The sequence below is a fragment of the Astatotilapia calliptera genome, chromosome 10, assembly GCF_900246225.1.
Source record: "Astatotilapia calliptera chromosome 10, fAstCal1.2, whole genome shotgun sequence".
Classification (NCBI taxonomy): Eukaryota; Metazoa; Chordata; class Actinopteri; order Cichliformes; family Cichlidae; genus Astatotilapia; species Astatotilapia calliptera.
The window spans coordinates 11,348,083-11,402,992 of record NC_039311.1 but is presented as its reverse complement, the minus strand read 5'-3'; the positions used below and the strand labels follow the sequence as shown (position 1 = coordinate 11,402,992).

The 54,910-nt window shown below is 39.7% G+C and overlaps 2 protein-coding genes across 3 annotated transcripts; one reads left to right on the top strand and one right to left on the bottom strand.

The window, feature by feature from the left end:
* The first annotated feature begins 241 nt into the window (after nucleotides 1-241).
* On the top strand, nucleotides 242-45,243 carry npas2 (neuronal PAS domain protein 2). Of its 2 annotated transcripts, none has more exons than XM_026182864.1 (22): nucleotides 242-531; nucleotides 28,743-28,941; nucleotides 30,563-30,619; nucleotides 31,257-31,411; nucleotides 31,506-31,597; nucleotides 31,932-32,021; nucleotides 32,303-32,423; nucleotides 33,275-33,388; nucleotides 33,479-33,597; nucleotides 35,392-35,474; nucleotides 35,570-35,676; nucleotides 35,799-35,946; nucleotides 36,056-36,140; nucleotides 36,231-36,357; nucleotides 37,482-37,579; nucleotides 37,723-37,809; nucleotides 38,159-38,350; nucleotides 39,041-39,244; nucleotides 39,378-39,562; nucleotides 39,723-39,812; nucleotides 39,890-40,100; nucleotides 41,348-45,243. In XM_026182864.1, the coding sequence occupies exons 2-22, from the start codon at nucleotides 28,886-28,888 to the stop codon at nucleotides 41,543-41,545; spliced, it is 2,619 nt and encodes an 872-aa protein (XP_026038649.1). In that variant the 5' UTR covers nucleotides 242-531; nucleotides 28,743-28,885; the 3' UTR covers nucleotides 41,546-45,243. The 2 variants fall into 2 exon arrangements, with proteins under 2 accessions (XP_026038649.1, XP_026038648.1); XM_026182863.1 differs by lacking the exon at nucleotides 242-531 and adding an exon at nucleotides 10,624-19,317.
* Nucleotides 44,882-52,875, bottom strand: radx (RPA1 related single stranded DNA binding protein). The gene is made up of 15 exons (XM_026182866.1): nucleotides 51,576-52,875; nucleotides 50,806-50,948; nucleotides 50,515-50,707; nucleotides 50,163-50,271; nucleotides 49,690-49,787; nucleotides 49,480-49,599; nucleotides 49,308-49,403; nucleotides 49,060-49,221; nucleotides 48,749-48,897; nucleotides 48,520-48,668; nucleotides 48,375-48,422; nucleotides 48,187-48,305; nucleotides 47,880-48,116; nucleotides 46,225-46,407; nucleotides 44,882-46,117 (listed from the first exon to the last, which is right to left on the bottom strand). Exons 1-15 carry the CDS (start codon nucleotides 52,162-52,164, stop codon nucleotides 45,981-45,983), a joined length of 2,532 nt encoding a protein of 843 aa, XP_026038651.1. The 5' UTR covers nucleotides 52,165-52,875; the 3' UTR covers nucleotides 44,882-45,980.
* Between the last annotated feature and the right edge of the window lie 2,035 nt (nucleotides 52,876-54,910).

Below are 54,910 nucleotides of genomic sequence, written 5' to 3'. Positions count from 1 at the left end.
TAGTGTTGGTTGGCCGAGAAACCCCCAAACGCAGACAACTGAAAGGCTGGATGGAGGTCCAGCCACGCCCCCTTACGGTAACCCTATGGAGAGGGCGGTATTGGATGGCACTTTCCTCCAATGACGTCGTGAGAACAGGCGGGGCTTAAAAGACCGCCTCCGCTCTTCGGCAGACTGCAACCAGCCTGCTCACGTAACTTAATATAGTATGTGGACCAGTGGGCGGGGCTGTGAGCGCGGCCGCACACTGGCTGCTGCCGGAGGCTCTTCATTCAGCCTGCATGAGTCCGCGGACAGGAGCCGGACTGACCAGCGCGCTCTAATGAACGTGTGAGGTTTGTAGGCTGGGTCACCTCAGCAGCGTGCTGCAGCCTAAATACAGACAGCGGCAGGAATCGTTAGCAGACTGCAGTGCAGTTTCACATGTGAGCAACTTTCTGGAATGTAACACGTCTGAGTTTTATTTGTTAAAACCCAGACTCACAAACACATACAGCCGCTCCTGTTTGGATCATTATTCGGCAGAATAAGGTGAGTGTCCGGCTTTGTGCTCGTTACTTGTTACGGTTGTTATAAATGTGGCTTCAAATTGGAAACTTTCAAATAATAATAATATTTTAAAAAGTTGTTTTTAGTAGCTACCCTCTTCTCCTGGCTCAGTCTGCTTCACAGTGTTTATAATATCAATAGATGGTATATCTGCTTCTTTATGTCCCAATCAAACACATACATAACTGTTTAGACTGTTTTTTTTTTTATTTCTGTTTACTAAGTGAAGAAAGTCTTAGTCCTTTAGTGTGTGTTATAATCATTATATTGTGGGAAGCTGTGTAAGAATCTTAGTAAGTGCAGTAACTACTGTATAATGGAACCTATGTGCTGACCTAGCTCTGAAATGTCAGTTTTTTCCATATGGAGACACTTGACTCCATCTGAAAAAGGAAGATTCTTGTGTGTGTGTGTGTGTGTGTGTGTGTGTGTGTGTGTGTGTGTGTGTGATTTGAAATATGAGGAATGAAATATGAATGTGGCTTAATTGGCACGAACAGACAAACAAACTAGAGTCTGATAAGCCAAGACACTTGTCCTAGTAAAATCAGCTCTGATATACATCTGAATGTCTGATCTGAATGACCGATGCTATGTCAGTCACAGCTGTAGTTCGGGGACCTGATGCGAAACAAAACCCAGAGCCAGGGATCCGGGGCATTTTGGTTGTTTTTTATCTTTGCTCCAAAGTGTGCTGCTGTCAGAGTCTAAAAGATTATCCTGTGTGTCCATCTACTTACACTCGTGTTGAGGCTTGTGCCATTTTTCCGGCTTGCTGTGTCAGTGCTGAGGTTGGCCCAGGAGCCATGAGCAGTGATGAGGATGTGTGCTGACAGCTGAGCGGGGCAGGATGAGGCTGTTCCATGACTGACTGAACTGGGCTGTTCATTGCACCATATGCTCCTCTTTATATCGTGCTGCTAAACATTTGGGCCTGCCTCATGACTCATGCTGTCTTCTTCTCCCTTCAGCCAATTCTAATCCTGCTGCTAAATGGGACAATCAGAACATTGTTACACGGTGAGCTTGAAAACGTTGTGGATTCCACTTTTGGCATTAGGTCTACCACTATAAAAACAGTATATAGGAGTCAATCACAATCCTTTTACAGCTTCCAGTAACTGACAGGTATCATGGAGAAGGCCATCCACTACTTGTCAGACTAAAAAATTTGGCTTCTGGGTGATAAACAAATGTAGAGTGAGCCTGGACCAGCTGTGTGGGTGTTTCGGTTTTTTTTGTGTGTGGTAACCCAGAAGACTGGTTTGAGGGTGTCAGGTAGTGGGGTTTAACCATTAACAGTGCTGATCACCTGATACACGAGTCTGTGCACAGAAGAAAAAAGGGAAACCCAATCTGCTAAGGTTCTGCTAAGATGTGTTCGAGCCAAACAAGGATTTCAGAGTTTTGAGAAATGCTGCCACAAATGTTACACATCTGTTTGTTTTTTTATAACCAACATTTATTGTAATGTAATTCGCTTGCCCTGTACTCAGTGGAATGGCAATTTGAGACTTTTCTGCTCTCAAATTGAAAGTTTTCTTCTCTAATCTTCTTCATGTGGTCTTTTTTAGTTTTAGTCTCCTCCCCCGGAGACCTTTAAATGCAGGGAATATAAGTTATATTATAAGTTCTATCTGGATTTATTTCACCTTTAAGTATAAACTGAGCATGGGGCCTTGTAGACATTTCTGTCCTGACATATAACTCTGATTAGTGTCTGTGATTTTTTCTTCTTCTTTCATCTCTTTGCTGAAACTATGCTGTGGTGAAGGTTAGTTAACTGATGACACATAGCCTCTTCTCTGATGTTACAGAGCATGTTGTGGGGAAAGTAGGTTACTGGGCCATGTCCTGCAAGCTTAAACTGAAAGCTAGTCTGAATATTGCTAGAGCTGCTTAGTGTGACTGGGCATGCACAAATGGTGTAGGTCTGTGTTACAGCAAAGGGACTCCTCCTGCTTTCTGTCTCTTTAAGAAAACAGAGCCGCGCTCCACATAGAATGAATGTTGAATGTTCAACCCATGATGATTCATCACAAACACATGAAATGGGGTGTAATCTCACAACAGGTTGATTAATAGATCAGAGGTTGCAAATAACCAAGTCCCGCTTACCTCCGAACACCAGAGGTGTCATCTTTTTGTGTGTGATTAGCTCATTTTGGCCTTATTGTCTCAGTACTGACATTGACTTCAAGTCTTATCACGGTGTTTTGCTTTTTTCTTTAACAAACCATATTGATATAAAATCTTCCACAGAAAACTAGAAGGCATACAAATACAATGTAAGACTTTAGGTTAGCCAGTTATTTCCACAGACATCAAGAAAAGCAGACATGAGCACCACAGTGGCATGCGTACTTGGACAGAGCAGCAGCCAAAACATTTAAATAGGTAAGTTCGAGGTAATAAAACAGAAAAAAAGCTGAGAGAGATGGGAAACAGGCTCCCTGACTACATGAAAGAGGCATTCAGAGTATTTGTAATTTCCATCAGAGCTAGACTTTCACTGCTTCTTACCAACAACAGCTCTTGTTGTTTCATTTCGACTTTTTCATTTCTCTCAAAAGCTTTTAAGGACACAAAGCGAGATATGCCAATTTTGTACAGCTAACAGCTCCTTGGAAATAATTTTGTTAGTGTAAAAAAACAATTTTATTCATGTTGAAAATGTGCTATGTTTTTCTTTTTCATAGATTCACCTAAAGAAATGGGAAGAAAATGTGTTTTTCAACAGGCTTCTATTAAAGTTCCTAAAGATACTTGTTAAAATTGATTATTTGCTCAGTTGTCTGTTATGTGAGAACACAACTGGGTCATCCTTTGAGTTAGGTCCATTTTTATGCTTGGTTGTCTCAGTGTGAAGTGACGTAATGAATTAACAAGAGAAATGACTCCTCTTTAAAAAACCTTCCTAGCCTGGAAAACTGCTACTCAAATCCAAAAATTATAAGAAAGGCTGGCTCCTTGGAAGCAAAATATTGAGAATTGAAGGGTTGTTAAAGACTTTTACAGTCTATAAATCTATAAATGCAACTGACTATCGCAACATTGTTCCAGAAATGCTGTTGTTTGTGTTGTGGTTTGACTGAGACTTCTCGTAATTGGCCCCATTGTCCATGGCTCACTTGTCTCCTACAAAAGCCACAGTGATTTTTAATGAACTTCCCCAACAGCCAATCAGAATCAGAATACTTTATTAATCCCGAAGGAAATTAGGCAATTCTGTCGTAAACACCAGGGTGAAAAAATGAAATTAGTTTATTTAAAGTGTCAGTCAAATTGTTATTATTATTATATTATTATTATATTATATTCTGTGGTCTTAGTTTTACTTGACTTGTCTGCTGCTTTTGACACGGTTAATCACAACATTCTTCTATCAAGATTGGAACATGTTGTTGGTCTCAAAGGTACGGTTTTATCTTGGTTTAAATCCTATCTCTCAGAGAGGTCGTTCTCTGTTGCTATGGGGCAACACTCCTCGGCTTCTGCCCCTATTTATTGTGGTGTGCCTCAAGGGTCCGTGCTCGGTCCTGCTCTTTTCTCTTTGTACATGTTGCCGTTGGGATTAATTTTTAGAAAACATAACATCTCCTTTCACTGTTATGCCGATGATATCCAGATTTATTTACCTTTGAAATCCGATGTGACTGCTTCTTTGCAACCTCTGTTCAACTGTTTGCATGAAGTAAAAATTTGGTTATCACATAATTTTCTTACATTGAACGAGAATAAGACCGAAATCATAGTCTTTGGTAGTCACACTCCGCTAGACCAGTTAGCTGACGCCCTAGGCCCTCTCGCTAGCCATCTTTCGTCCACTGTAAGAAACCTCGGAGTGTTCCTGGATGGCTCTTTTAAACTCGAGAAACAGGTGTCCACTGTGGTAAAAAACAGCTTTTACCAGTTGCGTCAGATTTCCAAAGCAAAGCCGTTCCTTCCTTTAAAAGATCTTGAAAAGCTTATCCACGCATTTATTACATCCAGATTGGACTACTGTAACTCCCTCTACTCGGGCCTCCAACACTCCTCTCTTTGCCGGCTCCAGTTAATTCAAAATGCAGCTGCGCGTCTTTTAACAGGTACGAGAATTCATGAACACATAACTCCAATTTTAGCCAAATTACATTGGCTCCCTGTTAAATATCGTATAGATTTTAAAATTCTTTTGTTCACTTTTAATATTTTGAATAATTTAGCGCCAAGTTATCTTTCTGATTTACTCCATTCATACAATCCCAACAGGGCACTTAGATCATCCAACCATAGGCTCCTAGCACAACCTAGGACTCGAATGAAGTCGAGAGGCGACCGGGCCTTTGCATCCGTGGCACCCAGACTCTGGAATAACCTCCCCGTTCATATTCGCACTGCCGAGTCTATCCAGTCTTTTAAATTACGTCATAAAACTTATTTTTTTACTTTGGCTTTTGATTCTGTCTAGTTGGCTGTTTTAGCTTGTTGCGTTGTTACCTATTGTTTGTTGTCCTCTTCTATTGTTTGTTTTAACTGTCTCATGTTTTTATTGACTGTGAAGCACTATGGTCAACACTGTTGTTTTTAATATGTGCTATATAAATAAATTTTGATTTGATTTGATTTGATTTATAGTATTTTAATTAATTTGTTTATTTTTTAACTATATTATATTAAAAATTTGATATTTATATATATTTTTTCACATCCAGTTTTATGTCTAAGTTAACTATAATAACCTTGTTTAGGACAGAGCTGAATGTTAAGGAAGTTAACTAAACCTGAAATCACTGTGGCTTCTCTAGGAACTTCCTTCAACTGTAGTTAAAGTTTAATGACCATAATCTTACAACCAAGTGACCGAAGGACAATGGAGCCAATTACAAGAAGTAATTAACTCAGTCAAACCACATCACAAACAACAGCATTTCTGCAACAATGTTATTATAGTCGGTTGTATTTATGGAAAACATTTTTTATTTAGATACATGTACAGTGCAAAAGTCTTGAACCACCTTCTTCTAAAGAGCCAGAATTTCTTGCTAAAGCAACACCTTTGAATTCTTAATTTGGTGTCCAAGTCTAATGAAGTTGTCAAAGGGAATAGTTTTATTGCTGTGCACTTGCTGACCCCGATGTTACCCCAGATCATATCAGCTTTCTGTTAGCTGAGCTTTCTGATGTTGCGCTCTATTGCTCTATATCTTAGTAGTTATAGCCTTTCATTTCCTGGAGATGTGTTTTGGATCTTTGTCACAATGACAAACAAACTGAGCTCAGACCATGATGTTATGTTAGCTCTGCTGGGAAAGCAGTGTTGCCATTAATTTTGAACGAATCTCCAACAGCTGTCAACAGCAAAGTCTTGCAAAGATGCAGCAATTTGAACCAAAAATCTCAAATTTACACTTATGAGAACAAAATGCAGTTTTTCATTGGTTCATTCAGGGTATTTCTTTGTCCTATTGTGTCTTTTTATTACTTGTTGGAATTGGTAACCCATAGGAATCAACCCTTAAGGCCCAGTTTACGCAGTCTCATCCGAATATTTGGTGTTAATGTGTGTCCGCTACTTGAACTCTGGGAAGTAATGTGTCTCTAATGTGAGATGCTGGTAACTCTAATGAACTTATCCCCTGTGGCAGACATAACTCGTTGTCTTTCTCTTCCTGGGATTGTCCCCATGAGGATTAGTTTCATCAAGGTGTTAGTTGGCTTTTGCAGCTGAACTTGGGGAAAAAAAACCTTCCAAACGTCTTGAAATTTAATTGAACTTTATATCTTAAAGTTATAATGGAATTTGAATTTTTCAGATTAATGGTTCTTGCTACAGTAGCTGAATATTGTTGTTGAAGCGAACATGTTTATGTTTTAATGGTAAAATCTGTACAGAATCTATAATCCTAAAATTCAAATAGGGCTGTTTCTTTAAGGCCCAATTATAATTGGTTAATAAAAATATAGAAAAACCACAATTATGATTTATATCAAACCAAGTTGGGTGCAAACTGGAAAAAAGCAGCGAAGGCTTACATTTGAGAAGCTGGAACCAGGGAAATTGCTTCAGTGATTCACTATCAAACTAGAGGGCATCATCCTTGGTCTGAGACAGCTTAATCAAGCAATATCACACAAGAGTGAGTGCTGTTTATTGAATATTAGTACAGCTCTGAATGGTTTGCAGGGACAAGGCCACAGCTATGCCGATATTCTCTAAAGCACTATGGCCTTGAGTGAGATATTGCTATCTCAGGTATAAAATTAATTTAAAGTAATAAATGGCAAGAGATTGTGCTTTAAAAAAATATATATATATATAGTGTGGTTTATTTTTTGATGTATTCGCCTCAACCATACGCTATTAAAAATGGACTGCTGCCAGAAAATACATAAACACATTAACTTGTCGGCTCCTTTGTGTAGGCTTTTTTTTTTTTAGTGGAACTTTATTTCCACTCTTTGCCTCAAGTTCCATGTTACATGATTTTGCTAAGGCACTGATTCTCAGGTTATGGTTGGTGTAAGAAGTAAGTGTCTTTGCAAATTCTGTATACCATCTGTCACAGCTGGGCAGAGAATATTTCAGAGCCTTTCTGTTGCAGACAGCTGGCTTTAAAGCAGCCACAATTTAGCTTTACAGTCAAATATAGGCGAACAACTATATTTAGCAACTTTGAATGCATGTGAAATGTGTATTGTCCAATAAAAATCAGTCAAATTACTTAGTTAAAATGATTATAAAAACATTGAAGTGACGCTTACCCTTTAAAGGCCAATCCACAGCCTTTATTTGTTGGCTTTAGATCGCTGTTGTCTGGTATTTCTGATTCTTAGGTAACATATTTCAGAGAACAATGACTCCTGATGGGAAGTAAGAAATGGTTCCAGTTGAAAGCTTGTACTAAATGGTCCATGGGATCACATGGCACACACCATATCATTTCCTTATATCAGTGCTGGCATATTTTTGTGACAGTGATAATGAAATTGTTATACTGACTCTGTGGAATTCTGCTTATTTCCTCTGATAAAATTTGTTTAGGAATCAATAAAAGACCCAGTTAAGAAAGTGGCCTATAAGGATAATCAGTGATGGCAGAGGTGTCAGTACAGTGTGTAACAGTATTTGGGTTAAGGCCAAAAGCCACTGTTTATTTACACCATTTATTGCTACAGGGTTTATCTTCGATGGTGCTAGAAGCAACAGTCGCCATTAAATTAAATTAATACCAAGTGAAACTGACAGTTTTAAATTATGAACTTCTCTAAATGATGATTTTTTTCAGGTTTTTTGTTTGTTGATAATCTTGTGCGGCCTACTGTGTATGTCTAAATAATTTCTATTTGTAGTGTTTGTTCAAACTGTTATAGTTTTTAGCAAACTTTGCAGACACATCCCAGTCTTATTTTCTCTGTTTTATCATCTTTAGACTCTTTTGACCTGTTGGTCTGATGTGGTGTTTGGGAATTTTTAGACTTGTGAATTCTTGATCAATCTCCAGTAAGAAGATAATGTGGAAGCATTTATAGCCGTAAGGGCAGACATAAGACAGACATGCAGACTGTTATCATTAATCAGAGCCGTTCCCTTTTGTTCCATACCCCTCTATACCGAGGCCTGCTTGCCTTTTTCTTCCTTTGGCCAGTGGAACTATGTTGCACATGACTCCTGAGAGTATGACTGGTATTCATGTCACCCTCTTTGGCCTTGTAACTATGACAGACAAAATGTTCAGCAGCAGTTATATAACTGCCTCTACTGACGTCATCGGCCTTGCTGGTGTCACTGAACTCTTGCTCTAAAGCACACAGTGATTGTCCTCAGTAGCTGCAGGCTCAGAGCCATTACGCCATCATTAAGACATTTGGCTTTTTCAAATCTATTTATTCCTTTTATAAAAAAGAGAAAGCTTTCCTTTTTCTGGCACTGAGACCAGTCACATTATGTGAATTTGCTTCCTCTCTTTTTATTTGTGGCATGAAATGACATTACCTGAAACTAACGTGTGTGAGAGCTCCTCAGTGACACTGCACTAATACTGACCTTTCGGAAAGGTTTTTATGGTACTTCATCATTCAAAGGAGTGAGAATCTACATAAATGAGGTTCTTTTAGAAGCTGTTATCATCATCTGAGTGATGATGATCACCCCCCCCCCCCCCCGTGTGTCTCTAAAATATAGCTAATTCACAGGATGTAACATTTATTCTTGCTTCACTACAAAAGGTTACGTTTAAGAATCGGGTGTGGCCACACATTGTGTGTCAGATGAAGAAGAAAAATGGGCCTCGCAGTGTGTGTGTGACCTAGATCTAGTGATTCAGATCTCCAGTTGAGGGTGTTGGCTGCATGTGCATTACAACGTTGTTTGCTTTAGTGGAGTCACAACAAGATCGTGTCAGGTCTGATGGTGAAATGAAAAGGGCCCTCCCACGCACATTTCTTTCTTCCTTTAATGTTAAGTAAGCCATATGTAATCTGTGATGTCATGGGGCAAAACCTGAACATGTCCACTGATGGCGAACTGGAGAGTTCACATAGTGCTGTGATACTTGAATTTCATTCTTAGTCTGGGTCCAGCCAATGAGTTCATTACACTTTCCTACTAAAACTTTCCAGTTTCCGAGTTTTTTTGTTTTGTTTTTTTTAATTTAAGTGTTTAAACTTTTTTACTGATTTTCACTCACTGTCCACTTTATTAGGTACATCTTGCTAGTACTGGGTTGAACTCCCTTTCCCATGCAGCACCACCTTAATTCTTCATGGCACAGATAAAACAAGGTGAACTCAATGTCACGTTTAAGAAGTTTGAGATGATTTGAGTTTTGAGAGATTATCCCGTAGAAAGCCATCATCAGGGTACACTGTGGCCATAAGTGGTTGGACAATATTCATGACCTCATCCAAGCTTTCATGTTGTTTTCACTCCAAACTGACCCGACCGTCTAAATGTTGCAATGCAAGACTCATCAGACCAGGCAACATTTTTCCAGTCTTCTCCCAGAACAGTGGAAAGTAGCATAAGAAAGGGCACAAGGCATTTTTGCCCAGAGTAATGAAACACCTCTTCGTTACACCCAGAAAATTTCCCCTCACTGGAAATCTCCTTTCTTCCCTTTTCCGATGCTCGATTTGAACTTCAGCAGGTCGTCTTGACCATGTCTACGTGTAAAAATGTGATTGGCCGATTACATTTTTTCCATTAACGAGTAGTTGAACAGGTGTACCTAAAAAGTAGCTGGTGAGTGCATGCGCATCTTAAGAGAAACACAGAAACATATGATAAAATTGATGGAAATCTACAGGAAGTTCTATTCCACCATCAAGAGGAAGCCAAAAAGACTTTTTTTCAGTTTTTTTTTACAGAGCTGGCAGTGATTTTAGGTTTCTTGAAGGACACTTCATGATTCATGAATTATTGTCACATTAAAGCATGAGTAATGTGCACACATAGTTCCACTCAGATGCAATGGCCTCTTTAAGCTTAGCTGTCTGAAAGAGAGAAAACCAATTGTGTTCCTTTTCATATTTGCACATATACACTGTAACAAAGGTTTATGCTCACAATAAACATGGTGGAATTTCAGTTATTAAAATCAATGTAGGTACAAGAAATCCCTTTAAGCCAAAGGTTCTTTTGTTTGCGAGGTGCAGCCAGTCTGGAGAAAGTTAACAAAAAGAGAGGGTAAACAAAGCTAAAGTAGCTGCACCTGAACTGCGTGGCATGCACAGCTACTCCAAGAAGTCCAAGAAGACAAATGTAGTGTAGGAAAGAAGCATTACAGGTAAAAACATAAAAATATGAAAACTAGTCATTATGCGAGTTGTTTTCCAGAGACTTCTGATGATCCAGCCTTCTGTCATTAATAATGTAGATGTTATTAATTCACTTTCTCAGTTGACTGAGCATCCATCCTGATTACTTGTTAACATTTGTACTACTTTTAAACCACTCATCGGATGAATAAAAGATGCACGATGAGCAGGTTTTGTATCCTGTAGTTCAGCTGAAATGTTAAACTGCCTAAAATAACATGAAATATTTTCATGTAGCTCAAAAATAATCAAATCGAATCAAATATCTGCAGTCCACTGCTTTTTGTTTCGGTAGAATAAGAATTAGGCAGAGTGGATATTTGGCCATAGAGGAAGCCAATATTCAATGTGTTTTAGTCTTTCCTCAAAGAGAATAATTTATAAGCTGCTTTCTACTGTTCTGTGAAACTTAAGAGAGGTTTGCGTGCTCTCAGGAGGAGAGCCTTGAAGATATGGAAGCCATCGTTTCATAACCAGGAAAATGAAACAGCAATAGATAGGAATGGAGACATAAGGTCATTTTTTCCATGGACTCTTTGCGAAAGGCTATTTAAGTTCACTTCAGAGTCTGTGCATAACAGAGGGGCCGGTTGCAGTTTCATAAACACTCACTGGTGAATTCATAACAATGACGTTCGGGTGAACAGCTCAAAAATGCTTCATTTGGAGGCGATGTTTAAGAATGAGACAGAATCTAATCAAAGATCTAACCTGGCATCCGAGCTTGAGTGGTGAAAAGAAAGAGCTCCGCTGCCCTTTCCACCCATGCCCCAGAATGGTGACCCACATATTTGCTCACACTGCCTTAGGTAATTGCATCTTTTTTTTTCCTGAGCAGCAGCAGCAGGCAATAACAGGCTTGGAGTAACTGTGATTCATTTGGAATTGTTGAAAGAATATAATTATAAGAAAATTTGAGAGTGGATCTACCTGGTGAAAGGATGTTTGTTTTATGGGACTGCTTTCTCATTGAAAGGATGCGACCACCCACATTCACCACACACTCCGTGCTGTGTGGTGAATGTGTAATTACATGGCACTTTTGACTAAAGTGTTACCAAAAAGTAAACGTGGAATATATGAAGAAGAAAATCTACATAAAATATGCAGGTTGACTAATGGTTGACTAGGTTGATGGCTGTGAGTTGTGAATTAGTAGCTGCGAGGTTGATGTGAACTAGGATTCATGTTCTTAGCTGATTAGCTGATTATTCAACAGGTGCATTAACAGGTGCAGTTAGGAAAACAGGGTAAAAGAACAGTTTTTCCCCCCCACAGGTGTGGATGTGTTAAACTGCTCTGAGTAGAGTGGCGTTCAGCTGTTGCCTGGGGCAGGATTAGTGTGGAGCTTCTGTTTGGTAGTGATGGGCAAAGCTTGTGGGAAAACTCTCCCGAGAAGGGACATAATGAATTGTTTCTTTACTGTTTTCCTTTTTTCATTTCATGCATTTGAATGAGCTCTAAGGCTTTAGCCGTGGTGCTCCATCTATACTCAATTACACGGTGTGAAAAGTCATTGAGCATCACCTCCGGATGTGATTTTTCTTCCTTCTGTGAGACAGAGCTCACTATTTTGAAGCATTAAGCCACATATGTCTTGAAATTCTTTTCATTTGTTCTTCTTTAACAAGTGGCGTTGAGGTAAATCGTTTGTAGCCTGTAGCTGAGCCCACACTAACAAATTTCTGCTAAAACGAAAGCAACTGTTGCACACTGATAACATGGTGGTGTAGGTCGACACAGCAGAAAAGTGTCAATGATGATGTCTTTAAAAAAATAGCAACAGAAAGCTACTGTCCCGTCTTACTGCAGTGTTATTTTCATTTGAGTCAGAAAATAAACTTACTCGTGTTGCATCAAGTCCCTGTGTGCCACACCGAGCACACAGTCCATATAAAGAAATTTAAAATTAGGTGAAAACTCCTGTAGCAACCCAAGCAAGTGACCATAGTTTATCATAGTTTAAGAAAGATGATACATGAAAATATTGACACAGGGCTGATCAGAAAGACTAGTGTATTTAGAGGTATATTTTACTTTATTTTACAGTAGAAAAATATTAATTATGGAAGCAATAAATGTTAGTATATTGGCAATGCAGTGGCTTATAATATACACTTTATTAGGTTCACTTTTCTAGTACTGGATTGGACCCCTTTTACCTTCAGAACACTTTAATTCTTCAATAAACTGCGGGAAACCTTCCTCAGAGATTTTGCTCCATATTGACATGATAGCATCTCACTGCAGATTGTAGGCTACACATTCATGATGCGAATCTCTCGTTACATCACCTCCCAAAGGTCATTTGAGTTCAGTGAACTCATTGCGACGATCAATAAACCAGTTTCAGTTGATTTGAGCTTTGCCACATGGTGCATTACCCTGCTTGAAAAAGCCATGAAAAAGATGGGTGCACTGTGGTCATAAATGGATGAACAATACTCGGGTCGGCTGTGGTGTTTGAACAATCCTCAAATGGTACTATGGGGTCCCAGCCTTTCATTTTGTTTAAGCCAAATTCGGACCCTAAAGTCAAGATATTGCAGCAGAAATTGAGACTCGTCAGACTAGGCATGTTTTGCTCAATGTGGTGAGTCTGTGTGAATTGTAGTCTCAGTTTCTTGTTCTTAGCTGGCAGTGATGGGACGCTGTGTGATCTTCTGCTGCTATAGCCCATACTGTATATTCAATGTTGGATCTGTTCAGAGATGCTCTTCTGCACTCCTTGGTTGTGATGAGTGGTTGTCTTGAGTTATGCTGCCTTCCTATTGGCTTGAGTAGCTTGGGCCCTTCTCCTGTAACCTCTGGCATCAACAGGGCATTTACCCCCAGAGAACCGCTGCTCTCTGGAGACTTCCCTTTTTCAGATCATTCTCTATAAACCCTAAAGATGGGTTTGTGGAAAAATCCCTGTAGATCAGTAATTTCTGAAATACTCAGAGCAACCTCTCTGGTCCACTTAAATCAAATTTCTTTTTCATTCTGACGATCGGTTTGACTTTAGCGGGTCATCATCAGACTATGTTTTCATGCCCAGTTTTAGTCATGTGATTGGCTGATTAGATATTTGCACTAAAGAGCAATTTCAGCATGTGTACTTACAGTATTAAACTGTAGATTTTGGCACATATACTGTAAAATTAACAGTGACATGCTGGAAAACCTTGATGCCAGTATTAAACTTTAGGTTAACATGTACATTTATTGCGAAGCTTGTATCTCATCTGTTGTTGTGGGTTGAGAGTGAGTTAAAACTGCTGTAAGGAGAAATCAAAGCATGCAGCCAGCAAGGTTGCTTTGGCACTTTATTAATAGTCAACAGTATAACAAATGACTTCCTGAGTTATGTATGAGAAATCTTGTCGACCAGAAGAAAAATGGAAACCGGCAGCTTGATGGGCATAGCTGGGAGAAAGTAGACACTACACATTGTTACCATGGGAACACAGAGTGAACAGCAGTGCCACCGTCTAATTAATGAAAGTCAGTGCTTCAGCAGAGGGCCGCAATGACATCATCAATACCAGCAGCACAGATGTAGAGAGAGGCAATATGGCTTAATGTCTGAGTAATTATACAAATAGTCACTTTTCACTGATGAAGCTGGAAGCAGTCTGGAAAAAGGTGCAGCATGTAAAGAACGCAATGATGTGACTTCATTATGGAGTGACGCCTGCTTATGAGCACTAAATGTCATCTCATTATCCAATAGCATGACCTACATAAAAAGAGCGCCACTAATCTCTATGTAGGCGGATGGTGAATAATGCAGTAAAATGTGGGAGATCTTTATGAATCTTAGATCTTGTTGGTTGCTGGCAAGGTAACAATGGACTTCAGAATGTTTCTATACAATCAGTCTGGCATCCTGTACTATCTGCTCAATGATTTGGTACTGTAATGTGTGTGTAGTGTGCATGGAGTATGCTATAGAAATAAGAACACAACACAGATCTTTAGCTGCTTTCAGTTATTTGAAAGTCTTTGATTTGCTGACTTATTTATTCATTTAATACACAACCGTGTCAGGAGTTTCTGTGTTAACATGTCATTAAATATGTAAATAGTGGTCATCACTTTATATGAGAGTTAACAATGCAAACAGGACTGCAGTATAGCACAGCAGTGCTCAGAGCTAAACGCTACTGTTAGCATATGTTTAACTGACTTTAATATGTTAGCATGCTACCATTTGCTAATTAGCACTAAATTCAGCACATTTGAGAATTACATGAGAAAAGCCATTTTGGCCCAGTTTTGCAATATATTGAAAACATACTATTGCAGTTTACTCTGAGAATCTTCAGAAGACTAAATCTATATATAATTAGGTCAAGGGCTCACCAAAGTCACTAAGAAACATTTCTGGGAATCATTACCCAGTCAAGACAAACAACCGCCAGACCTGATTGACCAGCACTGTCATCCTTAGAACTAAGCCACTACACACAGCAGTGGTGGTAATTAGGTCAGAGTGCCACATCCTTGTTAGATTTGCTCTATCAGCCCAAAGAACATTATTCGTTTGGCACCAACACTACTCATTCATGGAGGGGCACATTTGGAAGTATTTGTGCTCTAAAATGTTTTGGCGAGAGCTTCAGAACCTACAGTGTCAGACCTTTGAAAAAGACAGTCCCAGTGCTGTGTATGCATTACTGAAGCTTGAGGAAAAAATTAATGGAGCATTAAGAGACAAAGCAAGCATGTACTTAACGGGAGTTAGGTGGTGGAGGAATCCTAAAGTGAAGCACTCTGTTTAGGAAAGAAAAAGTACTCACTGACTTTGGATCTTTTTTTTTCTGATACCTTTTAGGGCATCACAGTTTCAGAGTTGACAGATGGGTAAATCTGAGTGTACCTTATGCAGTTTATTAACTTCATTTTGCTTAATTTCTGGATGGAGTTTGTAGATTTTTACCAATCATAACCCCATGAAGCCTCTGAATACCTCTGTGTGGTCTAATTGTTGGTTGTTTGAACTCCTCGTGACTGATTTATCCTCCAGGACTTCTGTCTGTTTCATTCACCATCTCATATGAGAAAAGTGTCTTTTACAGGTCTGATCACAGTATAAGCAAACCTACATTTTGCAATCTAGTTTCTAGAGGCATATTTACAGTTGATGCTTGAAGCTGACTATTATTCATGCTTTTAGTCGGAAGTGCATCGGTTTGCTTCTTACTGTTGCCAGACTGTAAGTGAAAGTACATTTTATTCTAGTACTTTTGTGAAAGTGACTTAAGCCTCCAGAAACCATCAAAATTATCTGCAGTAACAAAGCTTTCGTTCTTACTTTCGCTCGCTTTCTTTCGTTCTTGAGCAGGCTGAAATTGCACGCGTATAGTTTAGTTTTCCGTTTTTGGTTTGCGTTAGCACACAGCGCATTTTGCATAGTTTCTTTGTTTAAGTTGAGCCATCTCAAACATATAAATCGTGCTGTTTCTTCTTTGAGATGGCTGCATTAACGATAGCTTCCTCGGGATACATTAACAATACATCATTCTTGCTATGTTTTCTTCTATTTTTCTTTTTTCAACTTGTCAGCACTTCCTTTTTCCCCCCAAGGTTGAATTAGGTCACATTAGCTGTGCTGCATGCTCTACGACTTGATCGGCTACATTTCTTCAATATAAATAAATCCATTAATTACAACAGGTAGTGACTAAAATTTAAGGACAGTTCACCTCTTCCCAGCCCTACCTACCAGATTTGTCATCTACCTGACTTTCAAGTTTCTCAGTCGTGACAGAAACTAGAGCAACCAGTGTGATCACACTATGGGAGTAACACAGAAAGGGACAGCACTGAATGCAACACTGAATTTGCTCAGTGCAGTATGGGGGTGTCAGAGGTGCACTGTGCCCTCCACTTTGTTGGATGCACTGTTACAAACTTTAGTTTTAAGTAATGCAGACCTGTCAAACTAAGCTGTTCCTTCTGCTGTGTTTTATTTGTATTTTATTTTTTTAAAATAGTATATCTTTTTATTCATAGAAGATACTTAGGGGTTCTGCAGATATCCTAGCAGTTCTGCAGTCACTTTCATAAGTGCAGGACTGAGGATGTTGCACAAACTACACAGATGTTAGGTGTGCAAGAAGTGTGTGAAACTGTGTAGCTGCAGTGGTGCAGCCACTATCAGGAGTGGTAATACAAGGCTTTTAGTTTCAAGGTTGGTTAGCGCTGACAAATCACAGCGGAGTCATGCCAACGATGCAAGAGTCAGTTAAGAAGGTTCAATCACCTGATGGAGGATGTTTATGTCTCCAGAGAGGCTTCATGTATAACTTGGCTGGCAGAACTGGCATCATCCTGGTACCACCTCATGAGCCAGTCACTGAAATTGGGACTACTACAACAGCTGCAGGCTGCATCAGCTGTGTGGAAAATGTGACTCATTACATTAAGATGGTCATTGAGACAAGTGGTCTGCATATCTACCGTGGCCTCAAATGTGCGTCTGGAGTTCAGGGACATCTGGAGAGAAATTCAAATCATAAAACATCACGACGACCGGCCGAGCCAGAAACAGACGCTTTGACTTTGAAATTATGTGTCCATGTTTTTGTTTTTTTAAATTCCAAATACTTTTTTCCTGTCTGGGTTAAAACATTGATTTTCTTTTGTTGTCACCTTAGCAATAAAACCTGTATGCTTTAAAAGCAATGCTGGGAAAAAAGGACCCAGAAGGACCCACAAAATATAGAAAACAAAGTAAAGATTTTCATGTCATCTGTTCAGATTATTTTACTGAAACTGTTCTCTCCTCAAATTTTTAATATTTTCTTGCATTTTACAAGTTGCTCTGTTTTATTGATTTAAATGGATTTAGCAAAACCTCTTCAAAGTACACGCTGGCACTCACAGGTTAACACTCACACTCTTCATTATGAAAAGCTCAATTTTTCTAATTAAGAACATGCACTTAAAGCTCTCTGATGTCAAAGGCTAACTTGTCAAAGCAGTTGACACTCACTCTCTAATGAGATGAGGCACAACAGGTGACAACGTTGATTCTCATGTGCTCTGTGCTCTTTATTCACACGAGAACTGGCCTTGATTACAAGATCTTCCATTAAAGAAACATATTTATGTAACCCAAAGTATTTTAAATAAGAAGGAAAGGATAGCACATCAGTGCAATCAAAGATGTGGCTATTTCCTACTGAAAAATTTTGTTTTTTTTAGTTATTATTTTACTTAACATTGTCTAAATAATCCAAAATATGGTCTCCTCAGTTGTTTGTGAGTAAGCAAGCCTCACATGCAGTTAATAATGTAAACCATCTATGTTGCTAACAAGTACAGTAGAGCTTGATATTTGGGAAAGTATAAGTGTAAAAAGAGTCTCACATTTACACATTTGGCACCTACCGTAATTGTTCACGATTACTGTTTTGAAGATTATGGTCTTTAAAGATCTTTAAAAATTAAAGGTGCATTCAGAAATGTCATAGGGAAACAAAAAAACTAATTAGTCTACCTACCATTAAGTTATTAGAAATCATTTATCAAGTAATGAGGGCTATAATCAGTAGCAGTGAAATCGTGGCTTTAGCCACATAGACTAAGTGGCATCTATCCATACAAAAGCCATCCATACATGTCATGTTAATAAAATTTAGGACTTGGTTAAAATGGCTGGTGTACTGATAGGCTTTGTCCAAATAGTACAATTAGATAAACTACTGGTATGACTGTGACAGTCATATAGGCGTACTACAGTAAAACCTCTGCCTCATTTTTTAACGCTCCAAATAATTTATCCATGTAAATGCTCTCTTTGGTTCTTTTAACATTCTCGACATGCCCACATCTAGCTGCTTGTGAAGCCACTTGACAGACACAAAATACTTGGAGACTGTCCATCATTAAAGCTTGAAATTAGTCATGTAGACTGCTGACCCACATTTGGGACTTCAGCTGAGGAGAGAAGGGAACCAGGAAGTTTAAAAAAAAAAACACACATAGGAAGTGTATGGGGAAGTACTTGGGGGGCAAAACAAAAGTCTACAGCGTCTTGTTTTGGTTATACATTGAGGTGTTGTCATCTTTCTGTATGGCCTGCCTCCCTTCACCCTGCAGATTTAAATAAATGGTTTATAAACTTATAAACAGGGTCAGACAGGCTAATCTGCTCTGTGTTGCTGGCAGGGAGGAGGCACCGTTCACCACCTCCTCCTGCCCATGTGATTTGCCTTAATATATCAGCAGTACCTTTAAGGTCAATTTGCAGCATGCCATCACCCCCTCCTATAGACTCCTTCTTGTGAATGTAAAACTATATCTTAGTAGATTAAAGGTTAGGCTCCTATGGCCAAGTCTCGGTAGGCTTCACAGTTTCAAACAGTCGGAAAACTGCGGTGCAAAAGCCACATTACAAATCTACTCTTCTTTGCATTGCTCTAATGACATTTTAGTGGGTTGTTATTATTCATTAAGCACGTGTTAAAGATTGCAATCTGCCCCCTTCCTTCCCGGTCACAAGCGCAGGTTTCTTTCGGTTGTGTTGCACAGCATTGCTGCTTATGCTGCTGCTGCCTTCGTTACCCGAGTATTGAGCTACCAGCTGACCTACTTTCTCTGCTCTCAGCCACTCGGTCCTGTTTACAAGCCGCTGCCAGCGGAGGATGTGGAGTACAGACCCTGGAAAAGAGAGAGAGAGAGAGAAAGACCGCAACTACAGAAAAAAAAAGCCACGAATCAGAAATTTGGTCCTCTGTTGTTGATAAATTAGGACTGTCAAAGCCGCAGAGAGCTCACCGGCGATTAATAACAGCACGTTATTAACTTAAGGCGCTGTTATGCAATTTAACGCTTTCAGCGCTCTCGCTTGGTTAGTCAGAGGCTGCTGATTGCGCTCGGCTGCTATGCTGTAGTTTTTACATTTTTTTCTTTTAAAAATGACTAGTTTGGTTAAAGTTAAGTGTGGATTCGGATTTCTGCTGGAGACCTGTTTTCAAGGTATGTGAGATTTAACTTAAGCTTTCAGTTTCGCGTCACTGTGACAGACGAGCGCAAAATGTTGTCATAGGCTGCTGCCACCCGCTTACTCCGTTTTATATGATCAAAGTTCACGACTGGACTCTTTTCCCAATAAAAGAGAGGTGGGCGAAAGCGTGTTTATTAGACGGAGCACAGGCTGATTTGGCTGGTTTGGGTAAAATCCAGGTGTCCGTATGTTTGACAGCGTTAGCGCTCTTGAATGCTGCTTACATGTTTTCAGCTCAGAGTCATCAAGTGCCCTGGTTACAAGGCTGAAATAACCTATTTTTCCCTCCACCCGTTGTGCCCCCGATGATGACATTAATGGCCAAAACACCAAAGGGGTTTTCGTCATTGCTTCCTCTAAGACGCCACAAAGAAAAATGTTAAATGTCACCGGAAAATGTATGCTTAGATAATTTCTCAGCAGGCTTAGGGTCAGGCTGATGTTACCCAACCTGGCAGCTTTAAGCCTACTGGAGTTCACATTTCTCTGACAAACCCACAGGTCTTCGAATTCACAGTCCAGTCAGGGCTTTTTGTTTATTTATTTATTTGTTAATATAATTATTTTAAACTGAAAGGGATTTCTTATTAGAGCAAAGCATTTCCACTGTTTGAGTCTACATCAAGTGTGGCAATGCTATTTATTTACCCTGTACATACTGGGAAGTTAAAGGGTCAGTGAGGGCTGTCAGTGGCCTTTCCTCTGTTTTTCATTTATAGGTTTGCAGCCAGTTGAAGTGCTTCCTGCTTTCTTATCGGTTAAAGGCAGCTACACCTACACTGGAAATCATAACACGGCACATTTAGAAAGACGTTTTTATATGTTATTGAATGCATTTTGAAACAAGTGTTCATGTTTGCATGTGCTCATCTGTGCGTACAGTATGCAGCGTTACACGTGTGTTTGATAAATGGTGGTGAGGTTGTACGCTTTCAAATAACCAATAATATGAATGTTGTACAGTCATGACGCAAATGAGAAAAGGGTAAATGCTGTGCAAATTATTTCAGATTTTATGTAATCTAGGCTTAAGCAGCAAGACCTAGATACATGTTAAAAACGTTTCCACACTGACTGAAATAAAGCTTGTCCAAGCCCAGTTAGTGTTTACCTGACGGCTTGAGCTGTCAGCTCAAACCCAGATGCAGGTGGATGTGGTCAGACAGTTTAAACCTGCAGACGAGCAGATAGTAGTCGTCCAGCGCCAGAGCCACAGAACAGCTTTCTGTGTGGAATACCAGAGTAGTTGTGGGGAATGGTGTTGGCTGTCAGAAAACCTGCAGAGAGACTTTTTCTGTTGCCTGGTTCACTTTCCTGTGTGTTATTCTAGGGTTGCAAAAAGTTATATATAATACTTTTGTGAGTCATTAGGCCTACTCAGCTTATCATGACACAGTTGTCCTGGTTATTCAGAGCCGTGGTTTATCTTTTTTCTTTTTTAATTGTAACCTTTCAATCTGGGAACCAGATTCTTGATTATTTTTGGAGGAGCAAATAATTTATATGTTTATAGCATGTCTATGTTTTTCACTTGTAACTGCATAATGTAAATGTATAACAACTGGTGGGTGACCACCGTGCAGTTTGTATTTCCTAGCTAATGTCCTTTTGAATTCATTACAGATATTTCCTCGTGGCTCCATAGTGCACTGCTTTCCAGGTTTGATCCCGGGAAAAGCACACAATTCCCCTTGGTGTTGAGACAGGAAGGGCATCTGGTGTGAAAATGCTAAAACATGCGGCGCTATCTACTGTGGTGACCGCTTGTGAATGAGGGAGCAGTTGAAAGTAGCTACTTTATTACATCATTATGTTTTTTGTTTGTATTCTAAAGAGGTTTTGTGCATTTAGCAAAATCTGTATATCAGACAGATAAAGCAATGGTGCCCCCATCTTGGGTTTTTAATCAAACAAGAGGTTAGTGTGCTAGCATATTAGCAAAGAACGTACACATACCTTTTAATTAGGGCTAACATATAGAGTATTGGAGCAGGCTTCTTGGTCAGATTGTTAATACTGCATAGCAGACCACATTATATGTAAAGTAATTTGATTTAAAGGCACTAACAGTGGTGCAGTGAGAGGTAGGGCTGGGCCATATAATACCGTTCACGGTAATACCGGTATAATGTTAGGCAACGATAGGAAAATGAAATATCGCGATAGAATGGGAGTAAAACGCGCATGCGCAGTGCCTTTGTTTTCATACGCACATGGCCGATTGTTGAGTGAAACAGATGAACCAGAATTGGTTTGTAAAAATGGTGCAACTGGTTTGGTGTTTGTCCGTCAGATACACGACAAAGCACATTTTTTTGCAGAACATGCAAGCTGCCGTTGTTATTGTTGTATTTGTCGGACTAAGATGCTCTTAAATCTGGGAGTAATCTGGGTCCTAAACTCCGTCTTTTTCAGGTCAAACAACACTGCAGCATCACTTAGAGTTAAAAACTGTCTAAATTCTTTCATCTTTAATAAAACGATCAGCGTTGCTGCTTTACCAGGTGTAACTATAAAGTTTAACTTCCAGGCATCCATGAAAACAAAAGTTATTACATTTAACGGAGTTAGAAGTTAGCAGGAAGCTAGCGGAAGTTAGCTCGCTAGTTTCGCTAGTTACCTAAGCATGATATTGCATGTTCTGACTGAGAGATTTCTGAAAAAAATCAAACGTACAGCTCTGCTATCACTTCCAACATAAATGAAGACAGGAAACTAAACAGCAGTGACGTTTGTAGGGTTACTGAAGTTGGGCTAGCTGGTATATAATGAGCGACACAGCTATGTTAGCATAACATAAACAGTGAAGCTGGAGGACGAACACTAACACTTTTCCACTTATAAAAGTTAACGTGAAGGTTCTTCATGGTTAGAGACAAATGCAATCGCATGGCAGGATGCTGTAAACGGACCAAACTTCAGTCAGGAGAACAACTGAGATAATCCATCCACAATACAAGGTTAGTCATTAATATACTGCAACAACATGGGAATAGAGCAGCTGCCAGAGAATTCAACATTAATGAATCAATGGTACAGAAGTGGAGGAAGCAAGAAGAATGAGTTTAATAAAGTTTGATTTATCTGACTGCTTTGTTTCGCTTAATGTGCCTTATAATCCCATGCACCTTATGGTCCGAAAAATGCGTACTGCACCTCTTTTTAACTTCAGTGGATATTATACATGGTTATGCTCAGGATATGTCAGCCCATTTCTACTGGAAATGCCTTTTGGTTAAACTTTCAGCAAGGAATTTGCATTTGCACTGTTACATTTTTATAAAGCTTTAGTGTACATAAAAACCAGCTTCTTGTTTAAGTGAAAATAAATGGAAGGTTGTCTTTTTGCGCTAGTAATGTTGTGGAGTTGTATTTTGTCTCGCATCAATTATATCGTCGGTTATATCGTTATCGCAAATTTTCAAATATATATCGTGATAAATATTTTTGGCCATATCGCCCTGCTCTAGTGAGAGGAACAGTTCGCTGTCTCTAATTAGCTGATGCTAACACCGCTAACACTGCTGTGTTACCATGCAGTTGTCTGTCAAACCAGCTCTGCCCAAATAAGGCATTACTGTATACCTTAATAGCATTTAAAGGCTTAGTTGTTAAAAAATATATCACCCAGTAGGAGGGATTTAACCTTTTTCTGTAGCCGTCTGTTAGCCTCAAGCTACCATGTTTGATATACTGCAGCTTTTGCATTTCCGAAATGGCCTAATTTTTCAAACCTAGACAATGCATTTAGAGTTTTTTGGGGCGGGGGTTTTGTTGTAGTTTTTAAAACAGTCATAGCTGATAGCTAATATTTAAAGGGATTTGATTTTCCGAGCTAATTTGATATTAGTATTGGTTAGTTTTGTTAGTTTTTTATGTAATGAGCAAATGCTCATTACTATGCTAATGGTTAGCAAAGGTTTGCTAGGTTCTTGTTCATGGATGGAAAAGTAGTGGGCAATAGGGATGCATTTTAAGTCGAATTGTGAATTGTGCTAGAAATCAGAGGGTGAAACAATCCATGGATACATCAGATTTGTTAACTAAATTCAACAAATGCAATTTTTGGAGATTTAGTTCAAATCTCAAAGTACTCCCAGTCTTACTCTGTGCTCAGAGACGTTAAAGAGAGAGAGCTGCCCCACTGTTAACGTTACAATCTAATTTCTTGATTGTAACTCAAAATTTGTAGTTTAAGTGTTTATTTATTAGATCTGTTCAAATGCAGGCTAACTTTGCAGGTCTTAATTCTGATTTGTAAGTTGTGAAATAAAGTATAAGTAGAAAAATTATAGCTCTTGATCAGTTAAATACAGTTTATCACATTATCTGGTCTTTTGCCTTACAAATTAAATACTGAGTTTTGCTCCTATATACTTGTGATTTTAGAAAATAACATTTCACCAAGCTGTACTTTGACAATGACACACTAGCAGTATGTGCATGCCATCAATATAGGAAAATGTTAATTAAATCTATTCTACATCACATGACAGAAAATCTTTAAAGCTCACATGCTCGCTGCCCGTATCGCTAGCGCTGTGTCAAACAGGTATTTTTTTTGTTGACAGAGAAATATCTATTGTCAGCATCTCTCTTCTCATCACGCGCCCATGCCTCTGCAAGCCAGTATTAAAGTTTGCTATCAAAAACAACCAGTTTGCTGCTGCTTTTGCATGAGGGTAATCCATCATTAAAAAGATCCACAGATAATATGACAGTTCCTTAGCATCTCATACGTTTTAAAACTACAAAATGAAAAAAATAAAACTCATCCTGCCTGAATGTGTTTGCAGCTCATTACCTGAGTGTTTTAAACATCATCACAAATACCCACCAAAAGGTGAAAAAGCAAAAGTGGAGAGGACATGAGAGCTTTTTAGATGTCATTCACTGCAGTAGAGGAGTACTTTTAGGTCCTCAGCTCTCAGCAAACAGCATGACACCAGCATGCTTTTTTACTCATTAAAGCCATTAGTGAGCTTCACCGACTCACATCTGAAATGAAAATAAGGGTTGTAAATGTTTCAAATGTGAATGTAAATTATTTTAATCTCAAAGTGATAATAGTTATTACGTTTAAATTAAATGCAAAGATGGAGCATATTAAACCTAATAACAAGCTATAGTTGAAGGTGGAGAGTTCTTTTAAACTGCAATACAAAGTCTAAATGCTAAGAATTCACAAAGAAAATGAACTATTTCATGGCCATTGTCATTGGCTCTGCCTTTTTTACAGCCTGTTTACATACAGTGTTCATCATGAACTTGAACTTCAGTGTACCACCTTGCGAAGTGAGCTCAGGTTTCAATGTAAAGGGTTTTAAATACCCGAAGGCATGAGTGTAACGAGACTCGGATGTTTTTTAGCTGTTGACCTTGCGAGGTGTGGTTTAACCTCAGTACTAGAATGCAGATGGATATGTGAGGTTTATTTTAGCTGTGCAGAGAAAAGATACATTTAAAGCTGCATGAGGTGATTCTTAATGCAGTGTTTCTCTTTAATCTTGCGAAGAAAAAAAGGACATTTACACAGTAGATCAGTTTATGAGTGGTAATTTCTGTTGCTTGCTATACAAACTTCAGCTTTTTTGTTTTGTCAACAATTCAGGAAGATCTTTTTCGTCTGTGTCTATGCAGTAAAAGCATAAACAGTCTAAAGAGTAGTTTGGCAGTAAGTAGGGCAGTAAATGCAGAAATTGTGTTTCTGATTAAACATTGGCATTTCCCCTCTGCGGTAGCTAATGTTTTTTTGTTTTGTTTCATTTAGTTTTTTTGCAAGGCATTTCTCATCAATCTGGCCCAATTAAATAAGAGCTTGATTTTTCAGTAACACTTGCGAGTTTCATTCTGAGTCTTTACCTTTGTGTGCAAATCTTTACTAAGCTATGGAAACCTGAAAGTGGAATGGAAGTTTGTGTGTCATAAAGAGGACATCCGTAGCTACACGCTAATGCTAAGACGTCACAAATTTATAGTGACCTAAGGCATAATGTCACCTTGTTAACATGGGAACCTTTTCCACAACAATGTACAAGCAATGACATTAAAGTTGCTTGAATTACTGCTTTGCAGTGAAAGACTTTCAGCAATATCTTCTTGCTTTGTGCCTCTCATTTGAGTTCCTTACCTTATTAGCTTACTCTGACCCATTTGACGCCCTACAAATGGCTTCATATAAGCTACAAATAGACTACATATATGCCCATGAAGTATGGGGAAAGAAGCAAACTAGAAATATAAATTATGGGTGAGTGTTTGATTTTTGCCTGCTGCTCTGTGTTTTGGATTCTTTTTGGACTGGAAGGATTTTACTGCGGAGCAGTTGCAGTAAGCTGAGGGCAGTTTCTGCAGTAAAACACAGACAAGGATAGCATAGCAAAATGTTAAACACCAGAGCCTGAATTTAACGCAAAATGTAGCATTTGGATCTTTAAAAATATGGATTGGCGTGAAAACAAAGCATAAGTGATATGCTTTTAGTTTAACAATGGTCACCTTTGAAATATCAGCTGTGTGCATAGTCTCCAAATATTATACATGCAAAGTTGAAAGTTCACATAATTTTCCTTTGCTTTGTTTTAGATTAGACCCCGACCTATTTATTGGCCATGTCGATATATTGGCTGATATTACGTATTTCAAAACATACCAGTACTGGCATTTATAAAGATCAACAAATAAAAATGTTGCACGGGGCCTGCTGACATCACAGTTCGGGTGTTTTCGTCATGCCACGCTACCATTAACTTAAGCCTCTTATCACTGCAGTGATACAGTTGGGAGGTGTTATTTATTAATAGAGAAAATTGTTTCAATATTTACCGGTGCACAGAGCAGAGAAACATCTTTTAGTTCCCTTATATTCAAGAGGAGGAACACATTTCCAGGCTGATATCTCCAAAGGTGGGCAGCTCAAAAGTAGTCTTTGGTGTTAGCCATACTGTCCCTTTAAATCAGATTTAAATGCATATAAGAGCATGAATTTCAGGATAAATGATAGAGAATAACTGAATAAAATGGTCTGAGGTAAATTACGATATCAAGCATGCCAGTGGGGAAATGTATACTTTAGCATATGAAGGAGGTTGAGAATGAGATTAATCCATGGATTTCCTCTCCAGAAGTTAGCCCATCATCTTTTCATATATTCCCCGTTAAGGAATGCACATAATTACATTTCTACAACAGTGCTGGCGTGCAAGTGGTTACTGGCTCAATTACCTCAGGCTGAAGTGGTGCTTAAACACCAGCTTCAAACAATTGTGTGTTCCTATATGCTCTATAGGAACAAGAGTCTGGAAACCCAAGATAGAAAATGATCCCTTTTATGAAGAAGGAAAGGGTGTGAGCTAAAATGCAGTTTTTCTTTTGCTTAGGCCAGAGACTTTTATTCTTTTTAGCAGTGAGCTGTTAAAGACTGCAACACATCACTCAGATATCTCCAGTCACAGTGATTCTCTTGTCCCTCTGGGTCTCGTTTAGATGCAAAATAATGGAAGCAGCAATATCTAGTAATTTTGCCTGAGGCCACTCAGTGTAGGCTACATTTGGAGTAAGACAAACACAGACGACTGCCTGCATTAAGAAGGACCACTAACTATAATTATAATTTGAATATAACTGATTCAGAGTTGAATTTATTTCCAGACCATGAAACCGCGGACAATTTTAATCAAGGTTAAATGAAAGCATGAGCGTTGCTTTCCTACTGGAAAGTGTCTGGAATATAATAATTGCTCTTAATTTCTGGCTTTCTAAGAAGATGCACGGTATTCTGTCAGCCACAATTAGGGGAAAACATATGTTTTCATGTATAGATTATATGGAGACGTGTTATTAATTGGTCTGTAAGTGAAAACAGTCTCATGCTGTTTAACTGGAGCTGTCCAAAGCTCGTCTGAGTGAGTTCTTAGTTTGGTCTATAAAAGAAGCGTCTGCTCCATGTTCTTTAAGATTGCCGCATACAAAGGATGTGTGAAGAAGGTGGTTGCTGTGCACTCTGTTTTTTCAGGCCAGGTTATCATAAGAAGTGTCTGCTTCAGACATTTTTCTAGGTCAGAGGAGCTCGTTCTAAGCAAAAACACTTCTTAGGTGATGAAGTACTCTTGCCAGGTGAAAATAGCTAATTTGTTTCATGCTGTGTTATTAATGTCTTTCAGCAGCACACATTAAGTCCTCACAGTAAAAACAGCATTTTTGAATGCAAGTCCTACAGAAAATGCTAACTTTCACGGTATTAACATTGGTGCGACTGATTGATTTGTTAAAACGGCAAGCTAATGGGGCGCCTGAGTGGCTCAACGGATTCAGCAGGCAAACCATGTGCTGTGAGAAGGCTTCCTATTGGTTGCAGAGGCCCAGTTTCAAATCTGTGATTAGGCCATTTACTGTGTGTCGTCCTGGTCTTTCTCCTATCTTTCCTGTCTTGTCTCCACTGTCCGCTCTTAAAAAAAGCTAGTGCTCTGTTAGTGGTCAAGCTCGCAACAAATGTCATGTTTTCTTGATGCATTTAAAAAAGTGACTTGGGAGAACGTTCGTTTGAAATATTTGAACACAGTGTTCTAATGGAAAATCTTGTGGTGACAGTGATAGCATGTTTGCTTTGTATCCAGGACTTTAAAGGCTCAGTTATTATGGATTTAATTGCAGAAATGTCCTGAGAACAAGCAGTCAGTCTGCACTCACTCACTGGGTAGACCTTGCTAGTTTTTACCCCCGTTTGTCAACAGAACATATGCACACTGAACAGGATGGATCCATGCTTTCATGTTGTTTACACCAACTTCTGAGCTTGCTATCCAAATGTTGTAGAGAAATCAAGACTCATCAGATGGGACGTTGTTCCAGTGTTCCACTGTTGAGTTTCAGTGAGTCTGTGTGGATGGTACCCTCAGTTTCCTGTTCTTAGCTGACACGAGCGGTGCCCAATGTGGTCTTCTGCTGCTGTCGCCCATCTACTTCAAGGTTCAATTTGATTTGTGTTTAGAGATGTTCTTCTACTTGTCTTTGTTGTAACAAGTAGTTATCTAAGTTACTGTTGCCTTCCTATCAGCTCCAAGCAGTCTGTCCTTTCTCCTCTGACCTTTGACTTCAACAAGGTGTTTTTGCTCAGAGAACTGTTGCTCACTATTTGAACCTCTTGTGTTTTTTCCCCATAAACCCTACAGATGGCTGTGTGGGGAAAATCCCAGTAGATCAGCAGTTTCTGAAATACTCAGACCAGCCCGTCTGGCACTAACAAGCATGCTATGTTCAAAGTCAGTTAAATCGCCTTTTTTCTTCATTCTGATGCTCGGGTTAAACTTTAGCAGGTTGTCGAGCAGCTGAACAGGTGTGTCATTGAGTTAATGCGTGCCCTGCAGTTTTTGCTCAGGAGTTTTGTCTGTTTTCACAGGATTTGGCTTTTCGTTAATTGAACTGAGGAGGTGGTGGACAACGGGACTGTGCTAAGTTTTTCTAAAAGAGCCTTCAGACAAGGACGGCACGGATGGGACTTAAAAGACTTCAGGAAGGGCCTGGTTGGCAGAAGGAGTGAGTATGGACAACCTTTCTGATTTCGGAGGCCCCTGTCCGTCTGGCCGCAGGGAATGGGAGTGAGTATGAAATAAAGTGCTTTATTTAGCTCATGCTTCATAACCATCACTGTAGTGGTAAACACAATATACCATTCAAATAATTGTGAAAGTTTTCATGTAATAGTTTAAAGAAATCTGGTATATCTTTTTAGACATTACCATTTAGCAAAGTTTTTCATCGTCTTTCATTGTGAGCATGCACAAAACTACAACACATTTGAGAAATGTATAAAGATAAACTGCATAACAAACATGTAGTAAATGTTGTATTTTAACAATGAAGAACATATTTATCTTGAATGACCCTCAATTTGAGTTGTGTGAGGAGCGCGCTGTTCAATATTCAGGCAGTTCTCTTAGGACATCATCTGCAATGCAAAGCAAAAAAAACCCTTTTATACAAATGTGATCAAAGCACTTACATCCATCAAGAGTAATGAAGCATTTTATGAATCACTGTGGGACTATATTAATATTGATCCAATACCACAGGAATAATAAGTTACACTCACGCAGAGTTGTGCACTCATAACGTTCAATGTTCCTCAGTAGTAGTTTTTTCTTTTTGTAATACCTGCTGTGTCTATGATGTACAAACCGGTCACTTCTTTTGATATTTTAAAGATAACGCCCAAGTTACAGCCTGTCACATGACACTCTCATGGCAATGAATGTAATGCAGGTCATAGTCAGTGTAATCATGTAAAAACATTCTTATTTCAGTCTGTAAGAGAAAAATGCTCTTCGGGCAAAGTTGTATTTTAATGTCAGTTCACGCATAATTCACTGTTGGCTCACAAAAGCTTTCTTACAGCCTCACTTATTGGGTCACAGTCAGGAAAAAGTGAGAAAGATTGAATTTCAAAATAAGTTAGTTTAAAAACAAAACAAAATCTGCTCTGACAAATTGATACTGGCCATACCCGGGTCAAAGTCATGCACTGACAAGGTTGATTACATTTAACAAATTTTTTTATGACTGATTATCTCTGTTGCTGCTGATCAATCAGTTACACGCGATAAAAATAAACTCCTGCTGCTGTGTTCTCAGGTAGTAAATATCCTGTTACGACCAGGAGTAATTCGTAAGAAAAAAGATATGGAAGCGACTAGTGACTTGTCTGCCTTTAGACATCCAGCCACGTGAGCCTCTGAGTATAAAGCAATAATGCAAATATGGAGTAGGTCACTTACAAGCCACAGTGACCTGTTAAACATGGGAGAAGACCAGAGGCTTCAGATGCGGTTACCTCTAACATAATCACAGCATTAGTAGTGGTTGGTCCACACATTGTCTCTGATAATTTCTTGAGATTGACAATTAAATGGGCTTTTTTTTTTTTAAATTACAACATATTTTACCATCTCACAGAGGGTAGTGCAGGACCACAAGACAAAATAAACAATGGCTACATTCCTTTTATCTGCTTTACTTGTGAATCCTGGATGATTGAGCCATTGTTGAGGTTGTTAGTGAAAACTGCTCTCATACTAGGACTGCTCAAAAGTCTTGCTGTGAAAACTGTTTGTTATATTGTGCAAAAGACAAAAATATGTCCTGAACTCATTATATTATCACTGACATGTGTTTGATGACGTCAAAGGAACTTCTTCCTAACGCGTATCCTTCTTTTTCAAGCACCAATAGCTGCATGGACGATTTAATGGATGAAGATGAGAAGGACAGGGCAAAAAGGTACTGACGTCTGTGCATACTGGGCAAACACTTCATGTATAGTATCACACATTTATTACTATTTACATAAATGGGAATGGCAATGGAAAACAGATTATTGGTGGTAGGTCATCACTTTAAAAGAAACTGGACTGGACATAATAAATGAAGAAATTCATTTCATTTTCCGTGACATTACGGTTAATCTGGGCCTCTTTTGGCTCATTTTGTATTTTAAACACTTACAAATACTGGTGTCTAAAAGCGACTGAGTTCTTAGTTCACAAAGGTTCGACTCCAGATTCACATATTACTTCTTATCGGAAAAATTCCTATGGACACTCTAGGACACGGTGTCATAAGATATCAAACTCAACCGTTGGTAGAATAACCAGCCTTCTCTTTTTAAAAATGTAAATTCTGTATGATTAAATCTATGTTTAATTAATTGTTTTCATGCCCTATTTTTATAACAAAGTACCCACAGATTTGAATATATTCAGGCTCTGCTTACATTTTCAGCACCGTGCCGCTGTTACATTTACCTTTCTTGTTCTGCTTGTTTTCTTTTTTCCTTATTCCAAACTATCTTCCGTGTAAACAGGATAGCTGAACTAAAGTCACTTAATTTTCACTTGCAATAACCGCTCTGTTATAGGGCATCCCGTAACAAATCAGAAAAGAAAAGAAGAGACCAATTCAATGTGCTCATCAAAGAGCTGTGCACCATGCTGCAGGGTCAGGGCCATCCGCGCAAGATGGACAAGTCCACCATATTGCAGAGGACCATCGACTTTTTGCAGAAACAGAAAGGTACGGGCTTTTATGTAGTCTTTCTATTTCTGTAGTCTTTCTATTTAGTTTTGTTAATTTAATAGACATATTTCTAACATTTTCTCTTTTCCAGACATCACTGCACAGAACGACACCTGCGATGTGAGGCAGGACTGGAAGCCTTCGTTTCTCAGTAATGAGGAGTTCACTCAGCTAATGCTGGAGGTAAACTTCAGGAGGATGTCTTTGAAGAGTAGCTGTTATTTAACTCTGCCATTAGGTAACATTAATAAACACAAAGGCAAAGCTACATCCTCTCTAAAATGATGATTTTTATTTTAAGTGCATGTATTCATAGTTTGCTATAAAATCAGCAGTGAAGACGTGAGGTCTCTTTAGGCAATATGCGAAAGCAGAGTAAATATCAGCACGTTAACACGTCAGCATAATGTGCTGATAGATTAATTAAGACCCGATGAGACATTGTGCAATTATTGTGCAATTTTTCAACATGCTGTAATACAGTAATATAATTGTGGTAACTTCCTCCCTCTTGCAGGCCCTAGATGGTTTCTTGGTTGCATTAACTACAGATGGTAACATCATATACGTGTCTGACAGTGTTTCCTCACTTATTGGCCATTTACCGGTAAGTAAGAGGGCCTCAAATTCATGCAACCATCAAAGCTCTGTATTGTCACTTAAGCATAGCAGTGATTTAGACAACATTAGATTTCACTTCACCATATCTGGTCCTCGTTTTATTTTTGTTGCCATAACAGTGAAGTTAGACAGAAAAAAGCTCTGTTTTGCTGCTTTATCTGAAGCAGATTGCCGTTGTGACTCCCATTAAGACTGTTGTGTAAGATATCACTTGTTGAAATGGTGCCAGGAAGACTGACTGCCATTCATCTGTCTTTTTTGCACCAGTCAGATATGGTGGACCAAAATATCTTGAATTTCCTCCCGGAGCGGGAGCACGGGGAGGTGTATAAGCTGCTATCATCCCACATGCTGATGACTGACCCCATTGCTGCTGACTTCCTTGACAGTGAGTATCCCGCTGAGCGGGCTCTCTGCACACACTGTGTCTGGGTCATCGTGTTGAAACACAGCGGAAGTAGAAAGGTTAAAGCCTGTAGACTGTCTCCCACTTTGGGAGATCAAAATGCTGTGGACAGAACAGTTGCCGCTGGTGTAATTCTCCACTAAAAATCAGCTCAAAAAGTTATGTTGGCTCAAGAATCTTCTTTCTTTGTTTGAAGTACAAAAACAACATTTGACTGTTGTTTTCTGTCTTGTAGAATTTTTGTCACAAAGACTGTTTGGACTGAAACTGAGATACAGAAGCTAGTTGAATTACGGTCTGCAGGTTATTGGATTGCTGATTAGTGTGTATCTATGATTAGACTTTTAGCTAATAATAGGAGCTAGCTTAGTATCATAGTTAAGACTTTAAATCACTGTTATGTTAGCACAGTAATCCAAAGCAATGTAGTATGGGAGGCTCAAGAACCTGACCTTAATCCTGTCTTACTATTGGACTTTTCTGGGGAAGAGAGAGGGCGAGTCGCAAGAGTCTCGGCCTATCTTTAGAGACCTAAATAGCAAACTGTCACAAAGCCAAGTCTGCAGTAAACAACATCCTTTGAGCACATCCATCATTTGTTTTTTACCAGTAAAAAGGATTACATTTTATTACCTTGCTATGCAAAGGTAAGTTTATTTTACACTGTCCTAGTACAGGAAACAAAGCAACCTCTTCTATTGGTGCCTGTCAGCATTTTGACTCTTTGGTTTTTCCGTGTCAAAAATACCATTGAGAAGCACCTCAGCTTTTATAATGATGCATGTAAACTTCATTATGTTCAGGGTGTAACCATGACAATATCTGCTTTTTAGGTGAGGCACACATTGAATTTTGCTGTCATCTAGCTAGAGGTAACATGAACCCAAAAGAGCCACCTGTATACGAGTATGTCAAGTTTGTTGGAGATTTTAAGTTTCACAACCATGGTAAGGATTTGTTTTCTTTTTAAAACAACTACATTTAGAAAAAACAAAACAGAAATACACATACATATGTACATGTTCTTGGTCACACAGTGCCTACGTCGTCTTGTAATGGGCTCGAGTTGACGTTACCAAGGAGTCTGCAGTCGTCTCTGGAGGAGCAGGTCTGCCTCATTGCTACCGTGCGATTAGTCACTCCGCAGTTTCTGAAGGTAAAACCAGCTTGAATGTTAAATCTTGTTCCTTTGTTTCTCTGCTTGTGACTCCACAGAGTAACACTTTACACATTTGCCTAACAAGCAAAAGACCCAGGGGGTGGAGGGTGCAAATCTCACGCGGGTTGCGTTAGGAAATCAAATATGTGGCGCTACCTGCTGTGGCATCATCATGTGAAAAAGGCAGCAGCCTGATGGCGCTTCTGTCGCTTTGTTTCTCTGCTTGTGTCGCTGTGTGTGCTGTCACTAAATCACTCGAGGGCTAAAATGTGGCACTAAAAGCAGTTTCGGTCCATGCAGCAATAGTGAGCTTGGATCAGTGGCACAATGAGGTCTGAGAGGTGACACACTTCGGCATACACTGATTCCATCGTGGCGCACACACTCTGGAAAACTTCTCGCGACAAATAGGTTCAGTGTGGCACACTGTGTACTTGCCAACTTGTTACATCATGAGGATACGCTGTGATCCCTAAAGGGCCCTTTGAGTTGAAATCTGGCCACTTGTCAAGTTACAGCTGGGAATTAAAGTCGCACTCAAATTTTTGTGAGATCAGCTCAGATTTTATACCCTTTCCAAGCATCCCAAAGGAAATTTATAAAATGGCACATTTCCAGCGATGGTTTGTTGAAGATTAATTAAATCCCAATATGTAAAAGAAGTCAGTGCAGTTTACATGTACAGGATAGTCAGTTGCTATTAAAAGCCAAAAAGCTTAGAACCCCCCCCCCCCCCCGCCTGATCTATTGCACAGACTTCAGCTCTGCCGACTAGTTATTCCAAACTGCAAAACACACTGATTACACTGATTGGTCAGACTGGAACAATATCTACTGGGACGAATGACATGGAACGATTTTTTTCCTTTTTTCCGTCTCAAGATGAATCCTTTGTAAACAGTAGGCATCAGTTTTTCAAATGTAGAGAATACAAAATTCCCCAGTTCTTTTCAAAGGAGCATTGTTCTCATTTTCCATAGAGGTTCAAGGGCACAGCATTTTAACAGTGACACACAAGTGTTAATAAAAACGTTGGCATTTTCCCGGGCAATATGTAAAACGATAGACACAGCAACTGTGTCTTTGGTTTGTGGACTAGCATTATGGCTGTTGCCACGTTGTTTGCTAGTAATCCTTGTTTGGAAAAAGCATCCATCGTGTACATGGGTGTATTGCACAAATACAGACGCCTGTTTGTTAGTAAGTAACATGCTAGTAAAACACTTGACTTTCATTCGGCAGAGCTGGAGCACAGACTGTTTGGCAAGAAGCCATACTGTTTGTCAGATCATTTTATTAACATGTTCCAAAATGCGCACAACAAACGTAAATTAGCTAAGGCGACACCTCAGAGACTGCTAGTATCCTAGTTACCATGATGACACACAACATTAAACCTTTAATATAAAAATTATAGAGTAATAAAACAGAAATCATCCTCTTTACAGTTATTATGGACAAATTAGCCAGAGACCAAAACACTTTTCTGTACCTCCTCTTCTCTAACATTGGAATCTAAAGGGACTGACTCACTTTTGTTGCCAGCCTCAAGTGGCCATTTGAGGAACTGCAGCTTTTTGCACAGCAGCATGCTGTTGCTGCTTGGTCCCTCTAAGCATATTCTTGATGTGTAATGATCTTTTTGTGTTAAGTTTCATCATGCACTGTACCAACTCTGATATTAAAAACTATGACCATATACAGGACATACTGTACATAAAACACGATCATGCCTTGCTTCCCTGTGAAATATTAGCGGGGACCTTCCTCAGTCTTTTTGTTTTTGTTTAGGACTTGTGTAACGTGGAAGATCCCTGTGATGAATTCACCTCCAGACACAGCCTTGAATGGAAGTTTCTGTTTTTAGATCACAGGTAAAATATTTGTATTATCCTGACAGCTACCAGTCTATACTTAGAAAAAGTATTTCTTGCATGTTTATTGCCCTGTGTGCGTGTGTGTGTTTCAGAGCCTCGCCAATCATAGGCTATTTACCCTTCGAGGTTCTTGGAACTTCTGGCTATGATTACTATCATGTGGATGACTTAGAGCTCATAGCCCAATGTCACAAGCAATGTAAGCTACTTTTCTGTTGCTTTTTTTCCTACCAGTCTCCATGATCACTGTATCAAGGGCAAATGTAAAAATTGACAGAAATGTCAAAGCACTCATGTGGACTTTCTTTCTTCTCTCCTTAGTAATGCAGTTTGGAAAAGGTAAATCCTGCTATTATCGATTCCTGACCAAAGGTCAGCAGTGGATTTGGTTGCAGACTCACTACTACATTACTTACCACCAGTGGAACTCCAAACCTGAGTTCATTGTCTGCACTCACACTGTTGTCAGGTAAGCCTGGTTTCTTCTTTCTGTGTGTGTGTACACATTTCCTCTCTCTTTGGGTAAGGGGTGTATCGATCTAGCCTCCCTTAATACTGCATTTTCTGTTGTCCTTCAGCTATGCTGAAGTGCGAGCTGAAAGAAGGAGAGCGTTTGGCCTTGAAGATCTGTCGCCACCTGAGATAGCCCCGTCCTCTGTGAAGGTAACTCGGACACATACTGCACAGCGTGTGACATTTACAAGGTCAGCTTCAAACTTGGCCCACCATGTTGAACATTACTCTGTGTTCCAGGCTCAAGAGCTCTACCTGGACATCTGCTCCACACTGGACGCTCCACGGGACAGAAACAGCGGTGCACGTTCGGTGTCCTCCCACAGCTCCCGGAAGTCCTCCCACACAGCGCTGTCAGACTCTGCATGTGAGTCATCCTCTGCTCCCCAAAGTGCTAACTCACTCAACAGTAGGCCATTATTTACAGAAATGCTGCTCCTGTGTATGGGTGGAAGATCTGTTATTGGGGATTGTAGGCAGCAAAATAATGTGAGTCTAGTGATAACCCTCTGTCCCTGGGTTTGACATTTTCATTAGCAATGGAAATGGAAGATCAATCTTTAGTTTCCAGAAGAGTCCCACACTCAATCCTTATTTTTTATGTAATCTTTGTGATCACTAATAAAACTCCAGACGTTGTCACTACACCCACCTCGGTGTATGTGGGTGATGATGCATTTGTGAAAGGTTTCCAAGGCTTACTTTAGCCTGCCCTATTTGTTTGAGCCCCCATTCTCAACGACTTGCTGCGCTTCCACCCACTGCCTAGTATGCTAAAACATTTCCATCTGCATATTTATGAAGAATGCACCAGTGGCAGCTTCATTAAAGTTGTAGTTTTTTCAAAGTAAAACAGTGTGCCAGTCTTTCCTTAGCCCACACGTATATTAAACTTTGCTACAATGAAAAACCATTTGTGGTAGAATGAGAGTAATCACAGAATCCAAATCAGCAGTTTGCTATACAAAGAAGTTTTGGCTTTCTCTCAGAGAGGCTATAGTTTCTCTGTTTAGGGAAAAAATGCATAAAGGCCATTTTTGTTTGGGGAACTTATTTTAGAAATCAAAGTCTGTTGATAGGTCTTGTGGGAGTGTGGCTACAGTGTGGAAAATGTTGTATGAAGGCTTAACTGTGCTGCAGAAATTAGACATTAAAATTAGCTTCTTTTTTTTAACCTTGAATGTTGACACAGGCTTTATTTTTATCCTAAAGTCATAAGCAATTCTTTGGGCACCAATTTCCTTGTAGAACTGTTCTAAATAACTTTGCAGGGCAGGTCAGGATTTATTATTTCACGCCAAAAAAAAAATTATTACTGAGCGTCTGCAGATGAAGCCTAATACCTGTAAATGTGTTACTGACACAACGATTATGCCACTCGTGAAATGAGTATAAACGCAAGAAGGTAATTCACTCAGTTGTCGCAGTTACAAGTGTTCACATTAATTCACATGATTATGAATTTAGAGGTGACCTGTCTCTGCCCTGCAGCAGCAAACTCTTACACAGAAGCGTGCACACCATCGTGGCAGTCTGCTTCCATTGGGCCTGAAAAAACATCTGCCAGATTCCAGCCAAGCAGTTCAAAGGTCAGTTTACACAACGTTTACATGTATCTCTTTGTCTTTGGAGATAAAAATGGTTTTCGAGAAACAAGCGTGCACAGATAACACATTAATGTCTCCTAAATTGTGTTACATAAAACGATTTTTCCCATTTTTTCCCCCTGTAGAATTTGGCACAAAGACAAAATTCCTTTGACCTTGTTTCCCCAATGAGCGTCCCCCTTTCTCCTACCTGCAGCAAGCACTCCGCAATGGTTAGTGTTAAGACTTCCTCTCCAGCCTGTTGTCTTCTGCCTTTCTGTTTGTGTACAATGTCTTACTGTTACTGCTGGATGTGATTATTTCACCTGTTGGTTGTGCACGGTTTAATAAAAAAAAAAAAGAAGAGTTATTGTGTATTTCTCCCAGAAATCATTCATCCGTGTTACATTTGAACTGTAGAATCAATATTGCACAAAAGGTTGGAAGATTGGTGTACTTTCCTCCGTAACAGGAATAAACCATTACATGACTCACGCTACTTGATTATAGCCACATTTGTCCATTTCCCTGAAAAAGCGCAAAAGTGTTCTTACGTCCCTTTCACCTGCTCTCTCTGTCCAGCAACAGCAACCACAGCAGCAGCAGCAACAGCAGCAGTCCTCCATGTATCAGCTGCAGCAGCCGCAGCTCGGTGTCATGAACCAGCTGAAGGAACAGCTGGAAGAGAGGACGCGCATTCTGCAAGCTGACATTAAGACACAACAGCAGGAGCTGCACGACATTAAGGAGAAGCTTCATCTTGCTAACCTACAGGTAGTGTTCCCACACTTTCAAATGAAGAGACTGCAGCGATTGTTTATTCAGCCGCGAGTTAATCTTGAGATCTTAACACAACACAGGTGGAGTGTTTTTGTTCTGTATTGGCAAAATGGGCAGCCTCAACTTCAGAATGAATGCTCATTACGTCCAGATCAGCTGTTGAGAAAAGTCAGCCTACACTACCTATAATAGCCAGTAATGGATAAAAGGCTCCACCTAGAGGCCAACATGAAAGACTGACTCCAGTGATTGTCTCTTTGTTTTGTGCTTACCTTCTGGATGTGCAGGCAACATGAGATGAGCTGTAATTTGAAGCATAAACATGCCACACATCAACATGTAACTAATCTGAATTGAACCTTAAACGATCCCCCTATACGTATCAGTATTACAGCATCCTGACAATGCCCTGTCTTGCAGTTAGAGACAAGTGATTTAGCCTGCGCCACAGTTTGCTATCTCTCGACCAAGTTTTGTGAAATTCAGCTTCTTTTACTTCTCTTGTGTAATCCTGCTGACATACAAATAAACAAGAAGTAATTTTCCAGTACATCCATCCATCAATCATATGGGTGCTGAGGTGTATTCCACCCGTCATGGGGCGAGGTTAGAGGTTATGGAAATCAGTAAGTTGTCTCTTTTTAGAAAGAATTAATTCAATTTGTCTATTTCTGTGTGTGTTAGATGTTGTTACAGCAGCCTATCAACAATGACTTTAGTCAGGCCCAGCAGCAGCCTCAGCAGCAACAGCAGGGCCCCGGAAGGCCTGCCCAGCAGAGTCAGTCTGGGGTCATCAGACAGCTGTCGGGCCACCCTAAACCAGTCTGCGGGGCTCACAGCTCATCCCCACACTCGCTCCTGAGAGAAAACAGCTCACCTTCAACACAGGTACATCGCTGTGCAAGAGAGAAATCCAAACTTGAAACCAGAAACACATCCAGCTGGAAGCTATCCTCTCAAGTAGTTTTATTGAAACCTCGTTTGAGTTGACGGTTGCTCTAAAGTGTCTCTGTTTCTGTAGGTCCAGCCGAGGATTTCCCAGAGTGGGCAGGCTCAGTCAGTGAGTTTGCCAGTGCAGACAAACACGAGTCTGACGATGCCCTTCTACAGCAACCCCATGATGTTCTCTCAGACCAACACGAGGCCTCAGCAAGATGCAAACCAAAGACACCCAGACAACCAGTTCAGCCAAGATGGACAACTACGGTAAGAGCCCTGAGAAACACTCATAGTACTCAGAACTCCAGGTGTTAATGTCAGTATGGCAGGTGATGATGAAACGGTATATTTTAGGAATAACATTCACTTTATGTTTACCTCTTCATGTTATCCAACCTCTAACCCTGATATGTTTCTTTTCCTGCAGAATGCTTCTCAACCAACCAATGCAGACTCTGGTTCCCACCAGCGTTTCCTCGCAGCCTTCCCAGTGCAACATGGGCATCTCCCCATCGATGTGAGTCCTCTCACCGTGCAGACGTCTCTATGTTATGTTATGTTGTGTCTAACCTCTTCATCGTGCGCCACGTACAGATACACCTTGGAGCAGCAGATCCTCGCCCCCTCGTTCCCCATGCAACAGGTCAACTGCAATGCCGTCCTCGTGCCCTCGCCGGTCTTCACGTCTCCGATAATGATCCCACACAACAGCTTCATCACGCACCAGTCGCAGTCAGCCTACCACTCGCAGCCTCAGACCTCTCAGCACTCCCTGCAGCTCCAGCAACCACAGCAGTTCTTTCAGGTACGCTGCAGCAACATGAGTCAGCATGTCGTCCTGAGCATCTTACACAGATTTTTAGACTAAAAGGCAGTTTGGCAAGGATTGCTGCATAATGCTGTTTAATATAAATAACCAAGGCTTTCTATTTATTTATGATCTTTTTGGGTATTAGACTATATCTGAATACTGAGTTACCACAGCAACAAGCTACGGTGCATTTCCCACAGGTTTTAAAGCCTCAGCTTTGTGCCAAAGCTGTGCTATGACTTTAGAGTGATTCTTACTGTTTTTAAGATTATAATGAATAATTTTTTTGTGTTAAGAAATGTTCATTAAAATCAACAAATGTTTACAATGAGGGCATATATCTTTAAAAACAAGCAAACAAACAAAAAAACCCACCACACAAACCATGAGGGATGGTGTTGTATTTCCAGAGTGATGCATGTGATGTTTGTGTCTATGTCAGCAAGTATGAACATGTGAGTAACGGTTCACAATTAGCTCGTTGAGGTGATGTAGGTCATCACCACTCTCTCTCTAAAGAAGGCATCCATATAAGAAGCAGCCAGCAGCAATGTGACTTCCTGGGATGATGCAAAGTCAGTCATTCAGCGAATTCAGGCAGCAACAGGTGAAATAACTGCAGGCAGTACCGAGCGAGTGGATCCCGCTTAACATTTCTCAACTTCAAGCTGTGTGACTGAGTTAACTACCAGTGAGAGCCCAGGATGACATGTGATGGGGTGCCAAATACATTAGAGGGTTACTAAGGCAATCGGGACCTAGAATGTACAGTAGCAACCGACTGTCAGGGACAAAGTGATGCCTGAAGAGCAAATTGCTCCCAGTGTGGACACCCCTTAAGTTTGAAATGACCACATTAGGCATTCTTAACCATAGCTGCTGACCTCTTACTCCCAAAAGATGTCACAGGTAGTCACACTGATGACCATCAGGGGTGTGCCTCTCCACTGTTCTTCCAATATCTCACAGTCAGCTCATAATCAGCTCCTTGGTCCAGGGTCAACTGGGCAGTGAAACCTATCCTCACAACTTGGCTTAACAAAGAGTCCACTATCTACCGAAACCCATTTTATATAATCCTCTACCTACTGCAGAGCAAGTCTTGATATTCAGAGACAGCCCTCATGTGTACACTGTTTGCACTGCACATCAGTCGAACATTAGATTCTATAAATAAAACTTGATAAAAAGTATTCTGTCTGCTTATTGTACTATATTCATATTCCTTGTTGTGTCTGCAGATGACTCAAGGACTCGTACACGGTGGATCTACTCCAGCATTCTTACACACCACTAATGTGCCACAGCAAAGCACCGTGGGATACATTCAACAGCCACTAGCGCAGCAGCAACAGGCGCCACAGCAACAGAGGCAATACCAACATTCCCAAAACCAGACTGGCAGCGTTTCAGAATATCGAAACATGCTGACTCGGTAGCATTGTGGACTTGACCGTTGTGCTGAGATCTGCCTCTGTGAGGAGGCCGTGAAGGTGGAAGCACTTTGTGTCATGTGGGAGTCAAACTCGATGACAAGTTGGTTAAAAGTGGGGAAAACTGCTTGTTGTGATCTTTAGATGTGAAGCTGCCCTTTCCAGATGAAGCCGGCCTTTTATGTCACTGGCGAGAAACCACAAGCAGAGATTGCACTGACCCGACGTTGAACATCGGGGACCCGAAGAAGTGTGAGGTGCTGGGCCTTCATCTGCAGGCTACGTCGCACTCAGTGGGTCCATCAGTGAAACTGCTGGGACGAGTGGTTTATCAAAGCTCTTAAAAAGAAACTTTTTACATGTTTACACGTGGAACATTTTTGTCTAACAAAGTTTCCTTTAAGTGTCTGTTCACACTTAGGTACCACCTCCTACTCAAAAGTAGAGTATTTATTTTTGCCCAATAGTTGTTTATTTCATTAACTAATGGTGAGATTCTCAACACCCCTCCCACTGGCGACATAACTCGAGTGAAAATGACAAATCTCACAATGGGATTTGTGTGCATGAGAACTCTACATTTCAGTTGGCTCCCATATTGTCCCCAAAACAAGGTATGTTCATGGTAGGTCACATGACAGGGGCTTTACGGTGAAACATGCAGTGGTAAGATGACCATCATATCAAAAATCAGGGTCGGTAAATACTAAGATGTCACACATGCTATAGGACCACGCTCAGAGAGTAATTCTCCAGTTTTTTAGTAAAGGTCTATCTAGATTTTTAAAGCCTCAATCTGGGACTAAAGAAGGGGCGTTGCAGCTATTGCACCACTTCCTCAAAACGAATGACAACAGCAGATATTTGAAGTTACAAATTTTCAGTGCTTTTGATGAGCAGTGCGGGATGAGTCCTCTTTTGATAACCAACCTACCGAGTGAGTGGGGGGGGTGGCTTAAATAATGTGCCTTCAGCCGTGGTACATCCATGGCGCAGTTTGATGGTTGTGTCTGATTACGGCTTTAAAAATCCAGCTCAGGTCTATTTGGAATACAAAGTTATATTTTCATAAGGTTATAGATTATTATTTTGCTGCATCAGAGTTAAATACAAAAGCCTAGATTTGTATTGGATATATGACAAATATATATTGGAAGATTAAGGTCCCCGGCTGTAAGGATAGTGTCTCATTCACAAGTTATCCATTTCCTGAAATCCTAATGAAATCATTTCATTTTTATTTATTACACTTATAACTGAAACACTACACGGGAATTTTTATTTTTTTTTAAACACATAAGTTTGAATTGAGTTTTGTCTGTTTGTGTTTGTGCTTTAGACATTGAAAGGTCAACACTGGTCCTTGTGTCTTGCCCTATGACAGTTTCACACAGTTCTCCATTCATCTGTATGGACCAGCTGTGGTTTTACAATACAAAGCAATGCAGTGTAAGTTGAGTGTAAGCTTGGTGATTTGAATACAAGGTGGCAAAGTTTTGGGATTTTCACCAGATGACGGTCTGGTCTTAGGAAGCGCACGTTCCATGGTTATTACACAATTATTATCGGTTACATAATAAACTTCAATTTTCAATGTAAATATTGGTTTAAAAAAAAATGGTTCACTTTTAACAATAAATATAAAAAAAACATGCAGGTGAGATTCTCTAGTCTGCTGTGACAAGGCTATTGCCATTATTAACCATCACTTGTTATATCACGGTATAACACGACAACGCTGTACCTGCACAGCTGTTTAAATATCTTCGAAACAGGGAAAATTAATTTAAGACATTTTCATTCCATTTTTGTCTCTTTGAACGTCTATGAAGGAAAACAAAGTACGCTCCAACCGTGACCACGTGACCCAATTTATTAGCATCTGAAAAATGCAGACATGGAAGTACAGCAGCCTCTATTGCATTAAAAAAAAAGCCACCAATTTCACTTTACTGTATTCATGCATGAGAAACTGTCTACAGATCTGGAAAGCAGTCCTGGCACCATTGCAGGATGTTCCAATCTTTTTTATGCAGCCCTACGTCTAACCTTTTATATTATCGTGCTTTTGCAGCGACGTGTCCAACTGCAGTCCTGTGTCCATCAATTCAAATCTAAAGCTAAATGTAAACATGCCCTTCGGCTGAAGCTGCAAATCCGCATGGTGTGTTGTCAGATTGTGACACGATGACTTCACAATGAGGAGAATGGAGTGCGTCAGTGTAGACAGATTAACGGTAGAACCACATTGCAAAAGTAAACTCCATAAAGAACATTAATTCATCTCTTATCTTGTTAATGACAATCTCACACAAACTGCTGTGCGTTCCCAGTACAGCTCTGCGTTTCCTGAAATTCTCACTGTGCTACACTTTATTTAAAGCAGCCCGTGCGGCTCGATACGACAGCTTGGTCTCCACACCTCGAAGCTGAAGCTACTGTACTGGTGCTGTTCACGTTGGATAACAAGAAGCATCCGTCAGAATACTTTGAGCATGTCCATTCAGTGCCGTTTTACACTTTTCTATGTGCAATGTCAAACTGAAGAGAAGAATGTTAATTTATAGTTTTAAATGTTTCAGAACAGATGTATATAGAGGTGTATAATAAGCCGCTGTACCATGTAATTTATATGGAAATATTTTTTTAATGAAAATGCCCTAACATTCCCTTAACCGTTTATATCAGCAGTATCTTTAAAGGGTGTCTACTATACACCACGACTGCAGTGATCACACTTTATAGTCTGTCTGCATGGGAATGTGGTGCAGAGTGGTAGCTCCTCACAAGCAGGAGGTAAAACACGAGAGCCTAACCTAACAAAGACTCTCTGTAGTATCATGCATTTACAATAACGAAGAGATTAAATAAAGAAGATGAATCCTTATTGTGGGGTGCAGAAAAAGCTCTCCAACTGTGCAGACTTCACAAGTAATTCAGCCAAAAAAAAAAAAAGGGGGAAAAGTGCAATTTTCCAGGATTATCAAAATACTTCTGATGGGTAAAATCAAGTTTCATTCTCCATTTATTCATGTCTATGCTTCTACAAGTGTGGCAAAGAAACAGTAAAGGTGTTACTCAGCAGTACAGAGGTGCCATAGACAACTATAGCTGTTTTCTTTCATTATTCAATAGTTATCAATACCATACTTTCAGACGGTGGTAGTAAAATCTCTCCTTGAGTTGATTTTACAGAATCCAGGAAATATTTCGATCCATGTCTTTATACAAAATTGTTGTCTTGTTTGCCTTGCAGAGGTAGTTGAGGGAACTGCTGTTCATTGAAACGCCACTGTGCTCAATCGCGATGGTTTTGCTCTGGATGTGAGACGATGTTTTGTGTTTTTTTTTTTCCTTTTCCTTGTACGTGTGTATTGCTTTGTTGAAGTTGTAAATAATCCATCCACTCAGTCAGTACTGTTGTTCCTTTTAGTCAAGTTTTAATACTTTCCCCAACAGTAGTTACCTTTTCTTTTGATGTCTGCACCTTTCACAATGCTCTTCTTCCTCCTGGATGTTGCCATTGAGTGTCACTGTTTTTGAAGGTATGTGAATTTAATCACATTTAACTTGTATTTTCCTTTTTTTTTTTCTGATCTGTAAAATAATGACTGACACCCTCAGTGTGAGAGTGGGCAGTCAGGTCAATGTTTTCTGTGTGAGATTTGCCAGGACATGAACAAAATAAACCTGGTATTCAGCCATTTCTGCAGTTTCAGTGCAGAAACTAACATTGAATATATTGTATAATAGAATGTAAAAAAGCAAAAACAAAAAACAAGACTTTAGGCTACATAGTTGTTTATTTTATATGTCTAATAGATTACATATGTATGTTACATGATTTTAAAATTAAAGTAATTTTGTAACAGATGAAGTGTCTTATTAGAGGAGGTGAGGCTTATTTTGCGTTCGAGTTGGTGTTGCACAGTCACTTGTATGGCTCATTTTCTTTCTGTATTTACCATCAAAATAAGCTTTAAAAGATACTGTTAACATTGTTTTAAAAGAAATTTAAAAATTAAGTTTACATTCGAAAATATCTTGATATTAATAATGATACTGAAATATTTATAAAAAATAAATCAACCTGAATATTGTGAAATATTTCAAAATAAATATTTTTAAACATATGCATGTTATTCTGAGTTTTACTTAGAATGTTATCCATCAGGAGGGATATTTCTCATCAGCTTTGAGTTCTTGGTGCAAAAAAAAAAAAGGGCACATTTTCATTTTCACACCACAAAGTTGTTCCCTGTGGAAACATTTTAATGGTAAAAATATACACTTCAAGTAATTAAAAAAAAATGTTATAAATTATTTAACATTCAATGTACATATAACAGGGAATCTCTTTCTATTGCTTCTATTTTAAATAACTATTAAGTTACATGATTAATGCTGATATTTACATGCTGCGCTTGCTCTCGTGTACCTTCTAGTCAAGAGAAACCTCCGTCAACCTGTACACCTTGCTGATCATGACTTCCACCTTATCTCCACCCAGGTGACAAAGGTCAAGGATGCACACGACATGTGTGTCTTCAAGCTCACTGGCAGTTGCCAAGATTTCCTCTGCAGGAAAAAAAAACAAAAAACACACATTTTAAATATTAAGTGTAAAAGATGCATGTGTTGGCAAATGCTTCCTGAATGGACGTTGTCTCCCCCACAGTGACTACCTGGCCTGGGAAGAGTCTCTTCACTGTTGTTGGCAGTGTTGCTGAGAGGACAGAGGAAACCAGATGAAAGGCAGGACAGCATCGTGTTGCCATGTGGATCCTGAGGAAGGCCCACAGCCTGTGGCTCGCTGGAGCTAACAACAGGAATATACATAGCATCAACAGCTATCTGCTTATTAATGCCTGCCAGGGAGATAAAAACAGAAAAAACAGTTAAGTGGGAATTCATTTCCAAATGTATGTTTTTTTTTACTCCTACTACCACCAGGTAAGCTTTGCATGATTCATAGTCCAAAGAAATTCTGATTTCTTTAATATTGGCCCCTTCTTCAGTCCCTCAGTTGAGCCACAGTATAAACCATGATTTCTTTCCTCTCCCTTTAGGTAAACCTTCCTCTCATTGCCTTCCCTTGTCAAACAAAGGGTTGGGCTGCAGGTGGGATCATCTGATATCCTCGTGTCGGTGTTGTTCCCACATCATCATAATAAATGTTGTTCCAGGTTCAACATTGCGAGTGACCAATCACATTGTTGTGACGTCATACTTTTGCGACTTCGGAAAAAAAACGCCTTAAAAAAAATCTACTTCACTTGCGAGAAACCGCCTCTGTCTGCCGATCCAGCAATTTCCATTCTTTGCATTTCAGGATAATGTTCTTTAATAAACAATAAGCATTATACATATTGTCCTTGCAACACTGGAATTTCATAAATGAATGAATGGCTTGGCTTGCAAAAGTATGACGTCACAACAATGTGATTGGTCACTCGCAATGTTGACCCTGGAACAACATTTATTATGATGATGTGGGAACAACACCGACACGAGGATATCAGATCATCCGGATAAGGCTCCTGTGCTCACAGAGCTCACACAGTCTGAGCTGTGTCTCTGAGATATATTACATGTATCTCTTTCTTTAAATATAGCTAAAAGAGGCAAAAACTGTTTGAAAATGAGTCTGAGGCCTGAGCTTTTGGCTTAGAGACACTATTTTGCGCATATGCTGACCTGACTGTTAATTGTTAAGAAAAAGTCTAGCAGGTCTACCTTATTGGTTTATATATCACCATTTTTCTAATATTAAAAAAGCGCTGCTCATCATTAAGGATTTTTGTTTTCACACCATTTCTAGACGTTGGTTTTCATCCATAACTGAAGGAAGACCTAGCTAACAGTGTAGGCGGGGTTACACAATGCTGTGATTCTAAAAGCGATGTTTAACTGAACAACTAAAGGAGACCAGAAGGCACAGGAGCAATGTTAAAAGAAGCAGATCAAGCCTAATAATACAAGATCATATAAATTCTGGTCTTTTCTAAAGGTGGCTCAGACCTCTGACTGTGTGATTGTGTTTCCACTGACAGTGAGTTTCCAGCTCACAATGACTCACTGATGACGCATATGTAATATAATAAAGATCTGTTTGCTTTGGCTATTCAGGACTAAATGAATAAGACCGAAGATTTTTGTCTGGTTGAGACTCTTAATAAGAAAGAAAGTAAGAAAATTTAAGAAAGAGAAAGTGTTTGCTGACATAAAAAAAAAAAGAGTATTATGCAGGAAATAAGACAATATTCCACTGAGGCTGAAGTGGCAGGAACAGCAAAAAGTATGTTTTTAAGTTTTGGGTGTCACCACTGGGTTACTTCACCTAATATTGTTACGTGGTAGAATCCTGGACAAAGCACAGGAGAGAGAGCGTCAGCAGTCCGCAGTGGTGTCCACCGTGTTGGCTGAAGGTTACTCCACTGCAGCAGGACGTTCTTCTCATCAAGCGTGAACCTCCGACAGATGCTGTCCTGCCACAGACCGCCTTTACACAAATGCTCGGACACTTCTTGTTGTTGCCTCACCCAGCTGCTGCTTTCCCATGATAAATCGTTAGAGTCTGGTGAGAGACAAACGTATCAGCATGGCAATATATCAGGAAGCAGAGTTTTTAAGGTGCAGCAATTCACCTGGATTTGGATTTTCAGCTTGCAGACTGAGTCCCACTTGTTGAACTTCCTCAAATGCAAAGTTGCTCTCTTCTTCCGCCTGCTCTTCACCCTCGTTTGTATTTTTACGTCCAGCGTTCCTGCAGAAGACAAATGAGCTCAGACTGGTTGATACATAAATGTTGTGTTACCTGCTGAGTTGTTGTTACCTTTTAGCTGGAATGTTACCGCAATTCAAGGAGGATTGTGTGGTTTTACTGGAAAACATGTTACATCAAATGCAATGAATGGGTTAAAATTAAATAATGACTCGGCATCAAGCTCAAAAATCTGAAAGTCAGGAGTCAATCCTACCTTATTTGAATTCTTCTTTTCCTTCTGCTCTCAGAGCTGCTGTCAGTACAGTGAGACGTTAAACTCTCCACAAAAGTCTGCTTTGTTGTTGAGGAATGACTGGGGTACGTCACAGTTTGATCACACACATCAGTGGAAGCACTGGGCACCTGCAGAAAACCAGCTGACTTGTTTTATATTGTTAATGGCAACTGCTTTTGGGAAGACGATTTAAAATAAGGTCGTTCACCTCTTTGTCTTTTAGTCCCTGTGGCTCTGGAGTTTCCATGTACTGCACTGCTGCGATCTGACCTTGGATTGCGAGTTTCTTGTGTTCTCTGTACTGCAGGGTTTCTAACTCTCTCTTCAAATCAGCTGCAGCAACCAGAGGAACTTGAGCTGAAGGGAAAGAATAAAGTCAGAACCTATGCTGACAACGAAACTAAATCATTTTTGCTGCAGGACAAAGATGTAAACACGAGTAAGGCGATATATTTTATGAAATAAAGCTGTAACACATGATCTGAAAAACAATGTAAGCTAACATGCAACTACACACACCATCAGCCATTGACTGTGTAAACATCGCTGGGGGGCGAGGGTAGCGGTAATAGCCACCAACAGCTGTTTTCTGGAGGACAACATTGTCCTTCAGAGTCTTGGTCCACTGGATGAAGCTTTTCACTCTGGGGTCATTCACGTACGGCTGACCTTTATGGTAACCTGTTGTTTAGACACATCATTTACAGTTCACTTACACAATCAATTTGCCACATTATCAGGTACTTATTGTTCCAGCTTGTTCTAACCTGTGATGAACGTCTCAGTCTCACAGCTGCTCGTGAGGTACGGCAACGAGCCTTCCACATGACAAACCCTCATCTGAGTGCAAACCAGGTAGGTCACTATGGAATAGAGGATATATTTAAAAAAAACTGGCATGCTTACAGTGTGGCAGCAGACTTGACACAGCTGACTTACTCGGACAAATATGACTGAAGATTTCTGCTTGAGAAGTGGAAAAAAGCTCCAGAATAAAAGGATGGTCAGATGTTCCATCCACTGCATGTACCCAGCGATACGTCCAGTACTTTTCTGGACCTAAAAAGGTGAACATCACCGACCAAAATAAATTCTTTCAATTATCAAAAACCACTTCCACGCAACAGACAAGATAAGAACATCTCTTACCTTTCCCTTTACCCTTCACTCTTTCAACACGGCCAACAAATGTCACCAAACCAATTATATCACATGCTGAATTGTTGGCCAGCTTCTCCAACTCTGACCTGTGAGCATCAAAAACATCATGCAGCAGCTGTTTAGGCGAAACTCAAAACAACTTCTTCATTTTGTAGAAACACAAACACGTGGGACAAACAGCAAATAGAGTCCTGCACGCCGTCTAAACACACTGTAATAAATCTAATTTCCCAAACACTGTAATAACTGATTTATTTGCAATGTTTCTACACTTGACTTCATCAAGCAAACTCTAGACTGGAATGTTCAAAATATATTGATGTTTGTAAGTTAGAAATGATGTGGTAGTTTGCAGTAATGCATAAACCAATACTTGCAGCACTGAATCCATGCCTTAGGTGCAGATAACAGAGAGATACATGTAAGGCAGTAGACTAACTAATACGGTTCTAATTCATTACCGAGCAGTGAACTGGTAGGAAATGTCAGGCAGTCCCCACTGAGGAAGTATGCTCTTTGGTGAGACCACGGTGATGACTGAAGCTGGGTTGCGAGGGTTCAGGCAGATTTCTTGGAAAAAAAACACATGCAGACGACAGTTTACAGGTCTTTACAAAAACCATGTAAACACTAAATGGTGAATAAATACCAAAACAAACCCTAACCCCTAACCCAACAGAAAATTTATCAATTATATATGAAAATACAGATTCTAAGATAGTGTATTGATAATATATGGTGATTTTTTTCACAGAAAACAGTGCTACTATATTTTTAAAAATTACTGATTATCATCAGTAGTTACGTACATACCGACAGAGTTAAAGGTCTTCATTCTATGGTGGTCCATTTGGGGGCGTGACCGGTTTGAATAACTCTGTTTCAGAGTGTAATTTTGAAGGTACAACACTGTGCCAACATTCAGTCGCTGGTAAAACTCGGGACAAAGTTCATTCCAAAGCACAAGGGACATTGTGCCACTCTGGTCAGCAACTTCAAAGTATGCCTGAAATATGATGACATATGAGTTGAAAACATTTAAACTATGCTCTGTCACAACATGAACGTATATTACAAAAAACTGAGATCTTGTTCACATCACACCTGGTATGGGTAATCAATCTTGAGGCCAAACTTTCCATAATACCTTAACCTGGATTTGTGTATGATTTTCACCAGGAGAGGGAGGGGCTTCCACGTGTTTTTGAAGGATGAGTCCAGGCTAGAAAGAAGTGTAACCTTGGACACTGTTGGAATCAAGACATTACAGAAAACCCATTGTCGTTAATTTTACTAAAGTAATAGTAACTAAAACTTTTGTTTACTATAATTTTATAGAAATATATATATATGTTTCTGTATGTTTACTTTGTCTGTGTGCAAGTGTTTTACGTGAGTACATTTTAATTTTGTTAATGCAATCTACATCTGTTTTTAAGTATCTGTGTTGCTGCCCTGTTGGTCAAGTCTCCCGTTTAAAAGAGATCTTTGATCTCAATGGGACTGCATCATCAAGCATCCGATTAGTAGATGACCTGCTCTACCTCCTGAGCTCAACTCCAAAATCTAATACCTTAGGTTATTTCCCCATGTTAAGCCTTTTCCTGTGATGGTCATTTATAATCTTTTATTTTTTCTGAGGTCTAAGAGATAAATCAAAACCAACCTATCAATCAATAGAGGACATTATTTTTGGTCATGGTCATACACCACATCCTGCCTTTAAGCCACTTAATTGCCTCCTTATTTATGAGGCAATTAAGTGGCTGCAAATAGCAAAGTTCACTGCAGTGTTATAAATTATAGGTGACAGAATAATGATATAAACAACACAATGTGAGAGTGAGGGAGGGGTTGAGATAGCAGTATCTCACCGTCCAGCACAGTATCAGCTGAAGGGGATCCTGATATCCAGATGTCGCCCTCTGGGTCGTCGTTGTTCCAAAGTGACAGGTAATGTTTGCGGCTCACCTGAAGGGGGACATCACTTTGCAAGACCACGCTCCTCTCCATTCCCTGCTTGACCAGAATGGGCAGTGAACTGACAGTGTTTACACGAGCCAGCACAGCAGATCTTTTTGCAGCACATCTGAGCTGTTCAATGCAGATGTAGCCATGTCCCAGCCTCCTTTCGTTGTAAACAAAGGAGCACTGCGTGATGCTGATTTCAGACCCGGTCTTTAGGCTGTTGCTGTGCACCAGATGATTCAAACTGGGGTGAAGGAAGCATTTAGCTCGCCAGACTCCATCTGTGACTGTCACATCGTAGCTGTAGCTGTCGAGCTGCTGCCCTTTCGTTTGCTCGGACAGGTATCTCTGAAGTGCGATGACAGCGACAGGAGCTGCCTCCTCAGTTTTCAGTTTCAAGCTCTGTGTAGATGATAACCGCTCCAAAGTCCTCTGGAGGAAAGACGCTTGAGTGACACCACTCACCACTGAAGAAGAAGACGAGTTATCCTCCATCACAAATGTGTAATTAAAGCAGTTAGTTGGTCGGGTAGTTAGCCGTTTTCTGTCACTCTGTCATGTTAGCTTGTTGGCTAAAGTTGTCTTGCTAGTCTTAGCAATAACTAAACTAAACTAAATGCGTTTAACATGAAAAAAAAAACTATCCGAGTTCGCCCAACAGTAGGCTTATCTTACAAGCAATGCGTCATACACAACTTATTGCATTTTCAGGAGGCTTCTTCACCTGTGAAGTTGCAGTTAACGTTAGCTAACATTACAAACATCGCGGCTTGATGGCGTCACTATTAGCCTCGAAAACCAAAACATGTACAAATACAAAGAAACACACTTAATACACAAACGCAGTTTATATGTGTAACCCTGCCATGTCAAATTATTTAATATAACTTCGAAAAGAACTGCCTACTGTACTAAAGGGAAATTCCTGCTTTCAAAATCCGCGCTTTACCTAACAAGGACCATTTGATATGACGTCACCAGAGCGCCTTGCGTAATTTTGTAGTTTTTAAAAATACAATCATGATTCCAAACGTTTTCCCTTTTAACTTACACGGAGTATTATATTTTACTGACAGGAACATGCACTTTACACATTAGAGACCAGACACGTGTTTTATATGTCCTCACCCAATAAAATGAAACATACATTCCCCCAAAATTAATTTCATATCACAGTATATAACAGAGAACACCTTGTATAAAAACTTGCTTCCTCCAGTGAAAATTAAATTAAATTTAAAAAAAATTAAATAGCATTTTTTGTTGTTGTTCATAAGTTAAAATTCAGGGATTATCCCAAAATGTCCATTTAGTAACTCAAATCTTAGAGGAAATAACTTGAAATTATTAAGTCAGAATTTTTAAATAATAACCCAAAATTTTGACAGTTTTTTTCCCAACAACAGACAGCAGCTTCCATAAACACCACTAAAGGAGCCTTCCTATTCAGTTTCATTGGATTTCTTTTAGATATCATAGCAGACTAAAACTTCCTGATATATAAGTTCATCAAATCCCTGGATGAAATTTGCTCTACAGACAAGACAAGATAAAAAAGACCTGTCTGCATTTTCCAGCATCTCATTAGATTTATTTATGTGAAAATGGAAACTGAAGCTTCAGAAACTGAACTTGTTGGCTTCTGTGTCAAAGTTGTACTCATGAGATGATAAAAGCTACAGATGCTTTAAAAACAAAAATCTCAAGGTACATAACCTACTCAGAACCTAACATTAGCAAGACAGAGACTAGCTGGTGAACACTGGAGAATTTAACAGGAAACAACAGCCTAATATTTCCCTCAGGAGCTGGAAGCCAAAAACAAACATAAAAGAGTGAATTTTGTTTTTGATGTTTGTCAGTTGGACACATATGCAGTGTGGCCAGGAAAACCTGTGATCTGTACCCCAGAGAAGAAAAGCACGGAAACTGTGCGCACTTAGCAAAGACAACGTCGAAAGGTGTATCTTCAGGGTGCTGCTCCAAACTCACTCTTTGTCTCTTTGTACTTACCTGCTCTATGTAATCTTCTTCCCTGTCCCTCTTTGTGGAGATCAAGGGAGTGGCCTCTTCTGCTCTGTGAGACACTGAGGGTTCTGGTGAGGCAGTGAGAGCAAAGAAAGCGGGAGAAATGGCAGCTCTACATCCCTCCCAAAAATCTTCATCTGGGTACTCCTGGACAAGTGGAGAAAGAGGCTACACTTCCACATTTTCATCTTCCGTGTCCAGCTCAGCCTCATCTATGAAGGAGTACCCAGAATCCTCACCGGTCCACTTTTCCCAGTCCCAAGTTCCTCGGTGTCCACATCTCGGCCAGCCTTACCTGGTCCACAAACATTTTCCACCAGGTAGGAAATGCAAAACAAAGGCTGTACTTTTTCAGGAAGCTGCGTCAGGCCCAATTACCCCAGAGACTGCTAATTAACTTCTACCGCTCCACCATTGAGAGCCTTCTGACCTACTGCTCCACACTGGTTTAACTGCTGTACTGTGGAGGACAAGAGGAAACTGCACGGCGTTTATCATCTTCGCCTATTCTAAAAGAATCTGAATGTAAATCTACATTCAATGTAGAGATGCCGAACTGTGTTTCATTCTTATTGTAATAGTGACAATAAAGATCTATTCTGTTTTATTCTATTCTATTCTAACTTTACTATTCAGTGCCACATCGAGGTAGAAACAACCTAAATAAAAATGTTCAATGATTTTATAATTTCATCTGGAAGTGGTCTTGTTGAACTATTAGAAAAATACACTGGTCAAGCTCAGGATATTACAATATAACAATGTTGTTCTAGACACATACCTTTATTTAATGAGATGTCATAAACAAGTGTTATCAAAGCAAATCCACAATTTATTTTGAAGTGCCATCTAATTTTAATTCATCTCTTCTGGATTAAAAAAAAACCATTTTTATCAAAATTTAAAGATATATATTGTTATGGACCAATTTGAAAAACAGGAGTCGTCACAGGAATTATTAGAAAAAGTTGTTTTTTATTTATTTAACCCAAAAGGTTACATTTACAAAAACAATAAATGTTAAGCTCATAAAAGAGGTCAAAGAAACAAAACTGAACTCAGGCAAAGAACTGTGAACTTGACGAAGCAACTGACTGCCCACACAAACATAACTGACCTAAACACGAAATGACACACGAGGGTATATATAATGGTTGATCAGGTCACTATGACACAACAGGGGTAACTAAACGCAACACAATCAAGAACCGTT

Coding starts and splice junctions, on each gene's coding strand:
- npas2 (XM_026182864.1), top strand. CDS start 28,886: ATGGACAACCTTTCTGATTTCGGAGGCCCCTGTCCGTCTGGCCGCAGG. Junction 31,598..31,931: donor TCACTCAGCTAATGCTGGAG/GTAAACTTCAGG, acceptor TCCCTCTTGCAG/GCCCTAGATGGTTTCTTGGT. Junction 40,101..41,347: donor AACCACAGCAGTTCTTTCAG/GTACGCTGCAGC, acceptor TTGTGTCTGCAG/ATGACTCAAGGACTCGTACA.
- radx (XM_026182866.1), bottom strand. CDS start 52,164: ATGGAGGATAACTCGTCTTCTTCTTCAGTGGTGAGTGGTGTCACTCAA. Junction 48,898..49,059: donor TACACAGTCAATGGCTGATG/GTGTGTGTAGTT, acceptor CTTTCCCTTCAG/CTCAAGTTCCTCTGGTTGCT. Junction 48,306..48,374: donor GGTAACATTCCAGCTAAAAG/GTAACAACAACT, acceptor TGTCTTCTGCAG/GAACGCTGGACGTAAAAATA.